The sequence below is a fragment of the Poecile atricapillus genome, chromosome 4 (genome assembly GCF_030490865.1).
Source record: "Poecile atricapillus isolate bPoeAtr1 chromosome 4, bPoeAtr1.hap1, whole genome shotgun sequence".
NCBI lineage: Eukaryota > Metazoa > Chordata > Aves > Passeriformes > Paridae > Poecile > Poecile atricapillus.
In genome coordinates, this window is record NC_081252.1 from 52,721,300 (window position 1) to 52,787,772 (window position 66,473).

Sequence of the window (66,473 nt, forward strand, 5' to 3'; positions counted from 1 at the left end):
ACAAAAACCAAACTTATGCTAGATTATGGACCTGCATTCCACTATTTTAACAGGCACCTCCTCCCCAGAACAGAACTATTAATGCTGGCTATACAAAAATTTGACTGGGCTTACTGTTAGTGTAACACTTTTAAAAAGTAACCACAACCTTTTATTATAACTGGTGGCTTTGATTTACACAGAAAAAAAAAATGTCCACAAGTGCCCCACATAATACAGAATATTTTCTGCCCATCTATTATAATGTGCTGTAGTGTCTGTGGTATTTAAAACACATACATCCTTTTCACATTACATTTTGAATATTTTATCTCCTTTTCAGAATGTGATTTAATTAGAAATCTTGCTTATCCACAGACATCTCAGCAAATTGAAATATACAGACTCAAGTATTCATCAATGACTACAGTCCACTGCAAGAATTCTGTAGACCTTAGAACAGAGCACTTCTTTTTCCTCAGCACATTCAGTATGGTGCTTCAGTCATCTTCTGTCTAAAAGAATCAGTTAATTTTCTTTTTCATTCACTCCAGCTCCCACTTCCACAAGTAACATTATTCACCCCCTACTTCCCAAACACATACCTCACCAACAAAAACCAAGATTACAACATCACCCTTAGCATTTTTCAGTGGACCAACAGGCTACCTGCAAGGCTGAACACCATATCAGGACATAGTTAGACAGAGGCTCTGATTTTCAGTACAGGAATAAAAAGTTTTTGCTGGCAGAATTACCCAACTATCAGAATATTGGTAAAAGAAAGAAAACATCATCCTACCTAGTTTTGTGCATTCTAATAAAATATAATTTCTAGCTGCTCTTCTCCAATCATTATTTCTAGACAAGTTTTCTAGATGATTTTCATCCTTTCCTATTTCCAATTGCTCAATGTCTCACGTCTTTTCCTTCCTTGTATTCTTTTTATCATATACCTTCAGTTTAATTTCTTTTGCTTCAGCAAAGCCTGGCTGCAGAGTCTATAGACCATACATACAACCTAGAGCGTCTGTTTTATTTTCCTCAAAGGACATACGTTTCAAAAATTGAACTATTGTGCTTTAAAGCCTGGATTCCTATTTCTGTTTTTTATGTAATATAGTCTACTTTTGATCTTAATGATTTGTGTCTCACTAACAAGAAAGGAAAAATTACTTAAGCTACACAAACCCTCTATTAAAAAAAAAATCTTTTTGGTACATCTCAACTTCTCATTTACATTATGCGGGTAAACTGCAAGAGAGATAGATGTCAGTGGTACTCTATTCAGAGCCAACAATAAGAACAGAAGCAGCACAATACTTAAGCTAGAAGGAAAAAAAGCACATTGTTATTTTACATTCACTTTTGTAAGCCTTTAGGTATTCGCAAGAAGGGCAAGTTTCGTACAGGAGTCAATATTCATCAATTCTTCTACCATGCCAAAATGCCTTAAGAACATATGACCATAAAAGGAAACACTTTTTTCAAATCTTAAATATGGTGCTCTGGTTTCCTCTATAAGGAAAACATCTAAGTCAAGCTTAGAAAAAGGTGTCAATTTTCACTGACAATTTTCAAAAATTGCCACATTTTGAATAGACAATGGCATAAAACCTCTTTGAACGAAGACTGTATTTGATGTACTCATCACTATTAGAGGTATTCTATAATGTATATTTTTTTCTTTGTAATAGAGAAAAGAAGAAGCAGCCAAAATTATTACATATAAAGAGGACACAGGACTGCAATTAATACATAACTTAGACAAAACATACCTAAAAACATTCCTGTATTCTCCTTTACCAAAGAGGGGGCAGTAGAAATCTCTCAAAAACTGAATCTCCAGATACAGCTGAAAAAGCTGCACCTCATAGAACCAGAAAACTTGGTTTTGGCTAACATGTTTGTAGCTTTCAGAACAGTAATCACTACTCTCAACTATTAATGAACAAGAAGTACAGTACAAAATTCACAGACCATGAGTAGAATTTAGCCCTACTTTTAAAAATATAAGATGTTCATAATGGCTTCTTCCTCTAAAAGTAAGAGTCACTTTAAAAAAAGCAATAAAATCTGTGTGGGAATTCAAGGAAGGAAAAAATAAGAGTCTAAAAAGCCTTCAGTTCAAGGATATGTCACAGGGAATAAAGGATGCAAACTTGTCCTTAAGAAATGTGTTCCCTTCACTACTTCTGGACCAGAATACAAACCACCAAACAGTCCCTGCAATAAAGTAATCCACTGGGGTATTTACTACTACCACTGTATCCTTAATAAATACTTGAAAAGTGGAGGGAGAAAGAGACACCACATAAAATGCTGAACTCCAGTGTATAATGAAGACAACTTAGACTTGAAGTTCATTGCTGGGGGAAAGAGAATCACTTCCAAATTTTATCTTTTACAGAAAAAGATATTTTACAGAAAAACATTATTAGTATCCAGCCAACTCGGACTTAAAATACATTAAGATCATTCAGCATATTGGAACACTAAGACAAGTTTTTCGACCATTGCAAGTTTTACAGAATTATGAGTCACTGCACAGCATTGTAAGAAGTCTTCCACAAAGCAGAGAGGGCAGCCATACTTTGAACACAATTTGAAAAAAATAGAACCTGCAAGGCCAGTGTACATAAATAAATTATTTTAAAACACCACACCTTAATTGAAAAAATCCTAGAATATAACTTTATTGTTAGGTAAATCCTCACTTCTTTTCCTTAAAATCAGTAAAAAAAATAATTTTGTAATTGCATTTCTGATAAAGAAAAATTCACTCCTCCACACACGTACATTTCTTCAATCTGAGGACTCTATCATGTAAATGATAATGGTATAATGTAAATGTATTAGCTAATTATTTTCCCCAAAAACATTAAAAGAAAAGTAAACTAAGTAGTGGACCCACATTACCTCAAGGTTTTGACTATAAAGACAGTTAAAGAAAAAGAACAGTAAAAATGTCACCTCTGTTAAAAACAATTTGCAAATTATAACATATAAATTAAAATGTAACAGTTTGGAATTACTATTCCTTTCCAACCTGGCAGGCTCAACGAATCAGTTCTTCCATCCAACTGCATGACATGTAAACTTACAAGGTACTGCCAAAACCAGACTGCCTGCCTTTTTGTAGTACATCACCATCCAGGTCATTAAAAAAAACAACTGTGTCCTCAGACTGGTCAACAGTAATGTACCCAAAACATTCAAGTCCTGGCATCTTGAATTTAACATATTGTGATGCTATAATCAGTAAAGTAACTGGGAGACAAGGAATTGAATTCTATCTTGGAATATAAACAAAAGGTGCAGGTGAGTATTTTTCTGACTCAAATAAGGAAACTAAGATCAGAATTCAGATTAATTACATCTCCAATGAATAAAAAAACACTCTATAGGCTTTTGGAGCAGATGTCCTGTAAGAATATAAGCTCATACCTCCTTTTGAAAATGATACAGGAACACTTTGCTATTGAGATAACGTTTACTGACCTTGCAGGGAAAGTTCTTCCCTGCAAAGTGCACACTGACACTATTCATTCATCAGTAACTCCAGCATGCAAAACACTTGGATAACACTGGCTGTCTTCACTAACCTCTGCAGGAAGAACATTTTCCCAGTTTTACTTCTCTTCAGGTTTTTGATTTCTGAAATAACTGGTTTATTAATGTGTTTATTCAAATTCAAAATCCATATAAATATTCTAGGGAGAAGAAACATGTTATGCGTTACCAGATTCCAGTGCTCTTCATGAATAAGACTAATACCAGGAGAGTGCATACTGAGATGAGATGAATTTTACATAGAAGGGCGAGGAGAAAGGTAAATTATTTATAATGTGCTAAAATATGCCTTATTTATTTGATATGGAAGACTTCCAAATTACCTTTAAACTGCATTTTAAATCATCAGGCTTAAATATACTAACTAGTTTTACAATAGGAGAAAACTAGATAAAGTAAGCCTTCCTTTGAATTAGCCATAATAAGGTAATATGCTATAAAGAAGCCACCAATGAACAGACATTATGGAAAAGGATACCGAGGAGATCCTTTCACCCACAATTACTGTATGTGAAGCCCCATCTGTAACTTAACTTTGGAATGTTTTTCTGCTTAAAATGACCAGCTTGCAAAGTGCTTTGCAGTTGTCAAAAAGGCATGTTATTTTAAATTCTCATTGTTCACTGGCAAGTGACAGCTAGTATGAAAAAAAAATATTCTAAAATACTTTTAGTCAAATCTGGGCATATTGGTCTCCACAATTATTTGCTGCAATGCTTATAATATAATCTTACATTGATTTTTGAAGACTTATGTTTCACATCAGTATTTCCTCTTGCAGCAATTCAGCCATTAATCAGCAACTGAGTTACTAGGATGGTCTTATTACCACCTGTCACCCACAAGCAAATCTTATTTTACATTAAAGTGCATAAAGAATTTTCCTCAGTGCTATTTAAATATGGTTATTTCACTTATATTTCCACTTGCATGTTCAGTACTCATGGCCTTTTTAATAATAAAGGCTGGGTCTTACAGAATCTGGTACAACTTGAGTACCTACTGCAGAAAGCCTTGAGACAATTGAACACAGTTCTAGAATTTCACATTTCAAAGTTATAAACTAATCACTTATCTCTGGATTGTTGAGAACCACCGGATAGAATTATTCTACTTCCCCAAACAAGCAAGGTCAAGTTATCAAAAAATTCAGAGTAAGTGGTTTTGAATTCAGGTAACATCTAAAGGCAAATAAATTAAAAATGCAATGTATTCATTAGTTTAATTATAAATAGATCATTTTTTACTATTATATATTCCAGCTACATCTCTCGCATCTTCCAGCAAAGACCATATCTGGCAATAGAGTCTATTAAAATATAAAAAGCCAAAAATGCCAGGTAACTTTTAATAAGCACTACCATAAATATCTCCCATATTACATCTGAAGATACTTACAAATAAGAAAACAAGTGTCAAAGTAGGGAAAAAACCAAACAAAATTTAGAGAGAGGAAGTACACCGAAATTTGTATGCAGAAATTTTTCACAGTAAGTTAATTTACTCTGGCTAAACCCACACAGCTGGCTCCTCTATGGTGAAATGCCTTGTTTTCCTGAAGTGCAGTTGAAATCGTAATGGTGGCAAAAAGCAGGTTTCCATGTCATGGTACTTGAGATAAGGCCAGTGCCCATTTGAAATAATTTATCTCATAGAAAAGAAAAACTGTGAAACAATCACACAGCTGAAATATTAAAATTTAAGGTTGGCAGGTTCCACTGGAACAAACTCCTCCTATCTAATCTTAATATCTCCCAAGAACCTTTAATGATATCTTGAAAGAAACTAAAGAAGTGCAAACAGACTGCAAAGGGACACAAATGGAAAAACTATGTGTGTTGTATAGTTTCAGGCAGCTGTATTTGCCTAACTAAGCCTCAAGTTTAAAGTTCTGAATCACAGTAAATATAGCTGGACAGACTCTCCTGTGGAATTTAACTCAAGTAGCTTTTTAAAACCGATTTTGCCATGGAAATTTTTGTCTGCAAGTCTAGCGCTCTTCCAGAAACAGAAGCAGTGCTAACAGTCCAGGACGCCTACAGCAAAGGAAGCGAGGTATGGTGCTGAGGTCACTGCAATCTCAGAAGCTTCTCAGCCCTTTATGTGACTTCTTTCCATGAGGGCAGCAACCTGAAGATTTCTCCTGTTCAAATCTACAGTATCTCCAAATCCACATGACGAACATCAGGATTTCGTTGCTGAAATAAAATTTAAAAACAATGTATGTAAAATATTCAAATACATTTTTGCACATGGTTACAAGTAATGTGTTTCTGGTATCATGTTGTCAACTGGATAACAAATCCTCTTTTTGGGTAACATAGGGACTATTTTAAAATGAGGAAGAGTTTCAATAAACATTGCCCATATTATAAGGCATTTTTGGAAGGCTAAGTCATCTTTTTATTTGAAAAATACTTTTGAGCATCATGGATAAATTAGTTCTTATGCTTTATAAAGTATGGAGGAGCTCTCAATTTTAACAAGGCAGTAGAGTTTTATATAAAACTCTTCAGATACAGGTATACATACATATCTCACTTTCTTAAAAGTTTTAACAGATACTTTCCTGAATAACAGGCAAGATTGCTGAAATAATTTGTTCTATGCCACTGAAGCTATTTATAAAGATTCAGAACACTGTTTCTATTAAGAAATATGCATTTTCTGATATTATAGAAAAATGTTATCACCATTACATGAATTGTATAATCCATGAGAAAGTCATGACTTAAAAGACATCCAGCAAGTGAACCTGACTAGTATATTTAGTAAAGCATATTCAATACCAACACAATCCTTATATATATATATACCTACACCAAAAAGCAGTATCCATATTTATAAAAAATTTAGGCATGATCCTGCTCCTCAAAAACCACACATGAATAACTGATTCAGATGGTGCAATTAAATTCAAAAATAATAGTTTGATTCTTAAACAGGATAACCCTAGGGATACAAACTTAAACTAGAATACTTATGAAATATAACAAGCAAGGACAGACATGCTCTTGAGCAGTGTCTCATGGCTAGAAGAGACAGTCATGGCAGGACTGCATTTATCTGGAGATTAGTATACTTGGAGTTCTGAATTCACACCAGGAAGCTAAGACTGACAGGCCCCATATATTTACAGAATTAAAAATAGGAACAACCCTTTCTTGCATCAGCTAGAGGATATTCAAATTGCAGAATGGGAAAAAAAAAAAAATAAGATAGCTGAGAGGCTTTTACAAAGTAAAACACTGTATGGCTTCAACAAGAGTGAAGATTTTGAGTAGCAGTCCCATCACCCAGATATATTTGATACAATTCTAAGAACCAGTTAAAATAAAAAGCAAAAACAAAACAACAAACAAACAGAAACACATAAAAAACCCCAAATTTACTTTTTTGCAGCCAAAACAGAATTCAACAGCCTATAAATAGTTTGACATTCTGAGAGTACATATCTAAAAAGGACATATTCAGGTCTACTGAATGAAAATTTGTTCTATGTTGGTATAAAATGGAACAAAAAATGTAACAAATAGATCAGTAGTAAAGTAAGAATTTGCTGGTGGTCAGAACGTAGATAATACTATAGCAAGAAAAACTGCATTTGTAATATCAGCTTCTTTCCCTCTCTCATATTTACAAATAAAATCCCAGAAATTAGATGCAGCAATATTGTTTAAAATATATCACAGAATAAGCACTCACTAATAAGCAGTTAAATTTACCTTCAGGTCTTTCTCAAGTCTGTCTACTTCAGCACCCAGTGTGTCAACGATATTCTCACCATGCTTAAGCATAAAGGCTTCTAATTCTTCAAGGGTTTTCACTTGCTGAATTTCCTAGGAAGAAATTAAATTTAAGAGATTGAGATGAGGAAAAGAAAATAAAGGAATAACACTCCAGAGGGTCTTGACATATTTCAAGAGGGAGGAAAAAAAACCTAAACAAAACACTTCAGCTTTTGCCATTTACTCTCAAAACATCATCTGTTCTTGTGTCTGAAAGACACAGAAGAGTAGCATCTATTTGATAAAAACAGCTGGCTCTGTCATTATCACCTGCATTTGACACAAAAACTTCTTCTATCTTTACTTTATTTCCTCCTTAACTTTCTAAATAAGTTTAGATAATTTCATTCATTTTCTTGAAGTTTCTGAGGTATTCCTCACAACAAGGTAGAGCAGGGTACCCCCATGCATTCTTTCTCCATTTTCTACATTCTTGTTGTTTCATTACACTGCCTGGGCATCATATAACCAACTCATCTGAAAGCCCACAAGGATTACAACAAATGCTGCTGTAAATATGACTTCTCCATAATATCAGAAACTTGAAGACAGTTGACAGGAACTCAGACTAAGAGACCAACAGCATACGAAACTGAAGGAATGAGATTAAGGAAGACAGGATGTTAAACTCCATCCTCCAAAAAACCACAGACATAAGCAGCAGCAAAGCAGGTACTACAGGATTGCCATAGAATCCTACAATGTTTTGAGTCAGAAAGGGCTTTAAAGATCATGTAGTTGTTCCCCCACTGCCATAGGCAGGGACACTCTCTGCCACACCAGTTGCTCAGGGCCCCATCCAACCTGGCCACCACAGTAAAGAATTTTTTTCTTATATCTACTTTATGTCCATCACCTTTCAGTTTAAAGCCATGAGCTTTCCTTAGAGGTCTCACATCAAGCTGCCTGGAAGCCATTTGTCCTGTAGTTTATCTCAGCTGCAGCATGTTTAGGACAAATAGGTTATTTCAAACAGACACAAACTATGAAGCAGCTAATTCTTCTTGTACATACAAGTACATGACAGCAACTTCTTTTGCCTTCTCACTACTCTAAAACTGAAGAGGAATAATATAATTGAGCAAGCTTAAAAACGTATCTCAACCGCAATAACCCATGACTACAATCATAGCAAGTCTAACAAGAAAAAAAACAAGGTAATCTAAATGACAGTATTTCAACAAATATTTCACAGCTGTAGAAAGAATAACGTTGACAGCACTGCTAGTTGAATGAGCTGCTTATTTGAAAAAGTATAGGTCAAAAGGCAAGCACACTGCTTTTGACTTTGGATGCCTGAAGCCTACTGAAAGGAGCCATCCTTCAATGATGGTTTTATAGCTGACATGAGCTTACTACATGAAACAAAATGACCTGTGTAAGAAACAGTTGCCAACCTAGAATCAATCCGGAAGATCTTTCCCAACAATACCTGAAGTATTGGAAGAACTAGTGATGGTTGTATGCAACTGCCAAAGGGAATAGCAAGAAAAGAATAAAAGCTAACAAAGCCTTTAAAAGAAGACTACTAAAAACTGCAACAGCAAAGCAACTGGCAATATAAAACCAGGCAAACTTGCAGCATCTCAGTGGTACAGAGCTGGTAGCACTCTTCCTCTCAAAAATGTATTAAATTGAAATCCAGCAGATGAACAGATCAGATATTGCACTCCACATACACATACATAATTCTTATTTTGACATTAACATGTTTTTAAAACTGATTTAATGATTTAAAAATTTCAGTGCAAAATTTAAAAGTAAACGTAACTTCTAAGACATGTTTAATGGACAGACAAAATGCAGACATCTGTATTTCATTTTGAAAGGGTAGAAAAGAAATTTTGTACATAAATATACATAAGCAAGGTATCAGTGAAAATAAAAACACTGTCATGTCAAAACATTTTTCTCACTTAAAACTCTCCTTTTATTTTCTTCGTACTTCACAGTTCTGCCATACAGAATACAGCAGAGAACAGTTCTGAATTTCTGTGTTGAAAAGAAGGTTTAAGAAAAGCTACTCTGAACTATACTGAAATCAAGAGACTGACACTAAAGGATGGTTAATTTTTAGACGTCATCAAAATGCTAAATCATGTGACACAAGCAATCCATAGTCACACTGAGCCTGAACAGCTGGAACTGTAAACCCCAACACTGCATCACCAACACCCAGGGCAAATGACTCTGCCAAAACGGGTGCCTATTTGCAGGTGACAAGCTTCAAGTTTTAACTGCAGATCTTGTAATTCAATAATGTATTGGAAGAGTTATGCTCACATCAAATTTTATTTTTTTAAGAATCTGTATTTTCTAAGAAAACAATCACAGAATCATAGAATATTCTGAGTTGGAGGGGACACACAAGGGTTATTGACTCCAGCACTTACATGAATGGCCCATGCAGGGAGCAAACCCACAACCTTGCCATTATTAGCACCTGGCTCTGATCACCTGAGCCAATCTCAAGGATAATGAGTTTAAAAAAACTCTACCTTCCTCCTTCTCAGGCCAAAAGTAGGTCTTTTTCAGTACCACATAATACAGTTATCTCTAAGTACATTTAAAACACTAACATAAAGTAACCCTGCAACCCTTCAAATGAAGATGTGAAATGTATCTCATTCATTTGCAAGTCTTGGGTTTAGAGGTACTTGAAATTAGAAAGTATCAAATAGTGGGGGTTACAAAAGCAATTTTTTACGCATACTTGGAGCAGCTGTTCAATATCTTGTTTTTCCAGGTAAGACCGAGTAACAACACGTCCATCAAAGTCTACTTCTGCCTTGAATCTCACTTTGCTCATTCCCATGTCTGTGGCTTTAACATCATGAATTGCTCTGAAACATACACATTTTTAAAGAAAATGTAAAACAACACAGAACAAACCACTAGTTTATTTGACATCTCATGTTAACAATACTGTCACTGCAAAACGATCCTGCAATTTTAAAAGGTCAGTCTTTGACAAAATAGCCTCATTTTACCCACCCATTAAATATTTACCCACTTCCAATAAATATTTATGTTTAACCAGTTATATTACTTCCACAGGTCTCTGCAACACCAACACATCTATAAATCATTGCAATAAAAGACAGACAACTAGAAGCATCACAGATTTAGAACTAGACTAACAGTATATTAAAAAAAACTTCCCCAATTAAAAATGTGAGAACTTCCCCATTCTATGTTAAAAGTTGCGGTCCAACTTATTTTCCACTGCTGAGAAGTTTCTGTGCATATATGTGACGCTATTTAACAGTCTAGTACCCTAACTTCTAAGGAAAGGAACAATAATCTGCTGTTAATCAATGAAAGGACATGTTACAATTATAGAAGTGTCCTTTCCTGACACTGGCAGAGGCATGATCTTCTGGAGATTTTTCAAAAATACATTTGACATAAGTTATGGATATTTTGTTTGTAAATAATTTTTGATCCTTCAGAACTATTCATCACAGCTTATCAAAATACACCTGTTTGTAAATGCTGAAAATGTATATTTATTTAAAGGCTCCTAATAAATACTAGAAAATGAAAGCTCTAATGTTTATATTTTGGTCCTTTGAAAAATTCTCCGTTTCTGTAGCAGGGTTTTGCTTCTTGTTGGACAAATTCTAATATGTGAATATAGGTAGTAAACAACAAGCTTTTAATTTTTCTGGGATAAGAAGCAAACTCAGGACCAAGCTATACTGTGATGAATTTCCAAAGTGATATAAACACAAAATAAAATACTTGATTTTTTTTTCATAATTATATTAACAAAAACTCAGTTTATCTTCAAAGCCAAGAAAATTCAAAATTGCCACTGCAGAGTAAGTTTCCACATTTTTCCATCAAGGTCAGAAAAGATAAGTTGAGATTAAAACATGGGACACAAATCACAAGAGGTTCACTTTTTTTCAATTCTTGCTTCTGGCATTTTCAAAGTAAAACAAGTATAAAAGATTTGAAATACTTTAAGTTTTATTAACATAAAAATGCATTCTTGGCTATTTGGTAAATTCTAACACAAAATTTAGAATGCAGCAATGCAGTATTGCAGCAATTCAGCAATACCTCCATTTATTTTTGTAAATTGTGCAATTTCATACAATCTGTAAATTTAGCATGCTCTTTGTCTTAATCAAATTTACCCTTCCCAACTAGAAATGCTTCTTTGCATCCGAATGTTTATAAATCAGAAAAAACTTCACAGGCAGTGCAGGAAGAAAGCAAAAGGCATGTATGTTGGGAGGAGCCTGTTAGAATGAACAGCCAAAAAAGAACAGGAGACAGAAACTTTAAGATGAACAATCACAGGAAATTTTTACTTCTCATAATATCAAGATTGGAGGAGAGGTAAGCATATTAAAAAATAAATAGAACATGAACTAAATATAGAGACACCAAAATATACATCTTAGTAAATATTTAAGCAGATTAAAAGAACTATCAGCTTACTCATAGCAATAAAGACTTTCTAGCTCCATTCCAATTCACACAACTATTCTGTGGGAAGTTATCAAATCAGAACAGTATTAATTGGAGTAAAGTAGATGGCATCAAACTACCTCACCCCAAAGAAGGTATTTAAGATAACAGATGTGGTTAATAAAGAGAATTTGGAGCCATGTGATTCAAAAATGTTGAAGACATATCAAGTGCTTATCAGAACTAAGCAAGAACAAGTAATATTTGAGATTTTCATTGAGCAGTAGCCTGATGAAATTCAGTGAAATTATGCATATTCTATAAATGTGAAGGAAACAGCCTACCTTGGTGCATATAATCTGCCCAGGAAAGATAAGACAGTGAGTCAGGAGGAGAAAAATCACTAATCATTCAAAAATACAAATGTGTATGATAAAGCTTGAGGTACAAAGCTTGCTTATGGAAGCTTCTGGATGGTTAGTAGACACCATCAATTCTAACTAGGGAAAAGAGCAAGTTTTAAATCAATGAAAAATTTGTCAGAGAACATCAAGTTACTGGTTTTGAGCAATTAATTTTAATATTTTTGTTTTTCATTTAAATCAGAATGACAGATTTTCCAGCACAACAGAAGCACAACTACACAACAGCTGTTACAATGAAGTAAAATTAAAGATGAAACTGTCACTAAGAATAGCTTACTCCTAGGAATCTGTGATTGAATTCCATAAGAACAGAATCAGGACAGAGTCTGTACCACATCACATATTTTATTTCACAGTTATGAAAGGCTAATCTCCCACAGTTCAGTTAAGATGAACACAAGAATGATTTATGCACCAAAGGTGTCAAAGAGAGTTAAGAATTCAATGTTTGTATAGCAAAAATAAATAATTTTCCAGCTGAGAACAACTCTGAAAGCCTATTCAGGATCATGAGTTAAATCTGGGTTACAACTAGAAATTACTAAGAAAAAATGAAAATAAAGGGGAATAAAGAGCCATGAGCCTAAAAGAGAAATTACAAAGTCCAACAAGCCGAAAGGAAAAGCAGAAGAGAAGGTCACAGAGTGTGATACAAATCAACTTTTTTTAAGTATATCAAAACCAAAGGGTAACATGGAAACAAGTCTGCTACTAGACAGAAATGGAAAATTGTTACTGATGAAACAGAATAGGAAAAAGATACAGTAATTGGCTTCTTGATCTAAAAAACCAACAAATATTAGTACAACAAAGCATTTGCCTACTAATAGCAGAGAAGCATATTGGATATTTAAATGGAATAAAAATGCTTCTAATCCAACAGGTTCCATAACTTATATTCAAGAGGTAAAAGAACTAAGAATAACTGTGAAGGTGCATTAATTTCTCATCTTGCAATACTGATGATAATTAAACCAAAAATAAATCAGATTAACAACACTGTGCCAAAATTTAAGAGTAAATAAGTCCATCCATTTAAGTGAGGACAACTTCACTTGAGAAATGAAGGAAAAATAGTGAAAAAGGTGGCAAGAAGAATTCTGTATTAAGAACACTAATTCTAGTCATTAAGATTTTAGGGAATATAGGTCTTGTCAAACAATCCTGTTATAAAAAAATATTAAAATATCAAGATGTAGTTGAAAAAAATATCACCACCACAGAGATTTACTTTAATAGGACAGTAGTTAGCATTGTCTGATAATCAAATACTTCATAATTAGCAGTGGATCATGATGTTCAGGCAAGCTGCTGCTAGAATAGTAACTTAAGTGGTGGTGCTAACAGGGGCTGAGGGAGTAGATATCAGAGCTCCTGGATCCTCTTGTCAATTTGGATCTAAAATACCTTCTGATGAATACTATATGATTCCCTAATATATCTCCTTCTGAACTGGCAAAACACATCTGAAAATAAACGTTGCAAACAATGTCTGAAAGAACAAGGGAGGAATATTCTGGGAGCTGCAAAAAGCATTGCACTGAGAATTGAAAACCCTGAAAGATTGAAATAAACAAGAAAGTATTAGTCACAGTTTAAGAAGCAGGCCGGTAATCAGGAGTTTCTTCCTTTACATTTGGTGTCAGAAGGATATGCAAGAGTACAACACACTACTACACATCTCCATTTAAGAAAATGTGAGAGTTTGAATATTCAAGAAAATGCTGGTAACTCCTAGAAGTCCAAGGCTTATGATGAAAATATACGGGTAGCCCTTTGAAGAAATTCTTAATGTTAAAAGGCTTCCTCATTTCAGCTGCTATAATTTTTCCTTATTTCAGTCTTTGGTTTCTTTGTTTCAGCTTTTTACTCAAATTATACCTAGTAACAAGCAAGGGTAACTTAAATTTACATTGTGGAGAACTCAGATTAAGAGCAGGTGTGTTGCTAGAAGATGTACATTAATCAAGCTAGAGACAGTAAGCTTGTTGTAAAAACTTGGCCAAAGACAAACTGGGCACTGAGAGAAATCAAAGCTGGTAACGTAATGGATCTAAGAAAGAGGTAACTGAAGACAAAGTGCATACAGAGGGTATGATAAGCACCTAAACATGTTTAAACAGCTTCTAACCTCGAAGAAATAAAAAATTGCACTTCCTCAGAAGTCTTTATTTTTTTTATTATTCATGCTTTTCTTAAAATTAAGGTACTTCTTGTTTTAAAATAAATGTCTACTGCAATAAGAACATGAACTAAGTCTGCTCTGTTGAGAAGTTAGAGCCACCTACAAAATGGAACACAATAAAAATGGTACATGGCCCAGGAGAAATTTTACTGACGTGAAAATTCTGACAGAATTCTACTCCAAATAGGATTCTTGTTCAGTTTCTGCAATGAAGGGCAAATCGACCAGAACTCTTGCTTGGAACTGTGATGATGCAGTACTTAGTTTCAGTCAAGTACTCTGGTATTAACTAATGGGCTCAAAAATTACTACAAATAAAAAAAAGTACTAGAATATTTCAGCTGATTTACACAGAAATATATTCCTAAACAAAGATTTAAAACAAAACAAAAAGAAGTTTGCTTCTAAATCCAGGTTAACAGGGTAAAGCTAAAATAGCTCACTGAGAAGCATTTAACCAAGATTTTAGAATTACAATGAGCTATAAGTACACTACAAATTGCAGACTTGCTAAGAAGGAGAAATTAGCAATGAGTTAGTTTTATAAGCATGTAACATGAAGAATCCATTGAGTCATAATGCTACTGCAGCACATCCTGCCAACTGCTACAGAATTCCACACACTGAGTATCGACAGTATCAGAATTTAAATATTTAAGTGCTAATAAACTATACAAGCAACATAACAGTATCATTTAAGTGCTTGCATTTCATGATTTTGAAAATAGTTTTAAGTTTGTGATGGCTTTCTCATTAGGTCGTTGTCAATTCCTGTAATTAATGTGACTGTTAGAATGTATCTGCAATGCTAGTTCAGCTGTTAAACACCTGAGAGGTGTTCAGTAAAAGCTGTAACTTTTACTGCAAGTTTTAGCAAAGAAATAGAAGTTAGCAATAATAAAGATTCTAGAATCCCAATACAGAAAATTCCACACTAAAAATAATATTACCAGATTTCTCTCATAAAATGTTATTTTCTTGCTTTTTGTTGATTATATTAGAGACTGAGCTGTAAAGATGTCTTACCTTACTACAGGATCGCTTTCCAGTAACTCTGTGAGCCGCTGCAGTTGTTCAGGTTCAATGGATCGTCCCAGCAGGGCTTCAGTGTTAGTGTAGATTAGAAATGCTGACACAGTTCCTAACAAAGTTCCAACTCCTAGAGACCCCACACTGTCATAATATGGGTTTCCTAAACAAGATATATCAAATTAGTTTCACAGAGCTTTTCTAAAACACATTAGAGAATCCAAATTTCACATTGAAAAGAGTACATAGTTTTGAAAGGTTTTCTGGGGTTTGCTTTTTAGAGAGATTTTTTTGGTTGGTGTTGGTTTTTTTGGGGGGTTTTTTTAGTTGGTCATTTATTTTACTTTTTTTTTTTCCTTAATTCAGTGGAAATTTTTTCCTACCAAGGAACATGATGACACTGGAACAAAACAATTTATCATAAAGCAAAGCCTTAAGTCCCTCGTGTCCCTTGACCACTCCTGTCTCCTGCAGAATTAATAAATGAGTAAATTCTTGTCCATATGTGTTTCTGTATGAGTAAACATAAATTTATACATGAAGTTCCATACACAGAAACATAGGTAGCAGCACAAAATCCAGTGCTCTTTATCAGTAACTCAAAAATTTGCAAGTATTAACCATATCTAGAATACATTACTTATTAATAACTTTCAAACACTTATTCATGTTCAGACCTGTAGAAATAGTACTGTGTTTTTAAACTGATGAAGGAAACTAGAAATGAGATTTTAAAAAATACTTCTATATAAAAAATGAAACTTGCAATTAAGTCATTACAAGCCACAAGAAACAAAATTACAGTATTTATTTTCTTTAAAAAATCAGTTCTTAAAAAGGGATGAAAAAGTAATCATCACTCTTTAGAAAACTTAACTATGCAGCAAAGACATATTTTCAAACACTTGGCATACAGATCACCTTACCTTTAGTAAAAAAAAAACTTAGTTTGTATGACAAAATAGCTCCAAAATCTGCTTACATAGTGCAGAGACATATTTAAGTCAACCAATATAAACTAAATGCTCTGTGTTCGTATCATGCATGGGAAAAAATCCACATTCTGCCTGCCTCTGTGCAGAATATTACCTGTTAAAGAAGTCAGACCCATACAGGTAGCAGCTACAGCCACACTCAGAACTGCTGCAGCATCCTCCAGTAACACCACATTGGTACTCGGATCACGACTCTGCACAACTGCACACACAACAGAAACAAAGTTACATTGTTTGAAAGCTTAGCTTTACTACGTTATGCTCTGTACTTAAACTATACTAACAACAGCAATTTAAAAGAACAATTTATGCAATTGTATAATTGCATAAATTATAAACTGGTGTAAACTGAATTTTTGCATATGCTCACACTTCCATAAATGCATTTATACATACACAGTACCAGCCCAATTATGGAAGCTTCTCAAAAATGTTAGAAAAATTAAAAGGGCATTTATCCTGAAAAATACATGCACCTAGCCACCTATTTAAGTAGCTCTTAAATCAACAGTTTTCACCTAATTTGCAAAATGTTATTTGTTAGTAGACTAGAAAACAGATCAATAAAGGCAAAAGGAAAAATAGAATTTTTTTTCTATCATTATGCAAATGCTAATGAACAGATTGTGTTTACTTACTGCTATAATGATACATACCATATTGATAAAATGAAAGACCCTTGGCTCGAGCACTCCTCCGAATTTCATTTATAGCAACAAGTAGGGTGGCTGAAACAACAAAATTGTTGCTGAAAACTGCTAGACGCAAAAGGACTTGTTTCTATTTTGAAAAGAGGGAATTTTTAATATCATAGTAACATATCATCAAGAAAGCTCTGATTATTGGTACTTTGAATAAAGTATAGTTGCTTTCTTTTCTACAAGCATGCCTCCCATACAAATCAGAAGAGCTGTATTCATTGATAGCTTTATATTCATTGATGCCAAAAAGGCAATCCATGTCTTCTTTCCAAATGATGTGTTCTTCAACTTCTTACTATATAGACATATATAATAAATAAAAATTTTCACATTTCTTTTTGTTTGTTTACAGGTATTTGCAACACCCCTCAAAACTTCACTGTGTGAACAAGGATTAATTATTACTGTAATTAATGACACTGTAATCTTAAGAGATTACAAATACTTAAGTAGAAACTTTAAAATGCATACCTCCTTCAGATACCAATGAACCTGCTAAAATGCAGTATGCCTGTATGGAAAAAAAAAAAAAAAGTATCAGATAGGATACTATATTATGTTATATGCATATTTCTACAGATCTCTTCAACACAGGCTATCCAAACATCCATTCCACAGCCACATTGGGCACTGGGCCGTGTAACTGTCCCTAAACAGAAGGAAACCAACCATAATTGAATCATGCAATATATTCCAAAACAGGAAAGGAGGACCTCTTGGATGGCGGGGATATAAAAGGAAGATGCAGGGTTTAGAGAACAGGTCATTTTGCTGCAAGATCAACTATAGTTTAAAGATTTTTTTTTTTTCTTAAAACACATTTTGATTAAGAATGGTTTGAGTTAATTGTGTTGGGATTCAAACCAACTCAGGAAGTGAATTTCAGATTATGCCACCATTTTTTCTTAAGTTACTGGTGTTAACTACAATACCAAACGAGATTAGCTTACCCAGAGAAGAGATTCTACAGGATGAGGGTGGAGTAAACCTATGATCCCATGATACCAAGAAAGTCCTGCACCCATCATGAAAATGCCTACTCCACTAATCAAGGAGGCAATATAGCGCATATTTGTGAAACCATACCTAGAAGAAAGAAAATTATTTTAGGAATACAAAATTCTACATCTCTACAAACAAATCTCAAAGAATGCCATTAATTTTGACATGTCTTAAATTATCATCATAGGACATGGCATCTATTTAAGACAAAGCTGCAAAATCCAATCTAATCCAAGGGGAAAAAAAAACCTACTTGAAAAAGGATATCTAATACATGTAAGGACATCAAGTATAAATGTTTTTCTAACTTGCTTTTAAATAGCTGTATTAGCTTTTGTACAATGACTGAAAAAAACCCCAAAATAGACAATATTTGTGTCACTTTTAGATTTTATTGGAATGCTACTTCTAAATGAGGACTCTACTTTTGTGAGCAGCCAGTCAACGGAATTATTCAACACTTGCAGTTTCTAACTGCAATGGAGGAATTAAAGCAATATTTAAAGTTTGCGTTTATTCCTTTTCTTTGGTTTTAACTCCATCTACGAACAATGCATTTCTTTTGTCTATATTGAGGAAGAAGGGAAAGAAATGAGAGGAAGAAATGAGATATGATGAATTTTTGCACAAATATAAGTTTTTCAAATTTTAATGATGCTGTTAATGAAAAAAAAGCATAACAAATTCCATAAATTAGACGTATTTTTGATCTAGTGCTTAAAGAATGAATGGTTTGTCCAAACATATGAGGAGTAAAACAGGTGAACACTGAGAAAATATCATGGAGCTTATAACTTTCATGAACTTGTAAGAACTTACCAAGTAATATCCCTATTACTACATACAAACAAAGAGTTGTGTATGTCAAACACAATTACTTATGGTACAAGTAACTAGCTTGCATAAAAGCACTTTCTTGAGAAGAGGAAGAGAATAGTAATTTTTATTCTTAAAAAATCCTGTGATTCACATGAACAGTGTTTAAAAAGTAGATCTATTAGTTGGAAGAGGCAGAAGAGCCCAGAACAACTTAGGGAAAAAATATCAATTAAAATAAAATATAGCAAAAGTATACAAAAAAAAAAACCCAGCATATGCATCAAACCCAACATATGCACTGAAACTACAACTCCTGAAACTTTAAAGAAAACCCTTTTCTGATTTTATTTGTTGTAAAAACAAAAACAATACGTTTCAGAAATTATACAAAACAGCAAATTAAAAAGAACAAGGTGATGCACAAACAAGAACTGATCTTACTCCTATATATAGTTACCAAAATCTTTATTTACTCAAAAAGCTTACGGATGACTAGGGTCAGGTGTCCTTGCAGACTGACTGATGCCCAAAGCTAGCAACGCCTATATAAGACAGGAGGTTAAAAAAAAAAAAACAATCAGAAACATTTGGTATCAACTGAACTTGACAGGTAAAGGCAGATGTAATTTGTTGAACTGTATATATGCTTTGCTACAGATATCTTATTAGAGCTGGAATATAATCCTCAAAATTTGTCATCTGAATCTACCACTCCCAAAAAATTGTTAGTTATACCTATGTAGATAATATATATGCAATTATATGGTGTGTATATATAATTACTGTTAATTATAATTTTAGAATCTCAACTGAAAATTAACATTACATGCAATCACAAGTGTTGTTGCTGCGCTTCAGCATGAAGGAATGAAGTTGCTCAGGGAACAAAGCTATTTAAATAAATCCCTCTTGAAGAGAAATTACACTGAGACTGTGGTATAGTATGGTGATGACAACATTTAAAGCAGTAACTTTACACTGCAACTTCTCAGCATATTTTGAAGGAAGAAATAACCCCTTGCTATCTAAATTGCCTATCTGGGATATATTTAATTAGGCATATATTAAGTTGTTGATGCAGTAAATTGCAAATCTAGACCTGAATTTTGCAAAGCACATGTTTTACTTAAGAGTACTGATAAGGAAACACAATAACCAGTATTAAAATGCAGCTACTTTAGTCTTAGCAGCAGCAGCAAGCTGATCTGAGGCAGCAAGGTTTCTCCTGTGTTTTTTCCCTAAACCACACACATAATTGTTTGAAAAAACAAAGCAAACCTTCCGCATGTCAGTGGAACATTCAACTTTGATATTTAAAAAACAGAATAGCTCTTCAATGTATATAATACCACTATCAAACTTGGTTCACCTATACATTGACACACTTGGCCAAGTGAAAACTCATACTTTAAGGCTCCCCATAAATTTAAGTAGTATCAGTTGAATTAGAAGCACCCCTGTCTTCACTTTACATCTGGAACAGCTGAAAGGTTGTGTGAAGCCATCAAACAAAATGTGAGTTGCCAACTCAGTCTTTCTGGATGGCGAAGCATACTGGATCCAACTCAAAACTATATTAATAGACTTTTCAAGATATTCAGTCTGCTCTAAGGCTCCACAGACTCCTCAAATTTGGAGGAGCACAAGTCTGTTGCATTTTATGAGTTATAATCTACACAAAGGCTCCACTTGCTTGAGCTGCAGGAGCCTTTCCTTCAACCCTTTCTTTAGGTTGATTTTTCTCCCTCTGATGCCTTGCAATATCATTTCAAGGTCTCATAACATATGCTTCAAGCACACTGTATAAAACAGTGGAAAAAACAACATTAATTTTATCCCTGCACATTAATATTACATGTCCAATTCTGAGGCTGCCAGTCCACTTCTCAAAGCAAACATGCCACATATATGGCTACTTGTGCTGTGAGAGGCTGAAATCTAGGAATAGAAAAAGAAAAGATGCTCAAATTCTCTATTCATCTAGATTCTTATTCATCTAGAGATGAATAAGTAACAAAGTCTGTCATTGTATTAGAACAACTGACAGGAGAAGCATTTCAAGTTAACATTTAACCAAAATATTAACCAAAATAATTTTAGTTTCAAGTACCACTCATGATCCACAAAGTAGCTGAGTACACTTCTCTCTGCAACTCCCCGCTTTCAATTTATTTCTAGGAAACTTCAATATCTACATTCTGACTTCTCATTTTTACATGAATACAAATTAAGAAGTATCCTATTATTTTTTTTTAAGTGCACTACAACTACTGTAAGTATCTGTCTTTATTTCCAGTTTTACTACAAGTACTACTTTTAGCAGAATAGAAAAAAATACTCACCTGGTTACATGTGTCTGCTAAAGAATGTATGGCTTCTGAAAACATACTTGCAGAACCCGTGTAAACCCAGGCAAGTAGCTTAAAGAAAAAATTCAACCCATTTCTGAAAACAAAGAGCAGAAATAACAGAATATTTGACATTTAATATTCCCAGCAAAATCAGAAGTGCTGTACAATCATGTGCTATCTGCCACAAAGGAGTAAACTCAAATATCAGTTTAATAATTAGAGAGCTGTGCGGACATACAATTCATAGAGATTTTCTGCAGTTACTGTGAAAGAAGTCCTTTCAGCTAAACTTGATAAAGATACAGAATTTATTTTTCAGAAATCATTAACTTCTAAGCACTCCCAAATAAGTTACACCTCCTGAAAACTACCATCACACTCACTACTCAGAAACATTAATTTTCTACCAGAGGGAGAATACAAGCCTTAACTTCCTTTTCTACTTTTTCAATTCTTTGCCTCCTACACATCCTCACCCAATACTATAAGCAAGGTTCCTTACTTCAACCTCAGTCTGAGCCATCCTCAGCAGGATAGTAATGTGAGACAACAGGAAGACAAGGCTGCCACTAGATTACACTGTAAAAATTATCTATAGAACTTCTCCATTAAGATGACACACACAATTCTGTGTGAATTGTGAAGATATTTTTACAGCTTCAGGTTTACTGGAGTAAACATTGTCTTATGTTGCGCAAAGGTAATTATTAACACCAAAATCCAAGTCTACGTTCTCATTTCAAACATTATCCAAATCAGTAGGTTTATTGCTACAAATAAATTGCACAGAAAATGAGACTAGAGAGTTATAGTCTCCTCCTCTTTTTTAACATGAGTTTAATTTATTGCCAATTTTTTAAGTATCTAAATAAATTAAGTGTTATAAGAAGTTATTAACATCTTCTAGGGGCATATTTTAACACGTGCAAGAAATTATATTCAAGTTAGAGGAAGTAAACCCAACAGATTCTGAGAAGGCAGCTAAAATCCTCTGATTTGGTTGGAAACAAAGTTACATTTTACATTAGTGACCACCATTTCAGAAAGTATTTCCTCTACTGCACTGGACTGAACTGACTAATTTAGTTACCTTATTGCTATCTGCATGGACCTGAAAGTAGGAAATCTTAACAGAACACAAAGTTATTAACACAGAGTGCTCCAGTGCAGCTGGTCTACACCCTCACACATGGATCCATAGAACAACTCTGCTTTTGACTGAACCACATTTCATCCTCACAGGGGAAGTCTGAAGTTTGTTAAAGTCTACCAAATAATTCTAACTGGAAAAGTTAAGACAGATTGATCCTCCTGGACACAAAGCCAAAACCCACTAAAAAGACCACAAGCAAAAGAACACTGATGGTGGCCTTGACTTAAATCTCTAAAAAGTCATCAGATATTTGAGTTCCAAGAGTAGCTTGAATTTCTGAAACAGCTCCACAAAAAGATGACTGAGCACCATAACTGTCCCTGTAAACTTCTCCTGGCAGGCATTCATGTATAAAAAACACCCAATAATCAAAAGGTATTTATGAAAATAATGCAATGTTTACAGCAATGCTCTATCTACAAAGCAGGAGGAAGGTCTACTCACTCTGTAGAAGTGTAAGAAGCAGAAGGAGGTAGAAATGACCACAACACCCCCAGTCTTTTATTTCCATTAGAAACGTCCATGATAAAAATTCTTACATTTTAACTTAAAAGACTCTGAAGTTAGCAGAATATTCAGTAAAGAGGGAGGTTTTCAGTCAAATGAGCTTTGTATTTTTCTTCCCCAAATAAAAGAATATAGTTTTCCAGAAGCTCAAAGAGTTACTTCCTGCTCCAAATGTTTTGTTTCCTGGGCCAAAAAAAGTATTTTCCCCTTTCTATTATTTCTATTTCTTTCTATTATTTCTATTTCAGTTATATCAATAGTGTCTTAAAAAAATAAATAGCTTTAATAAAACAAGATGTATTTAAAAACTGTAAGGTTTCATAGCTAGTAATTTCCTGAGAGAAACTTAACACACTTCCTCCTATTTCATGCCAGACAGTCTCTGTGATCATTTGCTTCACATCAGGATCATTGTTTCATTCAAAGTTGTAAAATATGCAAAAGGTAAAAAACTCTAGAAACATCCCCTTTTCAATTAGAAAATAAATAACAGTATAAAGAGAAAAGTGAATCCTTTTCTGTTGTTTATATGGAAGATACTTTAAAATTATGAAAAGCATCCTCTCAAGAAGGAACAAGAAAAAAGGACAATTTTAAATACCTCCTTCTTCAGGTCCTTCAAAATTTTAGTTTTTACTTTAAGAAACTGTATAGTCTGATCAACTCCAAAAATGCTCTTCTCTCTTCAGAGATATATTCAACACTTGACCTCTATGTATTGATCAATGTATTCACATAAACTCTCTCCTATCAACAATAAACAGATAAATCTATTAACTTTAGTTACAGATACAGGTATCTTTATCTTAAATACACACACTGTTCCTTTTTCCAGGATAATATAAATAAATTGCTTTTTACTTGCATAAACAATTTTTTAATTTTTTTTTTTTTTTTACTTACATGCATATAGCTACCATTACCACCTTCCCTGGTCCCTTGAAAAACATAGCTGCTGTACTGGAGCGTGGCTACATAAAGAAATAAAAGATTATTTAATAACTAAATCTTGATCTAATGAGACATCTACCATACAAATTATTAAATAAAAAAACTTTGCACTGCTTTGTATTGCAAAAGTTCTTGAAGGCAACTAATTTACTACTGAATGTTCATCCAAATTGCAGGTGAGTCTTATGTATTTCTACAAATGGTTGGCTATTAAAATGATAAACATCCAGTGAGGTCTCCAGCAGAGGCCACTGCAGCTATAAAGCCCAGAGCCTGCTAAGGAATCATTCTGTACACCCAAGCACCTGGATCTAGGGTGTGTGTCTGTTTAAACAAAGAGGAAGGGCCAGCAGTGCACAGACAAAAGCGTTAATCTTCTGGGGTCATTTTTCTTAAACTTATTTAGTTTTTAATTAACAATATATTCACTACATATAGTAATAGGTTATACTTGAAATCATGAGTACAGCTGCAATTTTGATAAGGCAACTGAAAAAAAAGCCTTCTTACTGATGGATTACACTGTCACAGTAGGAACCCATTTAAGCTGTCATCATAACATTTACTACTGCGTAACAATCAGATATAGATCTGGTATATTACAGTGCAGAAAAATCTTCCAGCAATATTCAGTTACACAAATTTTCCTTCAAAAGGTGTTATAACACATTTCATGACACTTTTCTAGCCAAACACTTGAAAATGTCCCTACCTTAGTATTTCCAAAGAACTCCTTGTATTCCCACAACAGCCTTTGGTTTCTAAACAGATCTGCAGTACAAAATTCACATCATGAATATGTACTAGTAACCAGTAGTTTCAGGAATTGAAGTCTACTTTTTTTATGCAGCAGCCAACTTCTAATAAGAGCTAGATGATTTATCTGTGAAAAAATTCCTCTCTTGATGTTAGTCAGAAACACATGTTGCTATACACTCATGCAAAATGCCAAATACAATCTGTTATGATCCTATACATTGTTACCATTTCTACCAACAAATGATAATGCACAGAGGGAAAAACTCAAAATACACTTCTGCAAATTCAGGCAGTAAAAATTAAAATTTTATTTTTATCCAAAAATTATTCTTCAGATCAATGAAAATTTTGAGGCTCCTGACTGCACTTTCAGTACACTTACAGATACCTCAACAGGCACCTGCAATTCTACCCTTTTTTTGACAAAAGGGTGTTCTAGTGGTACAACTGTTCCAAAAAAAAATTGACCTCTCATTTTAAGTGCACAACTGGACTAAATATCTTGTAGCAGCATTGCCTCCTGTGTGATTTTAAGTGACTAGACAGATCCAAATACTTTACAAACTACTGATTTGGCTGTATATGTTATTGATAATGCCAGCAATGATAACAAAAATATTACACAAAAAAATAAAAAAATAATAAAAAAAAATTAGGGGTACACTTCTCCCCTTCTGAAACACAAAGACAAGCTGAATTCTTTCCAGAGGAAGGAAAAAAAAATTATGAGTAGCAGCATAGTATGAAGATTTGGATCAGTTCTCTTTTCAAAATTCTCAATTAGAAAAAATGCAACAACACTGAAAATGTAAATGTTATCATTTAAAAATGAAAGCCCTCCCCAAAACAGTATTACTATGGATCTCCATTGAATGTATGTTCTTGCTGTACCACAAAGATGATGAATTGGAAGATAGTAACAGACTATATCTGCATTGATAGTAACATTTTACTCTAAGACTATGGCAAGACACCTCATCAGCAATTGCTAGTTCCAAATTTACATGCTTTCAATAAAGTATCACTATCTTGTGGATTTCTAACAATCATACTTTCTTGCTGTATTTCAAGATATTTGAAAACTACTCACTTTCTCTGTACTTGATCTCTGCCTCTTTACGTCGCTTTTTTTCTCTGGCAAGAGCCTCTGGACTACCCCAAACTTCAAGAGACCTGCATGAAGTAAAAGTAAATTAACAATGTTTCTATTCATGCAACTTTTTTTTCAAGCACAAAACCATATGCTCCCATTCTATATACACAATCAAATTATAATAATCAAGATATAAAACATGTTTGGATAGAAAATGGAAAACGTTATTGTCCTTTTACAATGCAAACCTGACTTTTAAAACTGTTCTCTCATATCAGCCCTCTTGAATGTTCTTACTTTGCCTCTACATCCGATCTCAGGTACACCGTGAAAGTCTCAGTGTCATCATGGGGACTTCGGCGCTTAATTTTTCTCAGCTGGTCTAAATCACTAAGGAAAGTGAACAAAGTGTTTAGTGTAAGAAAAGGATCATATTGTTCTACTTTGACTTTAATGTCTGGGTGATGATCCACAGTTTTGATATTACTAATTTGTTGTACAAAAAACGTGAAGTTGTCTACCTCAAACAGAACAGACAAACATGAAGCAAGTGATCTCTAGCAGGCTATTGAAAACTACTGTTTTTCACATCCAAATGTCTAAATCATGTCCTCATACTATGAAATGCTACACAAAGAAGACAAAGTATTAAAATATTAAATAATAAAACATCCAATGAATGATCTGTATGCAACTGATAATGTGCACATATGCTAAACAAGAGGCTTTATGAATTAGCCTCCCTAAATGGAAATCAGATGGCATGTGACAAGAAAATTTAAAAAATTTAATCACAAAATTTACACTCCCAGCACAAGCTGCGAAAGGCTGAAGATAACAAAGTTGCTTGGGGAAACAGATAAAGTTTCCTGTGCTGAGCTACACATTAGGGCACCTACACCACTATGTAAAAGCAGGAGGAACAGAAGTGCCTTCCCCCAACTAGATTTACGGTCTCATAAGTATAAATAAACCACTTTAAGAAGCAAGTACTGAAACATGAAAATTTAATGCAAGCTCCTTGTCCACTGTAAAACTAAGCAAGAACTTCAGCCCCTTACAATTATGTACACTGCAAAAGCATTTAGTAAAAGTTTTTGTGCAAAATTACTCTGCAATCACAACTCCTTCTCATGCATATATGAGCAAATATTCAGAATTTAAATCTCAACTCAAACCCATCATACCTGGATTTAAGACAAAACTCATTTATTGCTCTGACTCCAGTGATGAAGTTATTCTGTGTGTATTTTGGTCCATACTCTCTTTTTTTAAGGACTGCTTTCACTTGAAAAAAAAGCACAGATACACAAGTTAAGTCACTCATAGAGACTACAGAAGAAACTTCAAAAAATAATTTAATCTAGTGTCATATTGATATCTCTTAGTCAAAATCTGAAAAACAATGATTGTCAGTGACAGAGAATATTGACAGTGAAGAGAAAGGTATCTTTCTCATTATGGAAATGAGCAAGATTTGAATGATTTACTCCCAAAAATGCTACTTACTAAACTGTATTTCAGGGTTTTCAAACCTAACTGCCACAGTCAGCTACCTCTCCAGCTTTGATGTCAGAGATGGTGCTTGGCTATATGCAATATGGCATATTACATATGCCATATGTAACAGCATTCAAATATGGCCATTTGGAAACCCTTGGTCTAACAACTGAAATAGCAACAGACTGCTACCTTTCTATTTTTTTCCAATAATCAAGTACACCTTCTACAGATAAGATTTTTGACTTTTGCAGAGCATACAGAGAAATGAGACAGACTGTATACATAATTTTTCTCAACAGTTACATTCAAAATTAGTACTCCTAACATTGGGCATTTATAGAAATTAAAAGCATACATTCTTTATTTATAATGCTTTTTATATCTGGAAGATGTACACTTATCACATCAGATTTTCATGCACAAGGAAAAGAACACCACACATATTCAGAAAAATTATAAATGGAATTTTAAATTTATGCTATTATTTCCTGCTTATCTGTACATACATAACTTCACCTTATTCTCAAATGTAAAATACTGTACACTAACATGCATTAAAAACATGTTTATTGGAAGAAGAGTTACATTCAGAAGGATGTAACACAACTAACACTGTAATGTAATCTACATTACAGAATACAGATTAAAACAAAAAGCTCAGATTCTACTGGTGAGGAGACTTTAGAGCACACATGACCTCCTTGCGAATCACAGGACTGATATGATTTCTATAGCTGGTCCAGAGTTACTCCTTAAGTCACAGGATACTTACAGAAAGATACTGCTTTTGAAGACTCTGAGAAAATTTTTCCCGAGTTCTACACTGTCTTATTTCTGTGTTTTGAAGCTTAATAGCAAAATACATTGCTTGTCTCTCCATGACACACTAACAGTACAGGTACCAATATTTATCAAAATAATCTGATTTCTTTCATCCTCTTTGAACTTGGAACAATTTTTCAAGTCTCTGAACAATCATATTCATCCCACAAAGCTCCTAAGTGAAGCTGATGAAAAAAACTTCATATACTTCCTAAAAACAGTACACCATTTACTACGGCTAGAACAGGCTGATAATTTTTAATCAGGAACACTTCCCATATTTTATTTAAAACAAATATACACCCAAATCATATTAACTTTACTAAAAAAAAAAATTTATGGATTTATCGAACACTTACTAATTCATCTTTCACAAATACAGGTACATTTCACTAAAATAAATCATATACTGTACACTATATATATTGTACTATAATTATATATGTTAATGTAATTATGCATTATGCATAATAACATAATTATATATGTATTATGTAATTATATGTGTATTTGTACAGTATCTCAACAATCCTATTCCTAGTTCAAGTAACTATAAAACTGTAGTAAATTTGAAGGAAAAAAAACCTATTTGGTGTTTCCAAGAGAAAGACAAGCTCAACAAAAGATAGTGTAAATAAAACACTTTAAAAAGCACATTTTTTTAAGATTAGTGAGCCTTGAAAAATGCTACTGTTTTTGTAATACTTAGTAATACTTGGATTGGTAACTTTCTAAGTCAGAGCAGCATTTTAAGATTAGAATTCCACTTTCTAGACACTAACAAAATCCTTAACATAAACATTTCCCTTTGCACATCTTTAATTAAGGGAGGGAAAACTTTTACATATTTTCACAATTATTTCACAGAATTTTTTCCTATCAACCTTGCATTTTCTCCCTCCACACATACACTAAGAGATAATAAATCTAAAGAAATGGACATCCCCTTGCTCCACTAGGAATGAGGAGGTAGAGAAAAGCAGGAGATGAAGCCTGGGAAGAAGTGAAGGATTAGAAGGTGTTTTAAGGTTTAGTTTCTATTTCTCAGTACTGTAGTCTGATTTGACTGGCAATAAAGTAACTGATTTTCCCCAAGTTCAATCTGTTTTGCCCATGACAGTAATCAGTGAGTGAGCTCTTCCTGTCCTTAACTCAGAAGCCTTTCATTAGATTTTTTTCTACCTTATCCAACTAAGAGGAGGAGTGATAGACCAGCTTGGATGGGCACTTGGTGTCCAGCCAGTGTCAAGCCCACATTACTACACACAATTTTACAGAACTCAGATTGGGCAGTTCATGTCATCAAAATATATTTAGAAGCAACACTGATTAGATTAACTCAGTAATAAGAAAGAACAGAGGAAGACTTAGAAAAAGGAACAGGGAAGATCAAGCATTCAGCTTAGCCACATTATGTCTGAGAGGGGAATGGATGTGCCTAAAAACACACAAGGAGGACAGCCTGCAACAACATGTGAAAAAACAAATCAGTCTTTTCCTGATGAATTCTGAAGCTTAAAGGAAAATTAAACAAACACAGAAGAGTGAGTAATTAGAAGGAATACTGCCATGTTTGATTTTTTAGGAGTAATTTTCAAACAAACAGTACCAAACAAAGCTGGCACACAAATGTGTTTTTAAAATGCTGTTCACATAACTTGCTTACACAATTGAAGAGAAGCCAGAGTTTCCTTACACTTTTTTTTTTTTTTTGACTACTAGCAAACAGCAGTAAGTTCCAATACTCTAAGTATTTCCTTACCTTTTACTTGGATTGGCTGTTTAGGTGAAGACTGCTTTTGGCCTGCATTGGTTGTATCTTGTCCTGTAAAATAAAATTAAAATTCACTGTAAATATGGAAGTACCTACTTTTCTTTTTAGTAAAGAGTTTGACTGACATAACCTTGGAAGAGATCTTAACATTGCAGTGCACCCTGACAATTAGAAAATATATTTACCAGATTTCTAACCTTTAAAGCTCTCAAAAGACAGAAACAAACAAACAAAAAAATTTTTAGGGACAAGTTTTATGCAAAGCTTTAAATATAATTAGTTCTAAATGGCTTATGGCTGCTATGTATCAGTGTTTCAAAGCTTCCAAGCTGGGATTCAATTTTAAGGGATGGAAGCTTCTTCATTTACAAAAAGTTAGCCCCTTAAAACACAGCGTATTAAAACTAAAATCCACAACTCATGTAACAAGCTGGAGCTGGAACAAAACCAAATTATTTTAGCTGGTTTTCAAACTTGAGGATATGGTTCTATTAAAAAAAAACGCACAAAATATAATTTACAATAGTAAAATTAATCTTAATATTTGAAAAACTATAAATTCCAGTAATTTTAGTGAGATTTCTACTTAGAAAACAGAAATACTACTCGAAAATTCAAACACACGTTGCATTCTTCTCTCATACATAACCTTCAGAATAAAAACCTTATGGTTCTAACATGTCAAACCAACATACCCACTCTTTTGTGCCCTACCACTCTATAACTTTGGAGGTTTGCCACACATTCACAATCATTCACAAAATTATTGCTATATTGAAAAAAAAAAAAAAATTTTATTTTAGCAGGTTAGTGTTACATAATGAGGTACTCCGAGCCTAACATAGTACATAAATACTTAAAGATCAGAGTCTCCTGAAGTTTGAACTACATAACTATGTTTCAAACAGGCAGTTAGTTAATGCCCTAAAAGCAACTGAGAACTACAGCCAATTCAAAGATACTTTCTTGGAAAAATAACACTTATAAATTTATGAAGCTGACCTTACTACACAGCAAATAAGGTTGTACCATAATTAGCACTCCTTAAACAGTCATCCCTTTCACTTGAAAACAAAAGAAACAAAATCCCTCTGTTGTTCCTTTCTTTTCTTACCTGGTTTAAAATGCTAAGCAGCTGATCTATTAATATTCATGATAAAAAACTTCTGCTAAGAGTGCTTTGCAAACACTGAGTAGCAGCTTCCTTTCAAAAAACATGTACAACCATTTATATCATCAAAAGAAATATCACAAACACTATTTAACAAAAGATTGAGTCCCAAGACTTCAGGGGGTGCGGGATGGTTGAAGACAAAAATACTACGATTATATCCATGCACAAAGATCTATGTACATCAAGTACCCTTTCAAAGTTTACTACCTCACCTTAGAGTCAGAACAAAATTACAGTGCATCATTGAGGAAAAAGGATACAGAATATTTTCATTCCCACTCACTGTTTTTCAGACAAGTAGATGTTGATATGGTAACTTTCAAGACTGAACATTGTTCAAGAGTCACTTTTGTACTTCCAAACATCAGAATGTAATCCTCTTAGCTGGCTACAGTTACTAGCTTTTAAAGACTGTTGCAAGCCCCAGGAATTTATAAATTACTAAAGAAGGAACTAATATCTGCTATCCTGACCCGAAAAGGGAAATTTTCTTAGAAGACCACTCCATTGTAGACAAAAGCACAAAGAAAGAGAGCTTTCATTTTGAAAAGCATCTGTTATCGCTTAAGCACAGTCTTCTGAGCCTGTATCTGTGCAGTCCCACAGTTAATAAGCACCAAAATCAGAGGATATTACAATGGAGCAAGGACAAGACAGTTCTGAATTTCACAAGCACCTAACAAGCACAAGATTGACAATCTAACAGCAGGAAGGGTCAGGTTACGCACACTGTATCAAATGTGTAATGTGAATGCTGCAGTTCTAACAACTGTCAGATTAGAAAGCTCCAGCAGATGAAACAGCTCAACCTTCTTTACCGGTCATTTATAGCCTGGCTTTGAGATGCCACCATGCTTAATAGTGGCACTCATTCAATCTTTATCATTAATTCCTTTGACACAACACACCAGAAATGCTACCCCAAAAAAATCAAATAAACAAGCAAAGTTTGAAAGATGAGTAATACATTCTATTTCTTATCCCTTAAATTACTTAATCACTTTCAGCATCCACATTTTTTTCCATCACCACTTTAAATTTGATTACTCTAAACTTAAACCTTTAAAATATCAGAACGACAAAGAAATAAATTTCAGCATTCCTCCCTGCTTATGCATTTGAATTTGCCATATAGATGCCCACAACAAAAAATACCAAGAATTTTGTAATTGTAATATAATACAATTGGGGAAGAAAATAAAAGCTATCAGTAAATATATTAAGCTTTTACATTTTTAGTAATACTCTTTATTGTAGCTTAGTACTACCTGTTTCAGTTTTTTGCAGGGTTTCTCCACGGGCTGATCCATTTTTATCTTCTGATCCAAGATCTTTCTTCTGACCATTGGAGGTATAAACTCTTACTTGACTCACCAACTGCACAGGCAGGCGATTACACGGTAGAATATAGTTCAGGTTCCCACTTTTCATTGAAACTTGCCATCCTAACAAGTGGAAGAAGAAAAGATGTTTCAGGCAGCCATTTTGGAAGGAAAAAGAAGGGGAAGCAGTCCTGCTCTGGCAGCATAAGTTATGGAAAGTTAGCTTGTAAGTACTAACTTGTGCTTATTTTACCCGTATTTATGAACTACAAAATGAGACTACATAGCATGCTTTCACTACCTCCCTTTAAACACCCACTTTTAAATTTCATTCTAATATTAGGGGGATTTTCCCACACTCCAATATGCATTTTTCCCAGAGACCTCTGGATGATCTTAAGGGTTAAAAAAAACAAAACAAAACCAAAGCCATCTGACAAGACAGACTTTCTGATACATTAATTCGTTCCTAATTCATCAATTCAATTCTCATTCTAGTCATACTGCCTCTAAGTCTTTAAAAACCATATATTGATAAAAGAACAAACACAGACCACTACAAAACTATTAGCCAGTGTTGCCACTGCATTTCACTCTGCGCACACCATACAAATCGCAGCTTACCAATGAAGAAAAACTGAACTATGTGTAAATTATACAGTTGCTACAGAAATCATGTAGAAAAGCACACAACACTGTACAAAATATTTTATAGGGAAGCATCTTAAATTTTGCAGCATTCACAACAGACAAATTGCAAGATAAATATGCAAAAAGTCCATTGAGAAACCACCCTGGGTAGGCAATCTTCCGTTTCAAAAGATTAACCAAAAGCAGAGTTGCAGTACAGACCAACCTGTATTAGCAATCAGTTTCTTTTAGGGACCACAACACTTTTGTAGAGAGGGTAAATAACACCTCCAACCAGAAATGCAGCAGGGAAACTGGCTGCTTTGGAAAGCACTCACTAAAAAATAAATACATTTTTAAAAATAATTAAGAGTTGCCAATAAATAAAGTCATACAAAATATGATCACTTAACTATGAATAACACAGCTCTCACCAAAAAAAAGATAATATTTTACAGAACTGTCCATTTGTAGAAGACTCGACAGCATTCCTTTTTAATTTAGTCTTCTGCACACTTGCATGTCTACATGTACCGACCTGAACCTTACTGAAGGAAAAATTTCCCCAAAAGAGGACAGCTCTTACTGACAGTTGTCGCAATGTGACAAAAGCCCTTAATACTGGACTCAACACAGCTCACTGAACTCACTAGTCACTAATTTATAAAACACTACGATGAATACGTGGCAGCAGATGAGCAGTGTTGTTTCCTAAGCTTTGGTGATATTGGAGCAGTTGAAAAGGGGAAACTTAATCTAGAGGGAAACTTTATTTAGAGGGCATTTTCCCTCCTAATTCATACACATACAAGAAGCCGTTAAAGAGCATTTGCTGCAACTTAACCGTGACTACACGAAAAGGGGGAAAACTGCTCAGAATTCAAATTCTATGAGATCTGTGGCCTAAAGGAAAAGCTCGCTTCTCGGTCCAACAGAAGCCCTGTAAAACCGCGCTACGTTTTATGCAATTACTGCAAACTTCGGCCCCGGCATGGGCATGACGCGCCTGCTTTACGTCAGGCGGGGCTGGCAGAGCCCGCCCGAGGACACCCCGGCCCCGCACTGAGCTCGCAAAACACTTGCACGTTTTCCTTCTTTTTACAGCAGACCCTCAGAAAGCAGCTGGCGCAGCCGGGCCCGCGGGTGCCCGCAGCCGGGAGCGGCGCTCCCGCCTCGGGAGTGACCCCGGCTGCCACCACCGCCGGCACTCGCCGTGCCCCAGGCAAACGCGGAGCTCCGTCCCAGCTCCTTACGAGCCCCGGCCGGCGCGGTGCGGCGGCCCGGGCCCGGCAGGACTCACCGTGGCAGGCGCGGGGCCGCGGCGCCGCCTGGCACCGCAGGTACAGGCGGTAGAGGCCGCGGCAGCCCCGCCGCTGGGCGGCCAGGGCCGGCATCATGGCGGCGGCCGCTCGGCAGCGGCCGGCGGGCGGGCGGCGACTCGCATCGGCGGAGGCCGGCGCGGCTGCGGCGGAGCCCCGCTGGCCCCGGGCGGCGGCGGTGGCCGGAGGCCGGCGGTGGGCGGCGCCGCGGCACCCGGATGTGCGGGGGCACCGCCGGGCCGCCGCTGACTCACCCGCCCCGCCCCCCGCGCCTGCGCCGCCGGCGCGCCTGGCCCGGGGAGCGGGGCCGCCTCGGCCAGGGCTGGCGCTAGGGCCCGGCCCCGGCGGAGGGCCCGGCCCCGGCGGAGGGCCCGGCCCCGGCGGAGGGCCCGGCCCCGGCGGAGGGCCCGGCCCCGGCGGAGGGCCCGGCCCCGGCGGAGGGCCCGGCCCCGGCGGAGGGCCCGGCCCCGGCGGAGGGCCCGGCCCCGGCGGAGGGCCCGGCCCCGGCTGCAGCACCTGGGGAGCAGCCCCTGCCCTGTTAGCAGCAGATTAATACATACGGGTACGTGTAACAAACGTACGCGCGTTAAGTTTCTTAGCTCATGTGAAAACGCATTAGAAAATTTTTTAATAGGGTCACCGAAATAATTAGGTTGAAAAGACCTCCGAGATCATCGAGTTCAACCTATGACCAAACACCACCTTGTCGATTAGACCATGGCACTATGAGCCACAGCCAGTCTTTTCTTGAGCACCTCCAGGGACGGTGGCTCCACCACCTCTCTGGACAGCCCATTGCAGTGTCTAATGACCCTTTCTTTCTATGAAGAAATTCTTCCTGATGTCAAATCTAAGCTTCCCCTGGCACAGCTTCAGACTGTCTTCTCGTCCTGTCATTCGTTACCTGGGAGAAGAGGCCGACCCCCACCTGGCTAAAACCTCCTTTCAGGCAGTTGTAGGGAATTATAAGGTCTCCCCTGAGCCTCCTTTTCTCCTGAATAAATACCCGCAGCTCCCTCAAAAACACCCCACAACACTTGTGGTCCAGACCCTTCACGAGCTTCAGTGCCTTTCCCTGGAAATAGATAACATTAAAGCATGTATACTAAATCTGTTTGCATTATTTCTATATGAAAATATAGAAATTAGGCTCCACTAGCCTAAGCCATCCCCTAAAATGCGCTTCCAACATCAGTGCTGATAAAATCAGATTTTAAATTAAGTGTTCCTTCAAGGAGAGTGCCATGTGGCTGATCCTGTGCTCCAGGGTTGTAAGGGCTGCCTGTGCCCAGCTGTGACACCTCCTGCCATACTCACCTACAGCCTGGCTCAGGACCATGCCTGTAATCAGTCCCACTGAGCACTGTATTGCTCTTTTTTATAAAAGTTTTTTTTTGGTTTTTTTTTTTTTTTTGTGGTTTTTTTTTTTTTTCCAGTATAGCTTTGATATTTGTTTACATGACTGAGAAAATGTCTCAAGCTTCCTTGTCTTCCTTTGCACACTGGGAGGAACATGGGAGCTCACCAGAAGTTAGCTTTACAGGGAATTTGGATAATTAATGTACCTGGTAATCCACAAGGCATTTGATCACTGAGGAGAGTTATTATGGTGCCTGTCTTTAACATACATAATTAGATTCTAAAACAAAGTTTGCTAGCACATCTTTACCAGCTACCTAGTGAGCAGCATTGCCAAAACAAGTTTTCCTTGAAGCCCAGGGGAGGCAGATTGAAGTAAAATACTTCCACAGAATAATTAACACTCGTCTTCCCAGTAGTACAACTGCAGCCATACCAAATGAATCAGGAGTATTGCAGCAGATGCTGTACCATTAAGCACCAGATGTACAGCACTGAAGTTAAATACTAAATTGACTGCAAGTTGTAAAGTAGCACAGGTGAGGTCACCAATTTCAGTTGCAGTCTAACATGCAGCTGATATGGTTTTGCTGGCTGCTTATTATTTTGGCAAGAGCCTAACAGTAAAAAACAAAACGAAGAAGTTAAGAGTTCCCTGTTTTTTTTCCCCATGTAAAGATGTTTGAAAGCATATAGGAACTCTTGAAACATTTGTACCTGAAGAGTTGCTGCTATACTCTAGAAGAGATACTAAGTTTAGGTTTATTGTTTCCTCTCTAAAACCAACCAGAACCACTAACTATTTCACATTCTTTTATCCACCTGATTAACTGAATTTGTTTTGTCTGGTTTTGGCATTGAAAATATGAAACCGAAAGGAAAATAATAAAACTGGAATATGCTAGACAGATTAATAGATACTAACAATGTGGTGGTCAACCAGGATTCACAAAATCAGCTGCTGTGCATGACCCTTTACATTGACAAACACTGAAAACTGATGGAGACAAAGAGCAGGTAAAAGAGCATCAATAACAGCTTATTCTGCATGGGATAGGCAAGTACATAAAGCAATTGATAATGAATTACCAAGACTCCTGGCATGCAGCTGCAGCATCCTAAGAAAAAAATATCAGCCTTATTTATAAGCATCTCAACCATTAGTTATCAATCACTAGCAATGAACAGAGAAACATCCTAAATGATATGGTATTTCAGGACATCCAAATTGGCTACTTTAAGCCTGTATTTCATAAAATCAAGCTAGTAAAAAAAATAAATTTAAATAGGTAAAATTTCATTCACATTCAAGTAGCTGAATGCTAAACTGATAAAAAATATTATTTCTACATACTGTGCTTCTGCATGGGCTTTTGTGCGATCTGAACCTCTGTCTAGGAGACCAATTATGTGAAGATCTTGGTATGTTGCTCTTAAGAGGGGGGAGACACGCTACCATGTCAGTCATTTCCTCAGGCCTCCTTTTGCAAAAACTCTAGAACCCTTTTTTATACAGCATATTACCTTGCCTACAAAAACTGTAAGGTTGCCTTACCAGGTCTTCAGGAAGAACAGGAACTATGTTTACAACCTTTTATGATTTAGAACCTGTTTTATGGAGACACTTGAAAAGTTTACATAGAACTGCTTGTAGACCAAGAAAGAAAGGTGACTGCATTGAAATACAGGCCTTTGAAAACTTTTTTTTCCTCTTTCCTGTTTATTTAAAATAACCCAGTAACTGAGTGTATTACTCAAGCTACAATAATGCATCATGATGAAACTCTCCAGTAGAACTATCTAGAAAGAAATACGTGATATGTAAAGGCTAATAAGAAATTAAGGATTTTAGTGTTCCTTGTATAAAAAATGAAGTAATATTAAGCCAATCAAATTCATTAAATATTCCAAGTTCATACAGTGGATGGAAACTTGCAATGTCCCCAGATCCACCAGAAGAGCTGATGGTATTGACTATATTAATATAGTTTAAATTATTCTTCAGGATTCCCATCATATCCTGCCTTATAGGTCTCTCATACAGCATAGTGAGGGGGAAAGAACTTTTGATTTTTGTACCTTTTATGATCCTACACATATACAGTTAACACAAAGCAGCTACATACCAATAGTACAAAAAAAATGTGAATAAATGAAGTGTCCAGTGACCCCAAACAGCCTTTAAGATGTTCAGGAGAACCATTTAAATTCACAGAAAATGAGATAGTATTTCATGGAGGGCAGGTACACAAGAGGAATGACTCTTCCAAAGCACAGAATGGTGAATCTTCAGAAGCTTGCATAACACCACTCTGAGTCATGCCAGTCTGTAAAGCTATTTCATGGTCATTGGGTCAAAGATCTACATAAACTAAAAGTAAATATTTTCATTTCCAGCACATGGGCGTTTTCAGTTATTCACATGCAGTTCATTCACCTGAACATCAGCAGCCATCTGCATTTTTTTAAACTGGGGGCAGCAGTCCTTAACAAGCAGCAGCAGCTTTGCCTGCCAAAGGACAATAAATCATGAAGTGGTATTATTCTCCTGAGAAATTTAAATGGAAAATTACTTTCTTGTATGAAACAGACTCAGGAGAGGCACATTACATTACTAGAATTTTTAGCTTCATAGTTGCAAACCAGCCACTAGAGGTCAGTGGTTTGGAATAAAATTAGCACATGGAGGAAGAATTCAATTTCATTTCATATGGACAAATCATAAATAAAATAAAATTTCCAGCCTCTAAGTAAGGAAAAAGGACTCTTAAGGTTAGCAGCACTTACCTTCATCTAAACGCAAGAAAGCCAGCTTAAAATTCTTAAAAACAATACTAGGTACATAATACATAAAGTACTGAAACAACTACTCATTCTCTACAGTAATATACAGACATGCATAAGAACACAGGACTGGAGAAAGCTTCTTGCATCATCAGCTCCAGTCTCTTGCTACTTCACTAGTCCAATTTCTTACACAAATCAAGCAAGGACCAGCTCAAATGTACCTTGATTCTTTTGCTCGTAAGGAAAAAACCCAAGAAGTACAAGAATGTGAAATAAGCTCAATTAGTACTTCTGAAGTGCACAAAGGCATTATATTAGAAACACCTATGCAGTGCAGCAATTTTCTTCAACAACTATTTCCCTTACAAATGTGCAACACTCTGCAAAGAGAGAAGGCTGCCAGAGGACAGGAAGAGGCTGTTTCATCATGAAGTGTAAAGTGTATTATCATTTCCAAAAAGGGGAAAAAAACCCTCAAAGTATTACATCTTATTTAGTAATTTATCAACTGCTCCAATTATATATACACATGATCCATTCACAATACATCCATATTAATGCAACTGAATGTCTTACCTCTGCCCCAGAGTGATGGTAAAAAATTTGAAATAATTAGAAATATGAATAGAGCCACTGGATGCTCAAACACATGCACGCTGAACTTGATGCTTGTTGCTGTAGTTTTCTAAGGTTTCAATATTCCTCTGTATTATACTTACACAGTTGAAAATGCCACTAGACATATGAAATGAAATCAGAAAGTCAACCTCAGATTTCCATGTACCGTTACAAAAGCTTTTCATTCATGGCTTTGATTTAAACTTTATCACTGAAAGGATTCACAATTATTTTTGTTGTGTTTTGTCAGAATCTAACTGAAGTTGTTGAAAGGGATTGTAGTATGGAGATATTTGTTTGGTGAGATTTTCTAGATTAAAAAAAATAAAAAATATTAAAATACTAAGTTACAAATATCATGTTCTAAGCAAACATACATCAGGACAAAGCCTCATGAGCTGCACATACAAGGTCTTCCCCCAGATTGCCAAGAAAAAAAAATAGCAAAGCAACATGGAAAGAGGAAAGCCAGAAAAAAAAAAAAAAAAAAAAAAAAAGGCCAAGAACCCTGGATTATTTCTTTCTTTGCTTTTTCACTGCAGAACTTTTAAGCATAATAGAGAAGAACACAATTCTACTGCAGCTGTTCTCCATTTTAAGTAAAACAAGATTAGACTGTCAGCTCCTGTACAGTGTGGCTATTTCAATAGTATTTTAATGGAGAATAAACTATACATAATTTACAGCTTGAAAATTTAAGAACTATCCAGAGGATACTGATGGCATGAAACCATGAATGGTGAAATGGGGTTCTTGAAAGCAACAGAGCACCCAGTGGGATTTCTAGACATCTTTGTATCACAGAACTGGTGTCTCTTGGAGTGTCCTGTGTAGGGCCAGGAGCTGGACTTGCTGATCCTGACTGGTCCTTTTCAGTTCAGTATATTCTATGATTCTATGATCTTCTGTGTTCTCATTTTTCTCCCCATTCTTCTGCTTTCTTTTTCTATTGCATTTCTACCTTCATGAAAACTATACTTGATATTGCTTTAAGTCCTACAGCTAACCTAGTCCTGCACCCTTTACAATTTCTGATTTTCAGCTTTGTTTTCCTTTGAAATACCTGAATTGATGCATCATCTTCATCTAACATGCCTTTAACACTGGCAAAGGAACATGAGTGCATATTCATAGGGACACATATAGCAAATGAAAATATGATCTGTGCTTGTTCCTGGAAAGCAGTTTCCTCACACCAGACAGGAGTGTGGACTGTAACAACACTCACCTCACAAGTAAGTTTTCATGGTGAGATGCATGGAAGCTGTGATAAAGATGAACTCAAAGTAAGAACAAAGTTTTTTTGTGGCTCCTCAAAATACAATCCACAGTACTGTTTTCACAAAACCCCAGTTGTATGGTGGTAGCCTGATGTGGTAGGATAAAGCCCATCTGGTTGGCACTTGGGTTGAACAGAAGTCACTTACTAACTGTGCCATCACCAACGAGCTAAGCCTAGCCCACAAGAAGAGCGTAACATAAGGTCACATTATTAAAAACACTGGTTCACAATTTTGCTTAGTAGTTGCAAAACAAATTATTATTATTCGGACAAAATTCCAAGTAATTCAGCAGTTGCTACAACTCATTCTCAGTTCAGTAGTGGCACCTACTTAGGTAGTAGGATGTAATCATAGTCTCAAAGTAACCTGTCTTAAAATTAAAAGGACGGAACTTTTGCCAAAACACAGGTGTACAATTTTCTCTGCTAACACCTGCACTGAAAATATGGCAGTAAACTGGGCACATAGGTAGATTTTTTCCACAGGACTTGATATTACCTATTCCAGATGTAAAGCTGAACTGTTCCAATGAATTAAAGGCAAGGATCAGCTCTTTTTGTTTTGATATACACCTCAATCTTCCTGCTTCTCTAGTAAATGAGGTGCTGCAGTAGCTCACTGTATTCTGCACTATTCTAAACACATACACAAAAAAACAATGCCCAACATGCACCTGGAACACTTAACACAAAGCTATTGGTCAGTAAATGAAACTCACTCAAGAGATTTGAACTTATTTAAGTGCTGTTTTGCAACACATACTGGTAACATTTACTATCCAGTAAAAAATACACCATCTGATTTCAAGAACATCGACAAAACAATAGGTATCAGTACAGAAAACTATTTAATTTGTTTCAAAATAAATATTTGACATACAAAGCACATACAGTGAAAAAGGGTCACAATAAATTACAAATGGAGATACTTGCTCATTCACTGAGAGAAGCCCTTGGTATTTCCAATTTCATACCATCAAATTTGTCATTCTTGCTGATTTAAGCACAGCACTGAACAAATATGGATCCCAATGCTTTCTTTCACAGGTAGTGGTATGGATAATTTACTGCAGTGATCCAATTTGAAAATCAGTAGGGACCGGTAAATCGCTGCATAAAAGAAAGAGCGAATGAGGAGCTTTTTCCTTAGTGTCAGCAGCCTGCGATTATTATGTTTATTACATTTTCTTGAAAGGGCTTCACATTTTCTCAAATATGCAGGAGAACTATATTTCCCCTCTGAGCCCTTACATTAGCATTTTGTGCCTCAGTCCTTGAATACAAGTAAAAGATGAATTTTTCAATTAATTTTAAAAGTTTATACCATCTGGATGGCACAGAATTAAGCAATGAAAGTCCCTTACCTGCACAACATCTGCCATTACCACAGAGCTAGCTTCTGCAGAGAAGTTAAAAAGGAATGCTGGGATTTTATGAAAAAGATTTTTGAATCCACATTCAAGATTAAATTCTATTACATTATCCATACTGATATATTTCCATATTTGAAATAAAGAATTGCTTAAGGTTCTGTCCTTAAAAGGTGATTTGAAAGAACAAGGCCTGACTATTCCTGTGACTTTAAGAAAATTATAGCACTATTGAAGTTACAATACAAAGATACACTAACCAATTTCAGTCTATATATAACCACAAATAGGTGTAGTACCACAACAATTAAAAATTATTGACAATTAAAACAGATTAGCATACCCTATACCATCTAGCATGTTAAGTGCTTGGGATCTTACTCTTGCAATTTTTTTTGTCAGAGATGATGATACAAGGGCCACACCTAGCATTGCATGTGAAGATCAATTTTTTTTGACATCACTTTAAAGGAACATGCTGTTCTAGCACAATGCCTTCTTAACCCTTATTCTGAGCACTGTAAGGTACAGCACTTTTTATCTGAGCACTGTAAGATACAGTACTTTTTAAAGTATTTAAGACCACAGTTACAATAATTTTAGGACCAGGACTAACAAGTCATATGTAGAGTAGAAACAAATCAGTTTAATCTGGGCACTTGTCCAAGTCTTATTTTCTATTTCCTGCTCTGCCAGAACTCTTACATCCACTCAGGCAAGTGCTCTTTCCTTCCATGTCTCCATTCCTGTCTATAAAATGGGTAAGAACTTCCTTAATAAACATGGCATCTGTACAGCAGATGTTGCAATACAGGTGCCTAACAATAAAAGGGTCAAACACAGACTGTACATAATAATTGGCTACATTATTTGTTTGGACAGTATTAGCACATACATAGCTAGCAGCTCAAAAACTGTTGGAAGAAACAGTGGCTCATAATTATAATATTTTTTATTTAAATCCTTAAAACATTAACAAATATTGCTCCACTTAAATACCCATCAAAAAAGGGAGCAAAACATAAAACTGACAGCACAGAAATGACAATATACGTATAATAAAGGAGAGGATGGAGGTATTGGTGAGTTACTTTGCGTGTAAGAAATCCTAACAGGCATTAGCTATTCCAACAGACACAATGACTCCTGATACTTTATCTACAGATGAAAACAGACAAGTGTTAAACTGGAGCACCACTTCTTCAGAAAAGCTTGCACAGAGCAAGGGGTTGGTACAGCACTTAACTTATGAAACCTAAGACGACAAAAAGCAATGAGCAGTGTGATTTATACCAGTGGAAACAGTTATCACATTAGGTAGGAAACCTTTCAGTAATATAAAACTCTTCTGCTTCATTTTGGGATTGGCAGGCACTTTATGGTCAGTTGCAAAATTTCTCTACAATCACAGACTACTGTCACAGCCTCTGCATCACAGCTAGCTGTTGACAGCATAGCAGCATGAACATAGAGCTCTCTTCACCAAAAAAAAACAAACTCAAACTATCACGATACAACCAGCATTTTACATTTAATTTAATCATTAGAATAAAAACAGTCACAAACTGCGGTGAGGAAGCAGGCTCAAGGATAGAATGTTTTTGCCAGCATTGAGGAAACTCAGTGTTATCACTTAGGCAGCTGAAAGGCTCCAGTAAAAATCAAAGCTGATGCAGAGCACAGGTCAGTTGCCCTATTTATTGGCTCGAACATTATTCTTACAACATTGTTCCATGTTTTCTCAGCACATCAGAGAAATAAGTTTTACCAGGCCACAAGCTGCTAATTTGTCAAGCAAAGCCAAGAGTATGCTACTGGCCAAACCAAATCAAATCCCTTTTATGAAATTCCCTCCTCTTGGTCCATTTTCAAGACTTAATAGAAAGAGATAAATTTAGTATCCACATCTAAATTCTACTTCATAGCACTGTCTTCCAACTCTTTACTCACAGCATTGTCATTCACTTAGTCCTTTTAATTCTCCTCCTGCATTCATTGAGTTGGATCTCTATTTAGCATCCTTCAGTTACAGCTGCATTACACTGGATCCAGTTCAGACTCATCTCTAATTTTGTAACATCATACAATTAAGGAACAGTAGAATGCACCCATAACAGCAGTCAGACCACAAAAATTTGCTCAGAAGTAACATCTTGTTTTGCTTACAGTAATTACAGATTTATTTGCCTTCCACTCCCAGTATGAGGGATCAACTTAGATGACCAAATTCATTTTTAAATTGCAGTGCTGCAAACAGCTGAAGAGAACCTGATGTTACCATTCAAAAAACACATCATACAACATGACAGACGGTCTAGAATCGTGCTGAGGACCTGAAACAGTAATAAGTAGGTCTAGGTTTTTTTCTCTGATTAGATATTATTGTTGTAGTGCTTATTCTTGGGTCACATTTTGAAGGAAAGGGCCATAAATTTTTGCACTTTAGAAGGCAAAAATTCCCTATCAAATAATTTAGAAATGCACAAGACATTATATCCCAATTCAGAAGCAGCAGTGGGAATATAAGAACATGTACGCATACACACAGGACAGCATTCTGCTCAACTTCCAAGTTCAAGCATCAGTAAGCTGTGTTAAAGAGAGAAAATGAGCCTGAAGAGCCTAGCAAGTTACATTTAACACTCTTTTTATTGCAGTAGAAATTTTAGTTTTTATAAAATCCTCAAATTACAGGATATACACATAATCAATCTCATTGCAAGTCTTTAGCAGCTGTAGAGCATTAACTGCATGCAGTTGCTTCTGCAGTATTCTATAAATAGCTAATCATGTTCAGAGAGCAAGACAAGTAGTCAAAGAATATCATATTCAATTACCAACTAGTTCATCAGTACCAAGAGGCTGAGCAAAAAAATGAAATAAGTTTATAAATACATGGCTCTGATCTAAAAACTAATACAACTGGAATGTTGGAATGATATCCATATCACAAACAAGATAACTCAATAGTTACAGGAAAATACTTTGCTTCAAGACTATTTTTGAAAGATTTTCTCATAAGGTTTCTCTGACCATGGAAGAATAGTTAAGTTCAGTGCTACAGAAGTTTACAAAAGGCCAATGAAAGCTCTTTAACTTTATGCAATTAGAATACTAGCATTAACTACAGAAAATTCGACAAATATTTTGCCTTGAGTTTCTGGAAAGAAGTTGTGTTCAGAGAGATAGCATTATTTTTCCATTACCTACCCTTCAGCTGCTGGGTAAATGCATCATCAGTGTAATTAATTTATGCACTTAATTTAATATTCACTTCTGTAGCCATGACACTGGCTTCAGATCAGTCATCAGATGGATTTATGCCAAGAAATACTACACCCATTTGTTTCAGAAGATGCCTAAAGAGGTGTGATTCTTTATGCAAATTTCCTATCACAATGAGGGCCTCAGAAACTGGAGTAACAATTTATATAGAGCTACCTACAGATTAATTTTCTAAAAAGCTAACATGCTTGAATTACTGCAGTCTCACGTTTGTGTGGACACAAGAACAAATCTGCACTGACTTTGCAAAAGTTACTTCAATAATATTGATTAGTTCATTTGAGACATGGTTAAAAGTTTAAGCATTGCATCTTTGTCTGAAAATCCTACAGGTCAGCAGATTGGCTTGGTAAAACAACTCGTTATGACAAGAAAACTGCACAGCATTTTCTGTGATCAGTCTTGGTATTTCTTCCAACAGTGTAATTTAAGATTATGTCACAAGGTAGAAACATGAGAGAGTTCTTTTTAAGTATTATTAATAAAAATAGCCTCTCCTTCAGAAAGGAGTGTTATCTCTGTTAGCTTGATAGAGTTTAATCCCTTGTGTTAACTTCAAAGTGGGCTGTATTTCTACACTGAGTAAAGTAAACTGGACAAAACAGTTCTACAGATACATTTAGTAAGCAGAAGAATACTGTCCAAGTGTACTGCATAGGTATGTGTATCAACTGCTATCCACTGGAGACACCCTAAAGTAACTATAGTTCCAACTAACATAAACCTACTGAGCACAGATCTCTTATAGTAAGTTTCAATCTCAAACAATCCTTGATTTAAATAAACAAAAGAAAACAACAAATTTGTATGATGGGGCACATTTTAGGTAGGATGTAGCTACTTTTCTCATCAATTAACAATACAGCACGGTTAATTTAAGTTTCTATTGTTTGTTTTTGATATGCTAAATTTCATATATCTCCAAGAAAAGCATATATGTATTTTTATACAGCCTGGAGTGAGATCAGTGTAAAACCAGGAATTTCCAATCATCAGCAGAAGTGCCAGCTGCTCATAATGTTCACAAAACACAAGTGCCTGAATTTGGCTATGCAACAGTTGGTGCCAATCTGCTTATAAAGGAAATGCCACTGAGGCATAGTCTTCTTACAAAAACAGGGCACGAAGGCTTCGTTATTAAGTGTTCAACAACGATCCTGAGCTCGGTGAAGAGAATCCTGAAAAATCAGATTTAAAGACAGTTTTAAAATCCTACAGAATTTATCAGAAGTATTAAATATATATATCTTTTTCATTCACTTCTTTTCTCAATATCACACTCACATACACATTTTAAGTTAAATTCTTTAGACAAACTCAGTGCTCCTTCCAAGAGCTTCAGAATTCTTGACTTTGAAACATTAACATTTTAACTAATTTTATATCCATCTTCAGCTGGAAGTTACTGAACTAGAGACAGCAGAAAAACTCCACCTTCAAGAAAAAAAAAAAAAAAAAAAAAACCAGAGAAAAGAAAAATACTATAAAGGCTGCAGAACCACTATAAAAAAGAGAAAAAAAAAAAATGTTTTATCACAAATAGTGTAAGGAGCTAGGAAGCTATTGTGTTTGCACTACCTCTTGGCAATATGCAAGAACCCTTCTGCAGTGCACTGCAGAAGCAACTCTTAGGAGACAGACACAAGAAACAAAATCCTCATCACCGCTTTCCCTTAAAACTACAAAAATGCCAGCAGAACATTCTGAATAAACTAGTTCTACCGCACTAGTCAATTTTAGTATTGCACAGCTTAAATTATTTTTAGATACTGAAGTAGTAAAGCAACTTCATAGATGTTGCTGTTGTCAAAAATAAAGATATGTAGTAGCATGGAACAATTGATTTCTTGCAAAAAATAGGGAATAGAAGACATTTAAGCTTATGGTTCTCACACCTGTCTTTGCATACCATGGCTGCCAAAGCCACTTTCTTGCACTCTAGCAAGCCATTTTCTGATGAGTAGACTGGAAAGTTTGTTCACAAAATCTTATGCTATGCAATGGTCATAAGAAAACTCCTGAGAAAGCACTCACCTGCTCATTGGAATATTTATGATTTCAAAGTCTGAAGTAATGAACATGTTTAAGATCATCCACAGGATTTCTTTTTCAATATTACACAAGTTTTTGAGTGCCTGTTCATATTTGGGGTTAGCCTCAGATGTACCTAGAATCTAAAACTAAGGATATCTCTCTGATAAGAAAGACCTTCTTCTCCCAAAGTGTAGTTTTAACTAAAAAAGCATGTTCTGAATGGCAGTATATTTCTGATCACTTACATGAAATAAATCTAACCTTTAACCAGCCAGGGTTTTATTTAGTATATTAGGTGTATTTCACATTCTACAGTTGCCATTTGTAGATATAGTATTACGAGTTCTGCACTAATTTTAGAATGAAAAGTTTCTGAGTACCTAAGCACTATGCAGTTAAACACTAACTTCCAAAATCAATTTAGTACTTACCGACAGTACGGATTTCGCCGAGAAGAGTAGCGTAATGTAAGAAACCTATAGTAAATGAATGGTTGGAGCAGACTCCCTTGTCCACTGAAAAAGAATAGTTTAGTAGAGCTTATTAGTGACAAAAAAAACAAATAAAACAAAACACCAAAACAAGGAATTTTTCTAAGAAAAGCAAGCAAACTACTTGCGCTCAAAAAAAAGCTAGATTTGGGTCACATCGGTTCAGAAAATCTAGATCTGACAAGAAAAAGTACCTAACTATACACTTACAAATGCAGAAACATTACAGAATAAAACTGCTCAATGAAGCAGCTACAGAAATGCTGTTCTTGTATTGATTTTATATTTATGAAGTGTTTTTATATGCAAAGAATCACAGGAATGATGGTGGATATGTGTTCCAAAGCAAGAAAACACTTGTTAGTCAAGCCCAGAAACTGGCTGACATAAGTAGTCCAGTTACAGTGACCCTGTTCAATCTAATTGCAGCACTTTGAATATTGGACCATATTTCTAGCATCTTTTTCAAAACTTCTCAGAACACACTGCAGACAATTACAGATGTATAATGAAACTTTAATGCCAAGCTAATACCCAGTTATTTCAGTTACAGTGAAATTGGGCTTTGGTGTTTCACAAAACTACTGTTTGACATGGCTGTGCTGTGAAATAATGGAAACAGAGCACACAAACCATACACAACAAAGCACAGAAAAGCCCTAGGTTTTAGCGACTGAAGCCACTTTAAATAACACATTATTTAAAAATTATGTTTGAATTTAAACATGATGGTAAGTTCCAGTAAGTAGAACTCCTTCAAGTATTAGCAGCATCTTTACCCGGAAGAAAAATATGTGAAAAGTGAAAATTAAGTGAAAATGAGTTACAGAAGGGAAGAGGAAATCTTGAAACCTGTGCAGTATTGATAAACAATGTAATACGCTACAACATTTAAAGAACAAAATCTTGCAATAGCTGCATTTAACAATCAAATTATTTTTAAGTTTGGAATATGACCTTTTACAAGCTTCGGTATCTACAAGATGGCATATCAAGTAGCAACATTTCACACACTAAATTCTTCACAGAGAGGCAAAAGGAAAAAAAAAACCTATCCTAAGTTCAAAACACTTGAAAGTTTCAGATACTGGATAGAGCCTATCTGTCAGCTGGTAAGTGATCTCCAATGAAATGCAATCTTTGAGGTCTGAAGCATTGAAATGTTTAGCTGATATATCAAAAGACAAAGACAACTTATGCATCCTATCCAAGAAGGTAAAGCCTCCCTTCTATGAGAACACTCAAAACAAATGTCCCCACTATGCTCTAACTTGTATAGAAGAAAAGCTGCATTCCCCATCCAAATATTAAAAGGCAATGACCCAGACTTCTGTGACTGGCAGGTCATTATGCCTATACAACTTCAGTAGGATTCCAACATGTTCAAGATCCCTAAAGTGATTCAACAGGCTGCACAGCAGGCAAAATCAAATGGAGATTAAAAAACCCCAGAAGGATCACTGCTCAGAAGAAGCATAGGAGAGAATGCAACCTACTCCTGCTTGTATGCTTATGCACACTTTTTGCATAATGAAACTTAATCATTTAAATTTCAGGAATCAAATTGTCAAAAATACGACTTCATTTTCAGTGAAGCTGAAGATCTTAGTATTCTCCTAAAATAACCGAAATTAAACTTACTGAACAATGTACTGATAGAAATGTAGGCGAATTAAAGTTTCAAGCCTGAAAAACTCCCATGTGACTTATCACCCACACTATGAAAGGGAAGGTTTTTCGGTGCTCATTTACATCATAGTGAATGCCTTTTGATGTCAGGATGCACCAGCCTAAGAAGCCTAAGAATCACTTAAACTTTATTTGAAATTCCAGCCTTGGTCAGTGAGAACCAGACAAATGAAATACTATGATCTACAGAGAACTCATTTGCAAAAAACAGTCTTGTGTAGCAAGTTTCTAATTATTTAAATATTAATCATAATTCTTACCTGAAGAGCATAAAAACTGTAGCTGGCATCAGGAAAATTTCATTGCAAGCAATGAATTTTAGAATATTCTGTTGATTAGCATTCAGTTTCTCTAAGAGATTTCTCAAAAAGGGCAAACTATTTGAACTTCGTGCCTTTAAAGAAGAAAAAAATTGTTTACAGAAAACAAAAGTTACACCTGTCTTCATTAGCACAGAGAAAACAAAATACAAACAAATGCTATTTACCACCCATTTCAACATTTTAAGACTTCATCAGTTTTGAGATTAATATCCTAAGGAAAACTACTGCAGGCTTGGAACTCCATAATCTACAGAGTTCAACTAAAAGCATCAGATGTTGCAATTCCCTCATTTTAGGTTCAACCACACAGAGACGGCCACAAGCCTTGTTCAGTCCACCAGGAGGAAGTGCCCACAGTATCAAGATAACCCAGTTAGGAACACCAAAGCCTGGAGATACGTTAAGATGCACAAGGCAGTGCACTAAGCAGCAAGTCCAACTGACAAGTATTTTGCTTGCTAGTCTCATCCTGTACTTTGTTACTTTACTACTGAAATGGAACAATAAAATTCACAGGCTATGGTTTAGCTTAGAAAAGACACTTCTTAAGTTTCAGCTTTACTGTTCCACAGATTTTGTTTCCTTCAAAGAAAAGCATTTGAAGAAAAATAGTGTCAACTCCAACATATCCCACAGAAGGGGGAAAAAAAAACCCACAAAAAACAACCAACCCAATGAAGTCTTCTCAAATTCTGTGCTGAGATTCCATACCACAGTTTCACTCTAATTCCTCTAGTGCAGCCAAAGAAAACCAAACCAGAGCTGCAACTTAAACCTGTTTATAAACCCCAAGAATACCAACTGTATTAATTGTAACACATACATATCATACTTACATCAAGAACCTTCTTTGTGTATGTGGCAGCATGAAGCAAAGAGAACAGCAGAACTGGAAAAATACTCACTGAAGCAAGACATAAGGAAAATTACAGGCTGTGCAAGTGCTTCATTTCTCCATGATGTTATACTACACCAGTCATAGCTTGATAGCTCTTTGCAAAAGTTTGGCTGGAATAACCTATGCTGGATGAAGATATGTGTAAGTCTAAGACCTGTATTTATAGCTCTTCTTTTTGCTTCTTACACCTCTTTGCTATGTTTTTATTTACTTCAAAATATGGGTGTCTGCAAGTATGTGAAGTATAACATTAGACACCAGTGAACATCTACTGAAATGTGTTCTCTCTGCACAGAAGGCACGAGCTTACTACTCAAAACCACTTAAATACATGTAGTCATATTTTTTGTCAAAAGATGCTACAAAATTAGTTTCTTTACCAAAGAACATGCAGTTGCCAGCCATTCTGATATTACAGAGCAAGAATGTAGACATTTCTCTGCCAGAAGGATTTCAAGATAGGTCATTAAGTGTACATAGTGCAGCATAAAGTAATGTCAGCTCTGACATGTCACTTTTGACAATCCACAGGAGGCTATTTTGCAGACTTTATTGGTTTGATAACAACTTACCTGAGAAAGCTACTACTGAATCATTCTCTCTCTACATGATGAATGTCTGCTACAGTGAGAAGACATGTATAAACCCTGTACTGGCAATAAATGAAAATTACCAACTTCTCCAAATATCACTGGAGGCTGGTTATAAAATCCATCAAACTTAAGACTGAAAAAAAGAAAATCTAAGTAGCCAGAGAATGCAGTGCACTAATTATAGAGCTGATTAAACTGAATATGGATCAATCAACGTAAGCCTCTCATATTTTACACAGAGTATATTCTATAAATAGCAAACATCAAACTAGTTCAAACTAGTTTTTCAAATCATGGCAAAGGCGATAACAAGAACCATGTTTTTAATATATTTAAAAACATTAGCAGGATGACACAAGAAAAGGATACTTGTAACAGGGTAGGAATTCACAAAGATAAGGGAGTACAACAGGTAATGGCAGCTGTCCTCCAGCAAGGCCTGGGCCAGAAACACCCTGCTAAGCTGGAAGTGCGGTAGCCTTTGGTGTAGTCGGAGGGCACTGGTAAGAGCATTTGCCAGCAAGGCACGCTGATAAAAGCTTGCTGCTTCATGCAACCTGCAAATCATGAGAGGAGATGTTACCATGTGAACCAAGCTCAGAAGTCTGCTACCCTCGAGAATTGCATCATAACTGAACAATACCTGATTTATTTCTATTATTGTACTAAGGCACTATTGCCAAAAAATAACTCAGGTACTGTTTAACACTGACTTTACTGCAGGTGCCTAAGACAACTCAATATAATACTCCATTTACACACAGAAACATGCATTTACCACTACTTTATATTTGTTCAATACATTTTCCAAACAGATCTACAAGTGTTTTAAACCAATCTAAAATCTGTAAGCTGTTCTGACAAAAAGTACCCAAGCAACCTAAATAACAGCAATTTACCTTACATGAAAAAACAATTCTATGCAAAGGAAATCTAGAATCTAATCTAATGCTATTTTACAATATTATAGTACATACCCTAGTAGAGGCAGGACAAATAAAGCTGAGCAGTAAACTGTGAACAAGCGGGAAATCCACATTGCTGTATCCAACTTGTTAGCCATCAGAAATTGCTACATTGGAAAAAAAAAAAAAGAAAAAAAAAAGACCAGCCCAAACAGAAGTTGGTATCTTAATAGTTGCATACAATGAACATTCTTCCCAACCCTATTAAATTGCAAGTCTTTCTCCAACCTCAAATATAAGTCTGAAATTAAGCTTGAAGCAGAAAGTTGGGGTTTTTTTTTGTTCTGTGATACTTGGCTCATATGATATTACTAGTCAGATCAAAAATAGGTCAGCTTCCTCAAAACCAAGAGGCTCCTTTGTAAATTACAATCAAACACAAATATAGTGGTAAGAACTTCTAGAAAAATAGTTTTTTTATCCAAACACGCCTCACTAAACAGTCAGCTTCACAAATGTAATCACGTAGGATCTCTAGACCTTACTAACTTTTCCTTCAAGGTTTCTTTTGGAATACACTGCACACGCCTGGGGCTAAATCTCCACAATTCTTACTGATGGGGAAAAAATATAGGGTCAGGTAAAGTTAGCATAACTACCTCACAAGGAAAATGGCATCGTTTGATCGTTTGAAAAAGTAGAAAACTTTTCACAGTAATTCTGCACCACTGTTGTTGTTGAGCTCTCCCTAACCACAGCCCTCCTCAGTCCTGATATAGCCAAAATGCCAGAAAGGCTCTAATGAAACACAGAATGCTTTTGGCTATGTGTGTGTCAGAGTCAAAACAATAACCTCCTTCCATCTGAAACAGTTCATATTTTTTTCCAAATCTGGACCAGCTTTTGAAGATTCCTCTTTTCCTCTATATTCCTAGTGCATCTCTATAGAAATTACCAGAATCCTATAAGCAGTTTCATAATATAATTTTGTACCTTACTTGCACAAAACAACTACAGAAATGGCATGAAGCTTGTGTCAAGGCTATATTAGATTAACAGGCAAAGGTTTTTCACCCAGAGGGTGGCTGGGCACTGGAACAGGCTCCCCAAGGCAATGGTCACAGCACCAAGCCTGGCAAAGCTCAAGCGTCTGGACAATGCTCTCAGGCACATGGTGTGACTTCTGCGGTGTCCTATGTAGGGCTACACGTTGGACTCGATGGTTCCTGTGAATTCTTGTGATGATTTTCCCTATGCTACTACACGGAATCACTTTCAATTCAGCCATTTTCAAGAGCGGCGGCACACGAACAGCAGGCTTTCAATCGGGAAGCGAGAGCCGCTCAGCCCTTCCCGCACCAGGGCGAGCTGTGCCTCGCTGTCATTGAAGCAGGACCCCCCATCCGCCGGAGCAGCACCGCGGCCGGCCCGGGCCCCCCGGGCCCGGGAGCTCCTTACCACGGCTCCGCCGCCGGCCCCGCCTGGCATGGGCCCGTTCTGCGTGGAGTCCGCCATGGCCGCACCTGCGGGGAGAGAAGCGCCTCAGTTTGTGCCACACGGGCGGCCGCGGCCGCCGCCTCCCGAGCTCCCGTTCCCGGCCCGGCCGCGACCCACCGCAAGCGCCACACCGCGCAGGGAACACGCTCCGGCGGATCCGCGCTCCCGGATGCGGCCGGACGCCACTTCCCGCGGGCCGCGGGCTGCCGGGCAATGTAGGCGGTGACTGGGATGTTCCCGGCGGCGCTGCGGGGCGGTGCGGGGATGGCCCGGCCGCGAGTCTGCGGCTGCGGGGCGAGCCCGCCGGGCGGGACGCCGGTCCCTTCCTCGCTGTCCACACATCAGGTGCTCAGGTCCATCTGTGGGGCTTGTTCAGGGACACTTGCGTGTGGTGACAGCAACAGCGACAGTATTAATGCTCGCTGCGGCCCCAGCTGGGGGAGTGTTCGCTCTCTGAGGGCCGGCTGGATTTCCAGGGCTCTGGGTTTCCACGGCGAGCTGGCGAAGCTCAGTGCTGTGCATCGGCAGTATAGCGGGAATCGTAGGGTCACAGGGCCCGTGCAGTTCCCGGTGCTGCGGTGGCCTGCTGCTGTCACACAAAAACTGTGCAAGGTTGTGTCCCTGTGTTTTAGTGTCATTGGTTCCCTATAATGTAACAAGGCGGGGGGGAAACCTAAAAACGCACCTCTTCTAACCCACTTGGGCCTAAAGACTCTCAGAGGTATTATGTTTAAATGCAGGATTTTTGAAACAAATTTCTGAAATCTTTGGGCAATGATCATCAAACCATAAAGTTAGAGGGCTTTACTCAAGTATAGGTGTATCAGCAACCTCTGATAGGAGGATGGTACAAAGCAGAAGCAACCTTCTTGCTCACTCTCCAACATGCAACTTATGTCATTTGCAAGGTTTTATATAGGTTTAATACTCCCTTCACTAATCTTCCCCTTGCCTTGAGTATTGACTTTTTTTTTTTTTTTTTTTTTTTTAAATTTGCTGGATAGCTATATGAACATATTTCTCTTCTCATCTAGAAGTCTGTAACTCGTCTGAAGCGGCATCAAAGCAAAAGAAAAGATGTGTGCCTCATGACCAACACCTTTGACTTTTGGCTGCTATGGCTTCATGTGTTTCTGGATTTCTCTCAAGGATGTGCAGCAGGTTCCCCCTCCTGGCAGCATGGGTTTCAGGACAGTAAGCCGTCTGCTCCAGGTTCTAATCGTTCCCAGAGGCTTTCAATTCAATTACTCTCTAACAGCAAGAAGGACGTATTCCAGTGACCAAGGATGTTGGAATCAACATCTACAGTCAGCCTAATTTCTGGCTTATGGTGATTAAACCTGAAGATTGATTGGAAGACACTCAGGAAGAATGTGTAATGAAGTATGTTGACAAGAAAGGAGCAAGAGTCAGCTGATAGGGATTCTAATACCATAACATTTACAAATAATCTAAGCCATTTTAGGCTAGTTAACACTTTTAAATTGAAGAAGCAGAACCTGATTTCCCACTTCTCTCCCAACCATTCATCTCCAATTTAGGTGACTGGGAAGTAGGCACAAGAACTACCTTCTACTTTGAGATGATTTTTCTGTAGGTGGAGGAGACTACAAAACAGCAGTAGAGAATTAGGACTCTCAGTGTGTCTGCTGGGCATTCCCAGGTGTGTAATAAAAAGACTGACAAACATTTATGCTAAACCAAAATAAGGACTTCAAATATAGCCCAGTAAATTTAAGTTGAACCATTACCAGGTTACTATTCAAAATGAAATATTGATATATCCAGGAGATTTGTTTTTGATGCAACTGAAACATGAAAACCACTTGATGTTTAACTGAAATGTCACAAGGGAAGAAAATCTGGCTGGTGTTCAAGATTACTTGTACTTGTTAAATGAATCTGGGATGACAACTCTATGTCTGTAGCAAGAGTGCTTTTTCATTTCTTAGCACTTGTAATTTAGAAAGTACTCAATGCACTTCTATGCAAAGCACTCGTTTCTAGATTCTGGTTTGGTGTCTTGGTCATGACAGCAAAAGTTGTCTTTCACAATTTTGCCTCAATTTCATTTAAATAGAATGTAAAGCTATTATTTATTTCTGGAAGTTAAAGGATTTAAAAATGTCATACTTTGGCAGATTTAAGAAGAAATTGCCCTTTGCCCTTTGCGACTAGTGCCCTTTTTCTTCATACCAATCATTGTTTTCCTGACTTTCCCCTTTTGTTCTACACCTGTTGTTGCTTCTTGTTCGATGTTGTCTCTTCTGTTGAGCACTTCAGACCATGCTACTGTTTAGTTTAACTTGAAAGAAGACATTAAATTATATTTTTAAAAATCAAGTGTCAGCTATTGGCTTCTCCTTTTCCCAATTCTCTGCTATGACATTACTGATTGAGCCAGGAGGAGGAGCAGAAAATGCTCTGTGTGTTATTAATTATTTTGTTTCCAGCAGTTGTAAGAGGATTCTTCTATACCATCAAGGCACCCCTTTGCTTTCATGGGTGATTGATAGTTCAGATATTTAGAAGACTATCATTGGAATTGCTGAGGAATTATCTACCTCATTAGCAGTCCCATTTCTCCACTGTGGCAGTCAAACACAATCAGCACAGACATGGCTGAAATTGTAACTAAAATTTTCATGTTTTCCCCCCCAAAAATTTATACACCTATCAGAGAATTACTGATAGTAATGATACCTGGGATCAGCTTGCTCTTAATTTAAAAAGTTGTGGATGCAAAGGGATATATTTTGATCTTTTATGCCCAGATGTATACACCTACTTCCACTAATCCATTTGATGTCTCCTGGGGTTAAAAAATAAAGCACATTAGTCACACAAAAAATAAGTCACACATTTTAGAATTATATGGAAGAAAATATGAATACTTTACACTTTTTTAGCGAGGCTGAGACTGAAAGGCTGAGACTCTCCAGAGGCAGTGCAAGTTTACTAATGTGCATAACATCACCATTGATTAGATAAAGTTCAATGAAGACTGTAGGTCAAAAAGGTGAGTAATTTACTTGTGGGCACACAAGCAGTAGCATATGGGTAGAAATGGAATATATAACTCCAAAGCCATCATTGACAGTTTTCTTTTTAGTCACTATGTGTTTTCAGATGAAATCATATGCAAAATTCCATAGGCAATTTGAAGTCAGTTTGAATATCCAAAGAAGGCTCTGATGGTATTTCAAATTAATTACTGAGAACCTCATTACAGATGCTATGGAGATACTTTATAAACAATAATTCTTTGTCAATGCATTTTGACAGCCATAATAAATACTTTATAGAACTGGTATTTTGCATTAAAGTTTGTTTTAAATTTGAATTTTTTATTGTCTTTTTAATAGCATCACCATCACAAGCATGCAATCTTTTGTGGTCTCCAGTGGCATAAGTTCTCAATCATTTTAGCAGATGATGGTGTAGCATTGTTTAGGTGGTGTTCATCACCTTGCAGCAAGGGGCACTTGAGGTTCAAATAATGATTTATCTCTTGTGTCCTTCTTGATTTGAAAGAAGGCACTGTTGCTAACATCTGTATGCACTTTTCATTTATTTCAAATAAAAGAGTGAACATTCATCCAAGATTGATAGGATTGCAGTTCCTCATAGCCGAACTAGCTCCATTATTTGTATCAGTGGTGTATAATGCAAAGATAAAATAAGTTTTTATGCAAAGTTCTAATGAACAATTTGGTTCTTGTTTGTGCTTATCTCAAATCAAATCCAAATCTCAAGAAACAATAAAGGACATTGGGTAAATGCCTTTTTATATCTTTAAAATGCATTTTTCAGAAAGCAAAACAGAAGTCTTCTGTCTCTACCAGATTGCGTTGTGATTTTTGCTGGATGGTCTGTAGCAATATCAAATATGTTCTTCTTTCTTTTCCTTCGCAGCTGGCGTTTCCATTTACTCACCCTTCCTGGAAGCATTACCCTTTTAATCAGTGAGAGAGTGCCAAAGAAGTGAACAAGAGAAACCACAAAGTTTTTGAAGATGTGTGAAACAGATGTACAAAATTCCTTCCAGTTACTTTCTGTGTCGGCATTTTCATAACTCTCAGCATTTTGTTATATCCCTATGTTATTACAATAAATGACACTGAAGCTCCAAGTGTAAACTTAAGACTATACAAAGAAATATGATAACTTTATATATGTCTTTTGTAGGATTCAAGGTGTGGCACAAGGATTGTCATGTGATTGAATCAGAAAGCAACCTTGCCAGTGTATTTTATTTCAATGTCCTACCCATTAAGATCATGAAAAATATTGAAAATTTAAGAATGGAAAGAAAGGTGGGCAAGTGTTCTTTTAAAAATTAATGAAAGAAAGATTAGGAAGATTTTAGAAATCTGCAGCAAGAGACCGTATCAACAAATGGAGGAGCATAGTGAATTATAGATGTAAACTTTCGACTACCTGTAGTGCTTGATTATAAATACAACAGCAGGAGAGATTGATAAGCATCATCTTGCAAGCTCAGAGAAGCATCAGAAAGTGTATTGATCAATGCTGAACTCAGTACTGGGTTACTGGTAAATGGCTTCCTTATCTTGTACTGATCACAGGCTGCAATGAGGGAATCAAAAGAGGACAAAGGACAAAACCCCAAACCTGTGAGCTTTCCCAAGAATTTCTGTTATGATGTGAAGAATGTTAACTCTATGTATGCAGAGAAATGTGAAAGGAAACTTCACTTTTTAAAATACTGTCTGTTACATGATCTGAGCAAAACCCCATAAAGATTGATGACAGTAACACTTAACATGATTCTGCACTAATATCTAAAAACTAATAACACTATAATCTGTGGTCCTGTTTTCTTCAGCAGAAATATTACATTCTGCCACTCATTCAGTGCAAGCAGAAGTTTGCAGATAAATAATTAGGGTTGCAAGTTTTATAAACTGAATAAAAATGAACCATCGAGAAATTTTTTGCTTTTATCTGAAGGTGACACAAACCAAAGACTTGTTTTGCCACAAATATACCAGCCAGTATGTTGGGAATTCCATCCTATTCACATACAAAACTTTTCTCACACAACTACAACAAATGCAGGGGCTGCATATTTTTTGTTCTCTGCACCCACAAAGCTGCCTCTGGTTTCATTTACAAGCATCTTTAGACCTTTGATCATGTCTGTCTCCATCATCAGCATTTTTACCATCATCATAAATGTCCTAGGCAGTAAAGGTACACAGGTGTATACATAGAAGACCTTATTAAAATTAGAGGAGGCTTCAGAGAAAAGATTTAGATTTTGGACAGCTTTTTTACATAATCTAGTATGTTTTCCTAATCAGTAACTTTCTTCATTCTTTGTGAGATCCCATTCAGAAATTCAGCCACAGAAAACTGTATGGGTGATTACATGATAGGAATATATAGAAGTATTTTTAACATTTGATATTGGATATTAAATTTTAAGCATAGCTGACTGACATGTCCACTGACATTTTCCACGGGTATTTTATTGCCTATTTTGAAGGTGGGAATATTTTTATTCATTGGTGTTTATTCATGCATGGCATATCCAGTTCCAGGCATAGCAGGCAAGTGTTCCAGTTTATAAAATTATTCCCTCTATTTTTTATTTTATTCTCTGTAATTTAGTTACATTAAGTTTATAATCATTGCCAAAAAAAGGTTTATGCATATTATATCCAACAGTTTTTTGTGGCCACTGATAATCAATAGCAGCTTAAAACTTAGAAAAGATAAAGAACACATGGAAAGACAATCAGGTTAATTAGATTTGTCCTTCCAAACACTCATAGGTAAAGTCCATCCATTTAAATCCGATTTAATCATGTGCTGAAGTGGCATGAAATTGAATGAAATCAAGCTGTCCATAGCCCAGAAATGTTCTTACTGAGATATAAAAATCCTCAAGGATACCAATTAGTCAGATACTCTACCTGATAAGTCAAGGATAAGTTTCTTGCTCAGTCACAAAGCTTCTGATTTATATATTGACCAGAGTGACTGGTAACAGAAGGATATTCTTTGAGGCTCATAACTTTTTATTGATTCTGTGCTGTGGCTTTTGCAGAAATGACCTATCTAACACTTCCTCTTTAGCAATCTTTGCTTGTTTATATAGAGTCAGTAGTAATTACTTCATTAGGAAAGTGAAATACAGGAAGATTTTGGTTCAAGGGAAATATTTGACATTTGCACAAGGGAAATTGTAAGCTATCTAGAGAGGATCAAAGTAAAATGAAGAGTTAAACATAGTAAGATTATTGACATATATGACAGCTTCTGAAATTTAATAGTCAATGTATTATCAGTCAGTGACTTGGGAAGAGAAACACAAGGAATTCAGGGTATGGCTATAGAAAACTGAGTACACTCACTCAGCTTCTTTACTGAGGTTTAATGGGACTTTTGGTGAGTTATACTATTTATTCTTCCTGATAGGAATTTCAGTCTGTTGCACAGTTCTAGAAAGTAAGCAAATTCTCCTAATCAAAAGATAAAACTGAGATTTAAAAAAAATACATTCTTTAAGTTTGCTCTACATTACAGTTGGTCCAAGACTACTATAAATAGTCCTTACATGGCACCTTTGTTTTAATCTTCATGGATGACATTAGAAAGAGGGTCTTCATTAAAAACCTTGAAATATTAAAAACTCCGGCAAGCTCATCACATGGTTCCTGCAGAGTCTTTTATCTGCAGCAATAAAAAATGTGTGGATGTAACATTTAAAATAATTTTGACAGAAGCTGGAAAAAAAGTTCTGGAAGTTCACCCAATGCAACAAAATTCAATGACTGCATGAATAAGCAGGAAAGATACTTAAAGGAAAAGAAACCCAGACAGTTCTCAGTATAATTCCTCTGTCAGCCCATTGGGGAGGCAGAAGCAATGGGGAAATATCCTCAGCAAGTAAATTCATGATGAGTGAGGTAGGAAACAGGAAGATTTTTGGCCACTAGGAGTTATTCATGCTTTTGAGCAGCATTCTAGGATTAGGACTGACAAATGTGGGGAAAAAAAAGAAAATGGGAGAAGAAAATGGGAGAAGAAAATGGGAGAAGAAGAGAAAAAATGTAAAGTTTGATTTCTATACTGATTTTAGCACAATTTTTAAAAATGCCCCAAAACCAGAGAAATAGAGGTATTAAAATAGCTAAACATCAGTCTGGAGAAGGTTGAATTATAAGAAGAGAGCTGTAGCAGGCTTAGTGAAAGGAATGTGCTTGGCAAATGAGAGATGAACAATAGGAAATGAGAGAATAATTTACATGCAGCAGGGTATGAGTCTGTATCTTTGAAGATTTTTGAGATTCAGACATAGTCCGACTTCAAGAGGGGAGGTTGGACCACCTAGTCCCTAAGATCCCTTCCAATCAATATTTGTTTGGTTTTGTGCAAAGTGGGAATCTTAAGCAGCAAAAATGAAGAAACTGGAACAACTAGTGATGGGTGTGACACCCACCATTGTCAGGATAGCAATACCTCATGGAGTCGCAGACATATTTTTAAGAGGTACTGAAGGATAAGGAGTCTTAAAGATTCATAGGAACTAAAGTGATGAGTAACAGTGAAGGTTAATAACAGAATAAATATTTTAATGTATTCCATCATTATGAGAAGTGTTAATTTCTAAGATACAGGCACAAGAATACAGGTTATTTGTATCCATATAGTGCAGATATTCTGAAGTTCTACAGCTCACAAACTTCCTCATCAATACTGCATCAAAAATCTGAGCTGCTACACCAATCTTGAAAAATTTCTATTATAACTATTTATTGAAAATAACACTGGACTAAACAATTGCAAGTTGACATGGCCCAAAATAAATTGAGTAAACCATAGGTATTTCTCTAAGCTTTTTATATTTTACAAGAATATCCATCAATAAATGAAGTAAATTACTAGTGAGGCCATCCATTCGGAGACATTCAAGTAAAAGTAAAATAAGAAAAGAAAAGAAAAAAAAATAAAATATATGCTACAGCAGAATGTTTGTAACCCCTTCCCCAGTATCTTAAAATGACCAGGAGGAAAAAAAAATTTCAATATTAGGGAGTGTAGGCTGGTGATATAAGTTAAAAAATAAGGAGCTGAAACAGATTATAAAGATTTGTATTCTTCAGAGGTGTAGTGGATTTTATGAGAGGACAATAGAAGATAATTGCTTTGTATTAGATAGCAGCAGGACAGGAATGCAATTAGTTAGGTTGAAGCTGATATAAAAAAATAAAGGAGTATAAATTGTTAATCCTGTATTTGAAGAATCTGTAAGATCCTTACAGTGAAAACAGTGGAATTAAAACATCTAAAGACTCTTAAAATGGAGTTTTAGTAAATTTATACAGCTTGAAAACCCAGATGATTCCTTCTGGGATGCTAAGAAAGTCTCTGAATCATCCATAGAGGGTTTGAGTTAATTGTACCCATTAATTAGGAGGTGTGAAACAACATCAGACATGATTGTTTTTACTGTTTTGTTTTAAAGGACACTATGAACAAAACCACAAAATGAAGAGGATTTCAGTGGTTAGTGCATCCTTTAAGAACTACTGCTGCTAGTGCTGCTACACTGAAACTCTAAATAATTATTAATTTTTAATAGTGAAAGTGTTTCTCCATCATGCATATTTATTGTTTTGTGATTTTCTTTCAGTAATCTCAGAAAAGTTGCAATTCTGCTATTTCTGAGAGAAAACACTTTTGCAAGATGTCTGAAAAAAAAGCATTTCTGAGGTTCTGTGACTAAAATGAGATGCCATAGTGGATTCCATAGTCAAACAACTAAAATGTTGCTAAAAATTTGCTCCTGGCTTTCAAGCTGGAGACAAAATTCACTTGGAAGTGTCTAAAAAACAAGTCCCAAGGCTTGAGAACAGTCTGTCAATGCTATCCCCAAGCACAAGGTAAAATCTTGACTTTCATCTTAATTTCCAAACATCAGTCTCCCAAACTTCACTGAGTTTCCAGTTGCTGGCTTCCTTTTGAATCTCTCTTGGGCACCAAGAAAGTCAGAACCTCATTCATCAGCTATAATCCCGGGATCAGCTTCTCTACCACATGAATGCTTTGGACCAGAGGTACTGATGAGCTAACAGCCTGAAATATGGACAGAGAGCAGGTCAGAGAGAAATTCCCACAGACAAAACAGGTCCTCTTCAAATTCACAAAGAAGATGTGACACTTTTGGCCAGGACACCAAACATTCATTCAATTAACATGGTGGAGTTGCCCATGATTCAGATAAGGGCGCTGTCAGAACTCTGAACAAGGTAACCACAAAAGGTCTGACTGCTCACAGAACCTGCTTCCTCAATAATATTTTCTAGTGTGTCTGTTTTTATGAAGACCTCAGCTCAAAAGAAACAACTAAAGACGTTTTTCCAGAAAAAAATATGAATATTGGTAACATTTGCTAGTCCAATGACCTTGCTATGCCAGAGTGGCAGTGTACACTTCTAACTTTTAAATATGATCTGTATTTTAAAACAGTTTTATACCAGATGTGCCTCAGGCGTAAACCATAAAATTTAATTATTTTCACCTGTAAGCATCAGCTCATGCAACAAAATAAAACTTGTGTCAATCAAATATTCCTTTGTCTTGGCTTTACATATGCTTATCAGAGTAGCATATGCTTTATCATGTAGCAATAGAGCTGGAAAATAATAATTCAGAAGTAAAACATGGATGAGTCAAAGAAGAATATAAATAAGAATTTGGAGATCTAACTGTGACTTTTGATTAATGTTAAAATTATTAGTGAATCATCAGGTTAGTACATTTCTATTGCTTAAGTATTTTTACCTTTAATTAGAATATAATTTAAAATAGCCTTGTGATACACAAAAAAAATCATCATAAGAAAATAAATAGACTGTTGTCCTCTTTACTTGTTCAAATACATGGCTATCAAGAGGACAAATGTCTTTTGTATCCTCCTGTCAAGGTGAAATCCTGTGTACTAGTGCATGGCCTAGAGAAGAGCTGAAATGCTGCAAAACTAATAAAAATAAATTTATAGTAGCTAAAGGGAAAGGTATGGTTAGTGGTCAAATATATTATTTTATGCCAAAAGAATAAGCTGAATTTTCACATCTCTTCTGAAGATGCTACATCTTGCTCAACAAGATACAGCAGGGCCAGAAGACAGATTTGTTTTCATTATGTCCCTGTCAGTGGTAGGAAACCTCACAATTGATTCTGTTGTGATAGCAACATCATATCCGATGCAATTCAACTCTTCCTCTCACTAAACTCCAGTGAATGAACCTCAGTAACATAGCAAATCAGTGGTAACCTTGGTTTTGAAATACATTTTGTCATTCTGGAGTTAATAAGAACTCTTACATAGTAAATGGGTGATGAACATGGGTGAATTTTCTGCAGTTTTCTCAGGGTACAGTTTAATGGAGATTTAAAGCATTATGATCTGACAGTTTGTATTCTATGTGTACTGAAAAATTAAAATCCTATCTTGTCTTTCAAGCAAGGTCATTTATGATAATCCAGATGTCTCATTATCCAGAAACTGGATTATGCCTACTCATTGTTTTTGAAAACTAACTAGACCAGTACGTTTTTACTTTTTCAGTAAGCACTAAGAGGTGCACTTACTTGGTTAATGTGACCCCACCTACTTCAGTCAGGGCCTCAGACTGCAAAAGCTCAGGAATAGAAAAAGAAAACAGCAAGATTTCTTTTAATCTGAGCAAGTGCAGAATTCAGCAGAGTCTTAATCTTTGAGGCCTTTAGATGAAGTGATTACAAAAGCAATAAAACACAGAACAATGATGACTGCAAATAGTATGTTCATCATTTATTGTATAATTATCTCAAAATTTCACTGGAGATCCTCACACTAAGATTCTTCTTGTTTAAAGTATAAAACAATCTAACACTGCTAAAAAGGTCACTAGAAATGAATAGTGAATAATATTTATTACAAGAAGGATAGTTAGGAGACGTATTTTATATGTTGAAGGACCTTTTCAGTGGTGTTGGCATCCCAGTATTTCTGGCATCTGCAGACATAGAATTGCATGATATCTTGTAGGAATGGTATTTCTCAAAGAACAGCAAAGTTTAGTAGGAACCAGAAATAGTGTGGGGGGAATTTCTTCTTAAAGTCATAAGAGAACTTTCATGCTATTTATCTATTCTTTTGAAAATGGAGCACTCATGCCATCTAATCACGACTTCCTCAGATTCTGCAAGACCAATAAAAGGGGCACATTGATATCCAGTGAATAGAAATACAGTATTACATTCTGGATTTGATCTGTTCTGTGCATTCTTTATATTCAACCCATAGTATTCAAAGATTGTTTTCATGAACCTAGCTTGCTCAGTCACCAGTCATCTGATTTTGCTCTGCTCTGGAGATCAGTGTGAATAGTTTTTCTTTCCTACTTGAATACCGAGTATCAAGCCAACTAGTTTGAGAAATACTTTAAATTAATGTCTACCATATGTATTAGTTCTACATGAATAGAGACAGTGTTTCAATTTCTATCAGTTGCTGAAAGCTTTTTCAGTAATGCTATCAGCTGAGATCAATTTGAGTAAAGGCATTGACACCTGGTATCAAAGTAGAGCTTTATTTTATGAAGAATAAAATTCCTAAGGCTAATACCAAAGAGTTTACTTGGGTTTGATCTTTGATTAGACTATCTACTGGTTTTAAAACCAGGAGTGAAAATCAATGTACTTGTTCCTTGTAGATATTTGTCCAGGTAACAAAGTCTCCACACAATTCATTGTGTTTTTCAATCTAAAAGTAAAAGCAACAAGAAAAGACAAATATCTTTCTAGTTGAAATAGAGTTTGGGTTATGGTTTAAAATACCACAAGAACCCATGTATAAGGAGGTTCAATCATAAATCATTAGGTGAGAAATGACAGTGCCTTAGTCTAGTAACTGTTTTAAGGCTGCAGAAGCATATATTTTGCTGAAGCAAAATGTGATGGCAATCTTAATTCAAAGACCTATCTGCAAAGATATTTTTCCTATTTCAGGAAGTTTGGACTCCTGACCTCCCTCTGCAATCCATACCATGAAGTCATCTGGCAGTCCCTAGATGAGGTGATGCTGAAGACACTGTGTGTTTTGGACCAGCATAGAAGGTATAAATGAAAATTTTTAAAGATTCATTTGATGAATCCTCAGCATCATTTCTCATTGCACCAGAAATCCAGGGTAGTCAGGATGATGCAGGGGGCATTTAAGCTGCTTAATAAAAAGGATTCAGAAAGTGAGTTTGAGCAGTTGTGGTGGACTGACTGACTACACTTCCAGTTCCTCCTTTGGTCCTTGTTCTGCTTTAGATTACTTCCATAAATTTTCTCCAAAGAGAATTTGTAGAGGAGACAAAACCCAATGAGGACAAATGTTGCTTGGTCACTTGAAGTCAGCCATACTGCCTATCCCTTCTAAACTTAAATTTACCTGTGACAGTCATCAATGAGACACTGGTATGCAGGCACCTTCTGACTTATCCTGAGCAAATGTGACTCTTGCCCATTACTAACACTAGGAAGCTGTAAAGATAAAATAAATGCTGTATTCTGAGCTTTCTTTCCATTTCCATATCATGCATGAGGCACAGAGTGGCTTTACTGATGGAATATTTTAACAGGGAAAATACACACTATCAATTCTATGCAGTTTCTGTAGGTTTCAAAAGAAATTTCCCAGCACAAAGGAAATTCTTGTTCAAGATCAAAATTGCTCCTGGTAAGTTAATAATTGCTGTACTAATTATGTTAGTTAATTAGACATTTATGTTGGAATACTTTTTTTTTTTTTTTTTAAGCTATAACCAAATGAAGACTTATTCATATTCTAAACTCTGATTCTGTCAGAGTGGAATTAATTCCTCCTGAATGTTTAACTGCATGGCAGGAAATTACTTGGTCCAACACTTTTACCTAATAGCCTTTCAAGATGCCCTCAAAATTAAACAATCAGATAAGAAGAAACTGCTTCATTTTTCAGCTATTTATAAAAGATACTATGAGAAAATAGCTACCAACATACGTAAGTAAAATTGTCCTA

The 66,473-nt window shown here is 36.0% G+C and overlaps 2 protein-coding genes across 2 annotated transcripts; both read right to left on the reverse strand.

Moving 5' to 3' along the window:
* Positions 1-2,434: 2,434 nt before the first annotated feature.
* SLC30A9 (solute carrier family 30 member 9) lies at positions 2,435-34,377 on the reverse strand. The gene is made up of 19 exons (XM_058837341.1): positions 34,258-34,377; positions 33,184-33,294; positions 32,274-32,450; positions 29,820-29,882; positions 26,920-27,019; positions 26,030-26,122; positions 25,730-25,812; positions 24,593-24,651; positions 23,833-23,900; positions 21,261-21,363; positions 19,405-19,460; positions 18,048-18,183; positions 17,569-17,608; positions 17,053-17,124; positions 16,491-16,598; positions 15,399-15,564; positions 10,054-10,183; positions 7,278-7,391; positions 2,435-5,750 (listed from the first exon to the last, which is right to left on the reverse strand). Exons 3-19 carry the CDS (start codon positions 32,434-32,436, stop codon positions 5,706-5,708), a joined length of 1,599 nt encoding a protein of 532 aa, XP_058693324.1. The 5' UTR covers positions 32,437-32,450; positions 33,184-33,294; positions 34,258-34,377; the 3' UTR covers positions 2,435-5,705.
* A 9,945-nt stretch (positions 34,378-44,322) lies between these two features.
* TMEM33 (transmembrane protein 33) lies at positions 44,323-53,620 on the reverse strand. The gene is made up of 8 exons (XM_058837846.1): positions 53,525-53,620; positions 53,369-53,433; positions 51,983-52,077; positions 51,375-51,562; positions 50,351-50,418; positions 49,452-49,585; positions 47,443-47,526; positions 44,323-46,155 (listed from the first exon to the last, which is right to left on the reverse strand). Exons 2-8 carry the CDS (start codon positions 53,423-53,425, stop codon positions 46,026-46,028), a joined length of 756 nt encoding a protein of 251 aa, XP_058693829.1. The 5' UTR covers positions 53,426-53,433; positions 53,525-53,620; the 3' UTR covers positions 44,323-46,025.
* Positions 53,621-66,473: the final 12,853 nt, after the last annotated feature.

Coding starts and splice junctions, on each gene's coding strand:
- SLC30A9 (XM_058837341.1), bottom strand. CDS start 32,436: ATGAAAAGTGGGAACCTGAACTATATTCTACCGTGTAATCGCCTGCCT. Junction 29,883..32,273: donor CCTGCAAAAAACTGAAACAG/GTAGTACTAAGC, acceptor TTTATTTTACAG/GACAAGATACAACCAATGCA. Junction 7,392..10,053: donor ATATTGAACAGCTGCTCCAA/GTATGCGTAAAA, acceptor ATTTCTTCCTAG/GAAATTCAGCAAGTGAAAAC.
- TMEM33 (XM_058837846.1), bottom strand. CDS start 53,425: ATGGCGGACTCCACGCAGAACGGGCCCATGCCAGGCGGGGCCGGCGGC. Junction 51,563..51,982: donor TTTGTCCTGCCTCTACTAGG/GTATGTACTATA, acceptor CATGATTTGCAG/GTTGCATGAAGCAGCAAGCT. Junction 50,419..51,374: donor GAATTCCTACCCTGTTACAA/GTATCCTTTTCT, acceptor GTCTTGCTTCAG/TGAGTATTTTTCCAGTTCTG.